Source organism: Onychostoma macrolepis, chromosome 23, assembly GCF_012432095.1.
Source record: "Onychostoma macrolepis isolate SWU-2019 chromosome 23, ASM1243209v1, whole genome shotgun sequence".
In the NCBI taxonomy this organism is placed as follows: domain Eukaryota; kingdom Metazoa; phylum Chordata; class Actinopteri; order Cypriniformes; family Cyprinidae; genus Onychostoma; species Onychostoma macrolepis.
Genome location: NC_081177.1, coordinates 19441527 through 19501617, shown reverse-complemented (window position 1 = coordinate 19501617; position 60091 = coordinate 19441527). Strand labels below are relative to the sequence as shown.

At 36.1% G+C, this 60091-nt stretch overlaps 3 protein-coding genes across 8 annotated transcripts in view; 1 reads left to right on the top strand and 2 right to left on the bottom strand.

The window, feature by feature from the left end:
- The window catches only part of dnmt3bb.2 (DNA (cytosine-5-)-methyltransferase 3 beta, duplicate b.2), a 13592-nt gene extending 10715 nt beyond the window's left edge, over positions 1 to 2877 (bottom strand). Inside the window, exons 1-2 of one of the 4 annotated variants that reach the window (XM_058762326.1) lie at positions 2738 to 2870; positions 1 to 96 (exon numbers count right to left, since the gene is read on the bottom strand). The exon at positions 1 to 96 is cut by the window's left edge and continues 93 nt beyond it. Coding sequence is in view for 1 of the 4 variants with exons in the window: in XM_058762323.1 (XP_058618306.1) it covers positions 2738 to 2840 (103 nt within the window). In the remaining 3 variants the exon portion in view is untranslated. Of the gene's footprint in view, positions 158 to 311; positions 1323 to 2737 lie in introns of those variants that run through there. The other 3 variants (XM_058762324.1, XM_058762323.1, XM_058762325.1) reach the window with 3 other exon arrangements.
- A 1279-nt stretch (positions 2878 to 4156) lies between these two features.
- dnmt3bb.1 (DNA (cytosine-5-)-methyltransferase 3 beta, duplicate b.1) lies at positions 4157 to 50000 on the bottom strand. 3 transcript variants are annotated; one of them, XM_058762330.1, is made up of 23 exons: positions 49764 to 50000; positions 45229 to 45327; positions 36654 to 36804; positions 31276 to 31364; positions 29707 to 29850; positions 29435 to 29509; positions 25522 to 25641; positions 24503 to 24661; positions 22275 to 22382; positions 21513 to 21654; positions 16611 to 16751; positions 16062 to 16106; positions 15007 to 15086; positions 14561 to 14673; positions 12789 to 12972; positions 12607 to 12691; positions 10549 to 10694; positions 8659 to 8749; positions 7277 to 7425; positions 7107 to 7192; positions 6894 to 6963; positions 6661 to 6779; positions 4157 to 5933 (listed from the first exon to the last, which is right to left on the bottom strand). In XM_058762330.1, exons 2-23 carry the CDS (start codon positions 45286 to 45288, stop codon positions 5792 to 5794), a joined length of 2499 nt encoding a protein of 832 aa, XP_058618313.1. In that variant the 5' UTR covers positions 45289 to 45327; positions 49764 to 50000; the 3' UTR covers positions 4157 to 5791. The 3 variants fall into 3 exon arrangements, with proteins under 3 accessions (XP_058618313.1, XP_058618314.1, XP_058618315.1); XM_058762331.1 differs by lacking the exon at positions 49764 to 50000 and adding an exon at positions 48814 to 48835; XM_058762332.1 differs by lacking the exon at positions 29435 to 29509.
- Positions 50001 to 50496: 496 nt separating this feature from the next.
- On the top strand, positions 50497 to 56803 carry commd7 (COMM domain containing 7). Its single transcript, XM_058763550.1, has 9 exons — positions 50497 to 50681; positions 52212 to 52265; positions 52815 to 52917; positions 53697 to 53753; positions 53840 to 53877; positions 53981 to 54071; positions 54934 to 54983; positions 56055 to 56103; positions 56206 to 56803. Exons 1-9 carry the CDS (start codon positions 50598 to 50600, stop codon positions 56280 to 56282), a joined length of 603 nt encoding a protein of 200 aa, XP_058619533.1. The 5' UTR covers positions 50497 to 50597; the 3' UTR covers positions 56283 to 56803.
- The last annotated feature ends 3288 nt before the right edge of the window (positions 56804 to 60091 follow it).

Sequence of the window (60091 nt, the reverse complement as noted above, 5' to 3'; positions counted from 1 at the left end):
CGGGAGTCGATCGCGTTTGAATCCAGAAGCGTTCTGTTGCACGCGTTCCACTGTTTTGCAACGTGGGGAAACTGGATTCATCCTAGTGACTCGAATCTTTTGAATCACAAAAAGATTTGTTCACGGAGTTATGTAAAATTCCTCGTTACTCCAGTAGATGGCGATCAGTGCGTTATAAGTGAGTCTTCAATTTACTCAACCGAATCGCTAAAAAAACGAGTCATTCACAACCGAAACGTATAATTTTCTGTTATAGTTGTATGTCTAAAAATACCCGCATCTTTTGTGTTGTTGTGACCGTAGCTACTTACTAAATCACACGACGACCGATGTGCCCCTCTCTCTCTCTCGTGTTGTCGGTCAGAAGATCTTTGTTCAGTCTCGACTCGTTCAGATTCAAAACAATGACTCGTTTAGTGATGGGGGCGTGTTCGTTCACTTGGTCCGACCAATGAAATGCTTCTTTCAACCCGCCACTGGAAAGTTATTTGGTCGTGCTATAATCACTCTGCAAAAACGGTTCAAAAAAGACGAAAGGGAACGAAAAGTAGCCTGACTTCGGAATAAAGTGCTACCATACCACATTATTTCTTTATATGGCAGTAGTAGTGGAAAGTCTATTCCGAATTTAGCATATAAATGGAAGTGTATGAAAAAGATCTTACGATGCCATATAGCAACTAATCTTATGTATTTATAAATAAATGGTTAAAAGCGAAAGACGAAGCAGGTAGATATAATAATGGTCGAATTGCATATTGTGACAGAACTGTTGCAACGTATACAGTATAGTGCTAAACTGGGCTACTGTTTTTGCAAACATGGTACAACAGTGCTTTTTGAATACTCTAGAGTCTAGACCGCAATATTATCGACTTAACCTGGCGGGTTTTTTTTGTAATGGCGGCTAGTAGTAATGCATGAACCGGAAGTGATATTTCTTTGATCATTTACGCAACTGTTGAAAGCATTTTGATGTTTATCAGAATGTGACTTTAAGGTTGACCGAGACAAAACAAAATGCCGTTTCGAGAGGTAAACCTTAAACGTAACAAGCTAATTTGACAACATATCTCCTTTATTCTACCAACCTTATTTTTTTTAACCATAAGAACAAGCGCGGCCATTTGTAACTTGAATGTGCAAGGCATTTGGTGTCAGTCGATTCCAGTTATTTTTAGCCGTACAAAACAGCTAGTTATGCTGCTTGATACTGCAAACTAGCGCAAATCGTTTTACAACTTACTTGCATTTTTATTCTTATGTTATCTACCTCTAAAATCCCCATGATGCTTTGCGCCAATTGTAAACAGTAGGTTGGGATTTGAAAAATCTGCACAATGAGGCGACATTCTCTCTTCAAACATCGAACATCAAAAGCAAAGTAATTTTAATTAAATTAATTATGTAAAAGTGTAAAAGAATAATCAGAATAATCCCAAAAGTTAAAATGAGTGAGTTTTACAGCAGCAATATAATGGGCGTGTTAAATAATCCTGTATAGTAATGTTGGTCTATTATTTAACATAGGCCTATTGTGTAATCAAAACTTTCCCCTCATTAACAAGAACCCTGATGGACATTTCAAACGGCTTTCTTCATTTTTACAGATACATGTTGTATTTCCTTGCTTGAGAAATATTACAGTGAACACCGCTGATAGGAATCAGAAGTGAAAAGGGGGAGACAATTTTAAAGCGCCGTGTGGAAAAACCGGCCAAGAGGTGTGAGATTTGGAGATAATTTATCTCAGATAAACCAGAAGAACACACCACAACCACGTGGTTTTCATATTAATACAGCGAAACACAAAGAAATTAATCAGGAGAAACGGAACAAGCTGGCAGACTGAAATATTTTCTTCTGCCACATTAATACCAAGCGTTATTTTATCTTCTTACTAGGCTAATAAAAACAGACCATTATAGAAACGAATAATTTAGAAAAAAACGAATAAATCGGTGTCAATGAAAATTCTATAGCTAATGTAGGCCTGTGGTTCAACTCCAGTCCTCGGGAACCACTGCTCTGCTCATAATCAGAGGCGAACCAACATGAAGTGGGGGCCCCAGGCAAAATTAATAGATGAGGCCCTTCTAAAAGATTATTTTGTTAATATATCTTTGTTACCTAGATATATATTTATACAACATACAAAAAGTAGTCAAAACACATAATATAACATAAATAGTTTATTTTTTAAAACAAAGTGCTTATTCTTTAACTAAATTTTAATCAGGAACTTAAGGTGACAGGAACTTAAGTAATGCTCCTGCATGCAGAAGTATATGATTAGCATTTTAATTTAATTTAAAGTTTATTAACTATTAGTTCATTGTTAGTTGACAACTAATTATGTTAACTCAACTAATTTACTGTAGAAGAGCTAAATAAATAATGTCAACTAAGTAAATGTAATGATATTTATTTATATTGATTCAAGAGCTCCCCACTGGCAGCAAGACACAGTACCGAAACTTGCCAAGTGGTGATGTGCGCGTCTTTCCCGGTACCACCTATTCTGTTACAGCATATTAATACCTGCTAAATGCTATATAATACATGCTGCTGCTAAGTGCAACCCTAGCTAACCTGTTTCCCAGTAACCCTATTAGTAATTGGACTAGTAATTCATCTAGCAAATAATTAAACGAAAATAAGCTGAAATTAACAACAAAAACATGTGTTTGTCATATGATTATCATTAAGTCAATCTTATCTCCATCACTTAACTTACCGCTGCCATGTTTCCTCTTTTCCTCCTCTTCTTGCTTTTTTTCCGCTTTTGGCTGCCAGATGGATAAGTCCTTTTCATTTTTAAAATAGCCTAGTAAATGCATGAGTAAGTGCTGTGCCAGTTTGAAAACGGCGGCCGACGCATCACGAGGAAAAAGCAAGCACATCCAGCGTAAAGCGAGAGGGAGCCCCCTAGGGGGGATGCAGATATATTGCTCCATGTTACGTGTATATTATTAATAATGACATTTCCGATTGTTCAAATGGTCAGCTGTCGGGGGCCCCCTCAAAATGCGGGGCCCCAGGCAATTGCCTGCCCTATTGCTACGCCTCTGCTCATAATGTATGCGTCTCTTATCTGACACACTCAGTTTAGTTCATGGATCTCTCCTAACGAGCTGAAGATCTGAATCAAGTGCGTTAAATAAGGGAGACAGCCTACAGAATGTGCGGAGCAGAGGGTCCCGAGGACTGGAGTTGAGAACCACTGATAGCTTTAAAAACAAAGCAAAAACATGCATTTGTAGCCTGCCTGAAAACAAAAATGTACAATGATGCGTTGGCGACAACTAAGTACAATTCATACATAGCCTAATAGGCCTACATAGCTAATTTATCTGATTCATTTTTTAAATTGACAAAGGGGCATGAGTTTATTATTATTATTATTATTAAAGATAGCCTAATGTCCACAATGCTCATGCAAAATCAAGTCTTTTAAACTGTTGTTCATTTGTCCCTAACGGTGGATATTTTTGGTCTTCAATTTTATTCTTTAGTCTATTTTATTTATTTATTTATTTTGCCTGAACTTGACCCAAATCATTTTTCAGATGTTTTTTATTTAAATCTCCCTATCATGATTACACAAATTTAATAAAACGGATTTAAAAATTTAATTTAGTAATGCTTGCTGCCGGCAGAAGTGTCATGATATAATGTCTTTGCAGTGGAGCTTTTTAAAACGTCTGAAATACAAGATGTAAGTTTAATGATGTTGCATTATGTCAATGAGATTTATGAGAGCAGCTGAAAGTAAGTGTTGCAGCATAAGGAGGATATGCAAGAAAAATCATTTGGAATGTTGACCATTACATAATATTTTTCATTTGGAACATTTTGCTTTAAATTCCTTTGACTTAAACTTAATCACCCTTTTTAAAAATATCCATGATGTGTTGGTGGTATTAGACCTATTAGTTTTAGAGAGCATTTAATTGGACAAAATAGTTTTTTTCCAGGATATGTAAAGACATTTAGATGCATCTGATAAAAGTGAATTTAGTCCCTTTTACAAGGCTCCTTTTAAAAAACATAAGCTTTATGATTATATTAATTTCAAATCGGTACATATGATCCCCAGTCATAACCACACAATTAAAAGCAGACATTGAACACAAAACACAAGCTGAAACAGCTTTGGAGTCTGTCTTTATTGGTTTTGCTCAGGATACTAACATTTTTATTATTTTTTTGGTTATTGTTTGAGTTTTATACCATAAGTCCCAAAAGAAAATACACTGTATACAAAAAAACTATAGGAAAATAGTATAAAAATAAAGTAAATATAAATTGACTGTATAAAAGCACTGTTAATGTTCAAAGGTAGATTAACATGTTCATTATGTTACCAAATAAACAAGTAAAAAGACTGCTTTATATATCAAATTTAAAGATCTACTAAGCAAAATATTAAGGCTATGATATCAAAATTGTGTTTACGCTACAGTAAAAAACCTTTAAGAAAATAAAATGACAGTAAGCACATCTTTGCACTGTTTTACATACGTTTTTGCCTGTCAAGATGTGTACAGGACAAATGAGTGTAATTTACATGCAGTATCCAACGATAATTCTGTTCCATGTCTTATGAAGTATTAAGGTTATTTATGGTCTTCAAGCTTTAAGTTTGGACAGTAGTTTACATTAAGCATACAATTAGACGTATAAAACAGCTTGTGTTACAGCATTAGGTCTATCAAACAAAAGCAGAAAGTTTCTTCACAACCCCCGTACGGCAGGCTGTATCTGTTCTCTTCAAAAGGCACCACACATTAAGTGTTTTAGACAGATGAGGCATCACTTTTAAGCTACAATGCGTTTGTTATTGTGTGTAGCAACAGTAAGTATAAAAACAACAGTTTCAAAGACAAATTAAAGCCTCTATCTGAGAGAAACCCATATAGAGCTAACATTTTACATCTACACTGATCCCTCGTCAAAGAGGTCAATCTAAAAAAAATATTCAAGGTATAATAAGAAAGCTTTAAAGTTTGTAAACATTAATTTCAAGGTTAAAATACAGTACACTGATCTCTATCTTGAGTAATTATTACTTGTCAAGAAAACAATCGTGTAATGTTGAGCAGGCTAATGCCCTTGAGTTCTGCTAATAAACACACCTTCTGGTTATACTGTTATTGTGCAATGTTATAGAGGGAATGTAGGCTGTATGAAGCATCGATTCTTGTCACGCATCTTTTGAAATGCATTTTCTAAGGGCTCACAGCTTGGTGTTTGTACGTTTGCATTGATAGATTTCAAGTATTTTTCTTACACCAACAATACCATGGAAATGCGTCATATGCAAGTATACTGATTCTTTCACATAATAAAAAAAAATCTTACATTTGTACTTTCCTTAGCCAGATAAGCTGTAAAATGTTTGAATTTTTTTTTTTTTTTTAAAGGATTTAAAGATTTTTTTTTTTCTCATGATAATAAAGGATAAAATCTACCTGCTTGTGATGAGATGAACCCTGACAGTTTCAAAGACCTTGACAGGCACATCGGTTTAAAAAAAATGGCTAGTACAAAAGCTAACTGTGTTTTTACTAAGTGTCACTCTAAGCATCACAACACAGCGTCTACCTTGATTTTGGTCAACCACGTCCTCAAGTCAGCTCAACGTCTCAGCTTGTCTTTGCAAAGCTGAAATCGTCTTGTAAATGTGGAGGCTAGCTAGTCTCCAAGAGCTCCTTATTGAGGACATTTGGTTTTGTACTTTACGATGTTTGTTGTGTGACTTTGGACTAACTATCACGGACTACATGTGTTATTCACAGGCAAAGTAGTCCTTCAGTGGGGCGAACAGGTGCCGGATTACAGGAACACTCCAAGACCGTCCCAGTAGCTTCTGCCTGGCACCACGGCCCATGTTGGACACATCAGTGTAGTGGACAGGAAAGCCAAAAATCCTGAGGAGGAGAGAATAAGAGTTTTTGGTCAATTATGTGACGCTTATTTCTATCTATTAATTCAATTAACAATATTAAAAAATGCAAGTTATGAATATGAGTGGACTTCAATGCACAATGACTTTTGAATTTTGAATGCATTTGAAATTCGTTTTTGACTTTTAAAAAGACAAAGGCAAAAATCAGGTTGATTAAAAAAACAAAACTTTCCTGATATCAAAATGAATGGAAACGACTCATTAAATGAAAGAAATCTTTGAAAAGAAAATTTATTAAATAGGCTAATCATCTTTTATTATTAGTTACTAGTAAAGCAGTTCAGTACATATTCAAATTATTTTTAAAAACTCAAAGTGAAACCTAAAACAGGAAATTGTATCATAGAAATCTTCATAACTGTTTGTAGGTCAATAAATCTCATAAACTATCAGATAATTTGACATTTTTGACATGACAAGTTTAGTTGTAAAATGTCATATGGTACAATGAAAAGTATGATAATTAATAATCTGTTATTTGTTTAAAAAAAATTGTACCTTGAAAAAAAATATTTTGATGTGTTACATTGTACTTGATGGTTACACCACCTGACATTTTTAGAGTCATTACATTTAACTGGTTGTTGAACAAGTTTTTAAAGCTTTCTCAAAATCATGTGAAATCACCACACAAGCACTCGACTTTTGATATAATCAAAAAAATCCAATTGTTGTTGTTGCGAACTCACCTCTCGAGCTCAGTGCACCACAGGATGTCCTCTTTGCCGTTCATCATGACAGGGAAGTGTTGGTCTTTGCCCTGTTTGATGGAGTTGGACCGTGTTGTGATGGTGCGTACCTTACCAAACTAAAGACGCAGAGTTAGAATTAAAGTTTTTCTCCTGGTACAGCCTGCTCAAGTTCATGAACTGAATAAATAGAGAAAATCAATAAAGGCCTGTTGGCTTTACACATAACTTACCTTGGCGACACGGCCATGTTCCAAACAGTCCTGAAGCTCTAATTTATCCATCCCGGACGCACACAGCGGTCTGAAAGAAAGCGGATTAATTTCAAACTTGCATAAAGTACATATATCGTGTTTTCATTTTTATTGTTTTGCTGGTTAAAAAGGTTTAGAGATGGTGTCTGGAGATTATTTAAGAGGAACTGGGGAAGATGAGATGGCAAATACCTGTTCATTCCTGGCAGGTTTCCCCAGAAATAACGTGCCCTGTGTGCAGCTGATACCTCAATGGCGTCAATCATCACTGGATTACACTAGAGATATGCAAAAACAAATTGAAATCAGAATCAACCAGATCAATCCATCTCTAACAACAGCAACCACTGATAAACTCAGACCTCCAGGAATCGTGAGATGTCTCTCTTATCATTGACGCTCATGGCGACCACATTCTCAAACATCCAGAAGAAAGGTCGGTCTTCTCCTTCCTTTGGTTTCGCTTCACTCAAGAGGCGGTAGAACTCAAAAAACAGGCGTCCAGTCCCCTCTAAACACAAAATAATACATATTTTTTAAGTGCTGTCAAATGATTAATTGCAATTAATCGCATCCAAAATAAAAGTTTTTGTTTACATAATATATGTGTGTACTGTGTATATTTATTATGTATATATAAATACACAGACATACAGTATATATTTTGAAAATATTTACATGCATTTATATTACAGATAAATATATTTAATATATAAACATAACATATTTTTCTTAAATATATACATGTATGCGTGTGTATTTATATAGACATAAATATACACAGTACACATACATATATTATGTAAACAAAAACTTTTATTTTGGATGTGATTAATCGCGATTAATCGTTTGACAGCTGTTGTCAAATACGGCACCAATACGGTTTGGATTCAATATAATTAATGTAAATAAATAAAGATGAGACATGGAAAATATTAAAAGAAAATATTAATGGAAAACTAATAAATGGACAAATATGAAAATTCTAAAATGTATAAGTGAAATCTATATTTTCTTCCTTCAGTTCTATTCAATTATTTTATGATGTTTTTTGTTTATATTTTTCTAAAACATTTATATTTTTTTCTTTTTGACTCAAAGGCCCCCTTGTAAGACATCTCTTCCATTAATTCTGCTGTATTCATGGAAACACCACTTGCTTTTTTATTAACAGAAAGTACAAGCGTTGATATATTAATTAGCCACAATGCATTTTGTGATTTCATTTTTTTTTTTTTTAAGCGATTCAATTAAGTGAGAATATTTTAATATATTACTAATCTTAATATACATAGTCATCCTGTGGCCCCTTGAAAGTTTGCTTGAGGCCCCCTAGTGGGACCTGACCCCCTGGTTGAGAACCACTGCTGTAAAGCACTTTGTAAACATTGTTTTACTATTTGCTTTATAAGTAAAGCCTTACTTGCTGTCTTAATAATTAAAATTGAAACCACAATTATATGTGTAATGGCACAAATCCACTTAAGCTACAAAATTAATGTCTGTCATGCAACCCTACAAAGGATAAGCAGTTTTGGAAAATGGATGGATGAGTGGATAACTCTAAATAAAAAGTTTTATTAAAAAACACCCTGCCACAGAGCGGATTGTAAACACATCCCCACAATAATTCATGTGTTATGAAACAGCATGTAATTATAACAAATGATAGAATCTTCAAGCGGTTTGTGTAGGAGAATGAAAGATTCCCTTAATAAGATTTATAAGAGCTATAATGTCTTACCGTACAGGCCTTTCCTGGCAGGGTTGACAATGGAAAGGTCATTACAGGGACTTCCACCAATCACCAAGTCAAACGGCCCCCATTCAGCAATCTGAGCAACACAACAGCACCATCTAGTGTTAGAGGCTGCACCACACATCACCAAAATCCATTATTTGTTTCCAAATGTTTTATTACAGACTGCAACAGTGACCACCCACTTTATCAGCCGCCTGGAAGTATTTTTCCCAGAAATATTTTCCCCATAAGGAATTAATTTTTCCCCATAAGGATTTTTTAAAGGTCTTCATTAAAAAGTTACAAGCCATGAACCAAATGAACCATCTATGAGATGAATCACAACATTACATTACTTTGATTTGAAGCAAAAACATATTTGAAATTTAATAATGGCTTTAATGATGGAAAAAATTACAATCCCATGAAGCACTGCTAATGACATAACTTCAGAGAAATGGATTATAGATTTTGATTATATATATAGAAACAAGATATTTTTAGTTTATTGCAAAATATGCATATTATATATATATATATATATATATATATATATAGTACATACACACACACAAATATTTAAGTACTATGAGAGCTGTTTTAGCTTGTCACCATTGTCTGATGGGAGATTTCTTCACAGAATCATGGCTAATGTAGTTTTTCACCAGGAATTCAATTGCTGAACACGATTATTTTTACATCCATTAACAAGCCTGTAGCTCACAGTAGGTTTTTTTTTTAATGGTTTATAAGTTATTAATAATCAACCCCCCTATGGAGAAAATGAATGGTATTTTAACTTTCAGAATGCAACTATTGCACTATTTCGAATTCCTACTTTTCTGAAAACTTTTAAGGTTCCAACATAAAGTGCAACCTTTTCTGTCTTCGATCTGTTCTGGGAGTTTCCTTATCAACTCAAGGAACAGTATAAGTAATTTGGTGTAATTACCAGTCACTGAGGTCAAAGGCAGCATTTAATTAGACTTTCCAGATGTTCTGCTGAAGGAAACCCACGCTTCAGACACCTGTGGGAATGGCCTGTGTGCATCTTTACCCTTGGCACATCTGCATGTGCCAGTGCGAGAGCGTGTCTGCAGCTGGACTCTTTTCAGGCTCTCTCATTCTTTCAGTGTTTCATAAATAACCCTACCCAGGGCCCCAAAAACCCCCTCCAATATATCCCTTCTCTCTTTTCTTCCACAACAAGAGTCCTTTCATGCGTCCCTCTCTTCGCTCCCGCCCAATCCAGCTTCGCAACAACAATGGGTGAGTGAATGAGTGATTGAATGGGAGGGTGAGGCGGTGAATGGATGAGTTGAGGAGAGGGGATTTAGAAAGGGAGAAAGCGCTTTTGTGTTCCGTCACTAAGGCTTAAGACAACTTGCTGCTCCCTGTGTGTGCCTGAGCATTTGAATGTGAGCTGGAGAGATAATGGAAGCCAAACAGAAACCTAGAGGTGTGATGACAAAGACCAGACTCAGGTGAGGCCATTAGCCTTATCAAGCGCTGTTGGGACAAGCAATGCGCTACTAAACAAATAACTTTGGGCCAGGTGTGTGTGGCCTGTGAGGTGACGGCGCCAATCAGTCTCTTTCAGTCTTTTATCAAATGAAACAGATCAGGGAACAGAGAATTGAGGTCTGGGTCTTACTCGGTTGATATAAACCCTGATTATGTGAAAACAGCAGTAAAAATGACCTCACAGACCTGAACAATCATTAAATAGTCTTCAGTGAAAACATCAAATAGAGAGTGGCACCGAAAAGGGTTTTGTTGAGTTTTAAGACAAAACAATAAAATAAAGAAATATTTTAAAGACTCTTTACATTTAAATATCTATATCAGAGATGAACTGGTGGAGCAGCCAGAAACAGATAACTGTTAACTCACGTTTTTTCTGGTGATGTTGCGAACGTCGTGCACATACTGGATTTGTCCTTCATGCCGGACAACTCCCACTGAAATGGAGTCCTCACATACTTCTGATGCAATGTACACATCAACCTTAAAGCCCAAGTCTCTAAGCACTAGATAACCTAAATTAAGATGTAAAAAAAAATTAAAATTGAGTGATTAGCATTCAAAATCACTAGTGCCCTATATATATATATACACACATATATATTAGTGCTGTCAATCGATTAAAAATGTTAACTAATTAATCGTGATTAAGCTCACCTACCATTAAAGTTTTTAAATATTCTTTTATATTGAAATAATTTCACATGCAATATTCAAGTTAATGTACACACAATATAAAGACAGTATATTTTTTTATTTTTGTTTAGTGGCATCTTTTTTTATGACTGAAGGCGAGTATCACTGATACCAATACTGATGTCTCCATGAAATTGACCATTGATTATAGCCATTCAACATTACAGTATAAATGAGAGCTATCAATTTTAATATTTATTACTTTAAAAAATAACTTTTCATTTAACTTCAAACAATCTTCATAAAAACCCATAATAGTACGTCATATTTAGCTACCTGTGCCCTTCAGCAAATAGGAAATATACAGAAATTGAATAAAGTTATCAAACACTAAATTCTAAATTAAACATAGATGAATCCTTAAAACTAAAAAGGTTTGATTGATTTCCTCTTTTTTCTTTTGTTCTTTGATTAACAGACATCTCAGTTGGGTTATTAGGTTTTTTTGGCTGCTATTTCTTTAAGAGCTGCCGCTGCTGAACGTGACGTGGATCTGACATGCATCGTGTTTTCTCACAACCTTTTATATATAATTGCGCTTTAATATGACATAATATACAGCACACCAACGCATTTGTGCGTGCAACTGAAAAGCACGTTACAAGCACAGTATAACAGCAGACAGGAGAGGAAAATTTGTTTTCTAATCTAATCTGACCGCAGTTCACTGATGTTCTACTGAAGCTCCTCGTCATCTTTACTGTTTTCCGTGCTTTTTAGACTCGTGCCTGGCACTGAGGCGAAGTGGAGTGTGCGTCTGAAAAGTCTCCCGTTTTATATGGTCGTAAAGACATTCTGCGCGTCTAAATAAACGCAATTTTTGTCAAGAAAAAAGAGACAGAAGTAGGTGGCCAACCCTAGCCAAATATTTTTAGCGCCGTTAAACTGGAAAACTGAATCGCATGCATTAACACGCTAATTCTGACAGCACTAATATATAGTGCTATATATATTTATATATAATTATAATTATTTAAAATAAGTCAAAACAAGCAGTAAAATAAACAAAATGCCTATAACAGGATACTTATTACACACACACACATATACATACATATATATATACACAGTATATATATATATATATATATATATATATATATATATATATATATACACACACACACACACACACACACTGCCGCTCAAAAGTTTGGGATCAGTAAGATTTGTAATGTTTTTAAGGAGTCTCTTCTGCTCATCAAGGCTGTATTTATTCGATCAAAAGTACAGAAAAAATCTTATGAGAAATCTTTGTGAAATCTTATTGCGATTTCTAATATTGGTTTCCTATTTTAATACACTTTAAAATTAAATTTATTTCTGTGATGCAGCGCTGAATTTTCAGCATCATTACTCCAGTCTTCAGTGTCACATGATCCTTCAGAAATCACTCTAAATATGCTGATTTATTATGAGTGTTGAAACTGTTTTGCTGCTTAATATTGTTTTTTGGAACCTGTGACACTTTTTTCTTTGATGAATACAAAGTTAAAAAGAACAGCATTTGTTCAATATAGAAATCTTTTCTAACAATATAAGTCTTTACTATTACATTTATTCATTTAAAACATCCCTCCAAAATAAAAGTATTAATTTCTTTAAAAAAAAAAGAAAGAAAAACTTACTTACCCCAAACTTTTGAATATATATATGACATCTGTGAGTCACTAATTTTGATAATTTACCCAGAAAAGGTGAATATAAAATCCAAAGAGATATCATATTAACCTGTGGCAATGCCATCAAACAGTGAAAGGACTCTGATTGGACGTCTCTGCTCTGCTGGGACCGCAGGGTAAATCTTTGGACTTTCCTGAAAGAAAATTAAAGTTAATATAATGTATAACTAAAAATCTACAGTTTTGCAAACAGAGTATTTCCCTCTGTATAAAGGTTATCGTGAGACTCACAAACTCCTGTCCATTGTCATTGACGAAGAACTCTTGTAGTTTCAGGCTCCAGTCGTGGCGTTTCTTTAACACACCGTACAGCTGCAGAGGCTGACACATGTAGCAGCGCCATGGGTCCAGATCACGGGCGCTGTTGGCCGCTCCTGCTCCCACTAATATATCCAGACAGTCCACACAGAAACACCTGCGAGCAGAGACACTGATCAAAGACAGCATTTAAAAAGGCAAATGAAATGGATGGTGTTAAAGGTGAAAGTGTACCTTTTTCAAATATTTTTTTACTATTTGAGATTAATGTACAAGTCATTTGTAGGGTGACACTATTAAAACAATACTTTTTGTTTGAGCAGCCTGACATGAGTCTGAAAAGCCAAAGCTTCAAACAGTTAAAAAAAAATAAAAAATTCTTAGCCAGCATTGTACTTCAACTGCAGAGAATTATATCACTGCAGCAACCGTATCACATAATTATTGTACAGTTCATCAACCAAAAGTCCTAAAGCCATTTCAGTTTCCAAACATTTCTTAGAGGTGACAAAACAGAAAAATGATTTTGAAAGGATGAAAGTGTGCATTTTATGAATTTAAGGTGGAGTACATGTGCACAAAAAACGCAAAAATACAGTACAAAGTCTAGCACCTGAACTGTCAGGATTATGATTCGTTTTATGTTGATGTTTAGTTTTGTGCTTTTGTTCACAAAAGCTCGTTTATCCTTTCGGTTTGGCGTTCACCTTTATTATAATTAGATTATGAATAAATACTGTAGAAAGCAATGATAATGTTTTCATTGCTTTCATGTTCTTATTTTTATATGTAATTAATTATATATAGAAGTTTAAAGATTAATTCTGTATTGTCAATTCATTGGAACTAAAATAATAAAGGGTACAACTGTCAAATAAACAAAAGTAATTTATCATTAATTATAAAAATACTGTGATCAGATCAAGTCAATTAAAACTAATACACAGTTAATCATGTTTCTTGATCCCACACATAAATTTCATAAGGATTTTTCAACCATTTGAACAATTTAAGTTTGAAATAACTTAGTAAGAACATTTAAAATGTTATAAAAGATTTGTGTTTTAAATTCATGAGAGCTGCTAAAAAATCAGCTTTGTGGTCACAGGAACAAATTATGTTGTAAAATACATTAAAACATTCATTTAATTTGTAATAATATTTCACAATTTTTTATCAAATAAATGCAATGAGCATTAGAAACCAAAATCTTACTGGCCCCAAACTTTTGAAAAAAAGTGTATGATTATTTGTTGTTAATTATGATTAAAATGTTTCATTGATCAATAGCCCAAATAAATAAAGAGTAAATATATCACTGTACCTGCAACTGCATTAGGTGTGAAAAATGCAGTTAGAATAATACTGCATTATTCTAACATGAAACAAGTGCTTGAAATGTTATTATTAGTGTAACTGGTTTAAATGATTCATCAAAACTGGCATCCCTCCACTGAAACAACTAAAGGGGGAAATTTGATAATGCTACTATTCTAAATTGTCAGAGATTTGAAAGATTGGCAGCAGTTTGTGGCAAATGGTAAATAAATTACACACTTTGCCTTTAAAGAAAGACAAATATCTGAACGGCTCAGAGAATGCGGGTGGTGGGGGGGTTAGTGTTGGGCAGTTAAGGAAGTGAAGTGTGACGAAATGCCAAGACGCTAGTGAAATGAAATGCGAGATTGAATAATAGATTGTGGGACAAGAACGAGTTTGTGAGAAGTATGCATTTGGTTTCGTACCTGCAGCAGTTGGCGTTTCCACAGAGCAGCACCTCTCTGCCGCCACAGCACACGGTGCAGTATGACTGGTAGCCATCGTCATCGTACATGTAGGAGATTTCCAAATAAACATCCTGACACATACACAAATAAAAACATGTGTAAATAACTTACATATCTAAGTATCCTACCAACCAGAATCCTGAGGCAGTGTATCGTGTTGCTGCAAACAGAGTGTAACAGGATAATGCGGTGATGATGTAAATGATCTATGGTGAAATCCATACATGCATGGCACTTCTTTTGTCCCCTTAAGGTAATCAATAGATACAATACTGGTGTCCAGGTGAGGACTGTTGCTTGACACTTTTATAAGCAATCATGTCAGCACGTGTTGGAAAACCATGTTCCCAGACTCTCGAGTTGTGTTGTGTTTTGAGAATGTGGAGGATAAGGTCAACTCTTACCTTGCATGTTAGACAAAGGCCTCCTTCAAACAGCGGGTGGAAGGTTGCCACTCTCGTCTTTCCACAAGAGACGCAGAACTCTGAAACAAGAGAAAATCAAGCATAAGCAATCAAGCATTGTTTTGCAATAAATAAATAAAAATCTTCTCTGCATTTCTCCTTTTCTCCAGCTTGCTTTCTGATCTAGTTGTCTAATCATACATTACAAACATTGTTGGTTTTTTGACGAATTGCTTTTGAAAATTCATGCTTTTTAAAAGCTTCTGTTCAATGTATAAAAGTATAATCTATGCCATCACTTTACAACAAAAGCATGTCTTTGAAAATAGCAATGACCGAGTTACATAATAGCTGTAGATTTTCCTAATATTAGTGCTAATTAAAACCCTGATACTTATTTGTAAAGAAAATTTGAAAATAGGGATGCACCAATATTCTGGCTGATACAGGTAAGATGGTAATTATTTTCATGTTTTGGATGGTAACTGATAAGTAGCTGATTCTTAAAATTCTTATCTATTTTGTATGTATAAAAAAAAAAAGACACTAAAAACTAAAACAAGTTATTTGAAATACTGCAAATTTAGGCATAACGACATTATAAATGTACAGTATGTAAAATTGATATACATTTGTTTTGACATCTGCTAAAAAGCTGCTATATTTAACTGATATAAAAAATCGGTGTGACTTTAATTGAGCATTAGATGAATGCAAAGGTAATCTGAATGTAAAATGTAAATGAGGAAATGAGCATGAAAATGTTTATTTCCAATATTGACTGATATTGATAAATAAAAAAATAAAAAAAACTCTAATACTTGAATTCTTCTAATGCCGAATAAAAATCTAAGCACTTCTACAACACCTCGCGCCACTCAAAATAAATGTAGGCTAGTTCAACTTATAAAAAACTTTCTTAAGATCTTGCCATTTTTCATTCCACTGCCCTACACCTCAAGTTTTTTTTATGGCAAAGTTCTGTGTGAATGGCCCCTAATGTGTTTTTTTAATGTCTGAAGGCAGTCCCTGTAACAGGTAGCAACATTACACACCTTCTATACTTCTGTGATTCTTCAAAACTTCATGGACCATTTGTTCTGAAAAGCAGATGAATTGCCAGTCGTGAGGAACACATTAAGAGAGTTAAAGCTCAAAGTCCAATGCTACTCAATTACACAAAAGTATATTGCAAACATTGTCTGAAAAGGTTTGTATGGCTGAAATAATTGTTCAGAATTACAGAATAAAAAACACACTAATAGAGTTCACTCACAATCTTGTCACACATGATTTCATACAGGAATTTGGCCATTTAGACATCAATTAATCATTTGAAGGGCCAGTTCGTTCAAAAATGAAATTTACTCACCTCATGTTATTCCAAACCCATAACATTTTATTACCTAGTCCTAGACTTTAAATGGATGGACAGAAATATCTCTGGTTTTATTAAAAATATCTTCATTTGTGTTCTGAAGATGAACAAAAGTCTTACGGGGTGAGTTAATTTTCATTTTTGGGTGAACTAATCCTTTAACATCACATTTGGTGTGCAGCAGTCACACATGAACATAAATAATAGCACATGTGTGAGCTCCAACCTCTGCTGTAGACGTCCTCAGTGCCAGGTTTGGCCTTACAGAGGCTGAGCCGAGCTCTCTTGGCAGAGGGGGGGAACTCCGGAGGGCTGGAGTCCAGCAGCGCTGAGCTCTCTGAGGCCAGGGGAAAAACACAATACTCAGCTGGAAGAGACACAAGCAGACTAATATTACTCACTGTCACAATCAAACATGCTTACACATGAACTGTAAATAATGACATTTACATTTTATAGATCAGGCGTTTAGATAATAAAGCAACTGTATTGTGAGAACTACTTCAGCAGCTGGCTAATCCCTACAGCATTACTACATCAAATAAATGAGAAAACATTTAAAGTGATACTTTACTGGTCACAGTGACTTTTAAACTCTTATTTTCTAGCAGAAAAAAATAAGAAAATATATTTTGCCATTATGATCTATTGCATTGTGACATTAATTTTATGATGATTAAACGCCCATTTCTGTACTGAAATTTTGTACTGAACAATTTATGTTGCTATATATATATATATATATATATATATATATATAAGTGCTGTAAATCGATAAAAAACCTTAACTAATAATTTTACATTCAATCTTCAAATTAATGTACAAACAACATGTTGCTGAATTTTAAATCCAGCCCTGTACCCGCCACTACGCAACAAATAACAGCGTGGTGGGCGTGCTGGTTTCATTTGCATTGAAGCAATAACGAAAAGTTGAAAAACGCCTGAAGACTCACAGCATATCTACACTGAACGTGACAAAATACAAAAGAACCCATTATAATCAGTGATGCTGTCTACACTGGATACGGCGCGGCACAGCACGACATTTAAGACGAATATATATATATATATATATATATATATTTTTTCAATTATTTATTTTATATTATTAATATTAGTGCAAATTTACCTCATGGTAATATTGTGTCCAGACAGGTTCATTTCATTACTTTTTTTTTTTTTACAATTACAGTAATGCAAATTTGGGAGGAAATGTGCCTCTGTGAAAATAAAGCCACATTAAAAAAAATGGTAATAGTCTTAAAATAAGTTTAATTTTCATTGTCCAAAATATAATTTCTTATTATTTTTTTCTTTGATTTTGTGGCAAATTATGAGCCTGACATCAGGCAACTATTCAAGAAAAATACAGCCATGAATAAGCAGACAGGCAGCTGTTAGACAAAGCACATCTGTAATCACTCTGGGAAAAAGCCAGGGATCCATAAAGTTATAAAGTAATTAGATATGCTATTTCCTCTTTCTGATTCCACTGTAAGACCACACCACCAGAGACAAGCATTTCTGCTTGCTCATCTGCAGTGATTATTTTCAGTGTCTTGATGCTAAACTGAAACATCTCTAAATACCCCCAGGTTTTTTAAGTATCGACTCTATGTAAACACGTACTCTTGGCACGATTTTCAAAAAAACGAAATAGTTGACAGATAAGTTTCAACTAGAAAGTTTTAGAAAGATACTTAAGAAACACCCCAAACCTTGCCAACAAATGCCTGCACCAGCTTAGCTTGTGAATACTGCCTCAAGTTAATATCATGTCAATAAGTAATAAAGTATGTATGAGGTTTCCTCTAATTAAGTTTCTTTATCATAAAGTACTCCTTCTCAACAGCACAAATTTCACTGTCATATAAAATGAATAGAAAACAAACATAATGACTGCCTATATAAATACGTTTGGCAGGGTTTATGCATGTAAAAGAGTCATTGAACTGATCTATTACTCACTGTTTTTTCCCAGAAGAAAGGGAAAGAGATAATATTTTTCAAATTTCTAAGAAGCCGAGAACTAAATTTCTTAGAAATGCCCTGATATCTCCCAGAAACATTCAGGAAATACACATAAATGCATATGTGAGTGTTTAGTTTTGGTTTCTGCGTGTTTGAATGACAAGAGGTTTCAGTTTAAAACACTGAAGGCTCTGAAGCCATTGTGCAGTCCACCCTGAAGTGTTCTCCTGAAAACTCAAGGTGCAGACATTTAAATATGACGGACCAGCTTGAATGAATCCCAACAGAGGTCTATGATCAGACACACTGAGTCTGTGAGTTTGAGAGAGTAGGCTGCCAATACCTGACTGAACCCTAATGCCTGAAACAATACCACAAAGACTTGACAACCATAGAGTTCCACAGAATTTAAACACCCTTTCTTCACGAGGTTCCACACATTCTGTGTAATTTCCTGTTTGTTTAATAATTATTTTGCTGTTTTATTTATTTTAATCAAATAATGGATTGGTATCTGTTGATACTGAATATATATTTTTAATGGATTAGTATCTGTAGATATTGAATATATTTTTACATTTAGATTACCTTTCTAATCATCTAGCATTCACTTGAAGTTAATCTTAAAAAACACTAATATTTTAATAACACTGTTAAATGTAATTTTAAAAAATGGGGCACAGTCTTGGAGCTCAACTACTGTGAGACTACAAATGAATTCATAACATTCCCACATGATAATTGGAGAAAAACTTGACCAACAAGTTGCATTACTTTCCTGTTACTAACACTTCATATGACTTAACAAGGTGGCAATGCTTGAATTTCTGCCAGCAGAAACCACTCTAACGGTTTAAGTGTGTTTTTATGGGTTTGTCTGTTCACGTGTCAGGTCGGTTCACGTTACCCTTTATTCTGAAATTTTGTCTTTTATTTTGATAGTTTGTGTATTCAATGACCATAAAAAGAGCATTTGTCTAAATGTCATTGCATTAATAACAAAATAACAAAACAAGTGGCATCTGATGTTAGAGCTTTTCTCAGAGCTAACTTCACTTTTCTAATCCATTTTTGCTTTTAACTAACTCATCTCAAGGCACGATATATTGATACTGCATTGGTTGCTGGCCAATATTAGAAGTGTTAATTTTTTGGCATCTATTTATGTTAAATATTTCATGTTCATTTTCAGAATTTTTACATTTAAATGACTTCTGCATTCACCTAATTTTCACCCAAAGTTAATCTTTAAAAACACTAAAAATTCAATAATATTGTTAAATGTAATCATTATCAAATCTCAAAATGAATATGCATTATAATGCTGTGATGCCTAAATTCTGTCGGATTTAGTCTTTAGTGTTTATTATAATTGTATTTATACAAAACAGTACAGAATTTTAATACTGTCCATTAGGGGTGTAACGGTACACGTATTCGTACCGAACTGTTTCGGTATGGGTCTTTCGGTTCGGTACGCATGTGTACTGAAAGAATACAGTTTTTTTTTCCCCCCCAGGAAATTCAAATACCGGTAATAAATGGTGTTTTGACAGTGTTTTGATTTGGCATGACAGATTGCCGTATACATGCCTTGGAGAGCCGCTTCTGGGATGGTTCAGAAACATGCTGGTATAAACACAAGCAAACTAGAGCGGCCGCGATCACCTACGGTTCCCGTGACTTGAGCAGAGTGGAGCGCGAGTGAACGCGATCATTCCTTCCTCTGTACTACTAGTTTTAACGTGAATAAACATGACTGAACATCTCACCCCTCTCAGTAATTGCTCAATCAGTGTTTCAAATGCAGAAAGACATCAACAAAACAGCGTGGAAATAAAATGTCACGTAGCATTTGATTTACAAGTCATCAGTGTCCATCAGTGTCCACAGCTCGTTAGTTCACTACAGAAATGAAGTCTAGAGAGGAGGCGTTCTTTCAGAATGCAGGAGAAGGGGAGATGTCCGAGGGGGTCGTGAGAATGTCACGTTGTGTAGATCTGGTGATTTTCTTAGCTCAGACGGAGCTATAAGTCAATTGTTTGTGTTTATCAGATGCGTAGTTTATTGTGAACGGGGTCGTAGTATCGCGAGCGATCTGTTTCTGGAACCTCCCCAAATAAGCAGTTCTTTGTTCTTAAATCCGTGCAGATGTAACGCTGTCATTTTATCCTCAAACCTCTCATTATTTATGGGTCTCACAAGGTGATAAGGAGAACAGGCAGGAAGCTAGTCAAGACACTTGGGCACAATGTTGGTCATTTGTCAATTTTACGACCACAGTTACAGAGAGAAAGCTCCTTAGATTCTGCTAAAGAATGTGCTGTCCTGAAATTAATTTTGTGTCTGTTCACTAAGGTTCTACACATGCTATGACAGCCAGTGTGTAATTGAATATATTTTAACAAATAGCCTAGAAATTCTATTATTTATAAGTTAATTTAAAAACTGCATTATGTGCAATTTACATGTTTGCATACAATTTTATTTAAAGTTGATTGTTGATCATCTATTTAAAAATAAATAGTAATTAAATTTAAGTTTGGGTTAAGTTGTCTAATTGTAAGCTAATTGCTCCCTATAGCTTTAAGCATAAGCTGAGGTAGATTTTTATCACTAAGAAAATGTAAACTATAACTGAATGTATTTAAAGAAAGAGCAACCTGTTCAGTAAACCACTGTTTATTTATAAAAAAAAAAAATAAAAAATAATAAAAAAAAAAAAGGTTAGTTTTCCCCCTGCTGTACTGAAATCATACCGAACCGTGACGTTAAAACCGAGGTACGTACCGAACCGTCATATTTGTGTACCGTTACACCCCTACTGTCCATCTATCAGTTATTGGCCATAAGAAAAATATTTATTGACTAAATTGTTATCAGCCAGAATTGCCTTACTTGTGAATCAAAACTGTAGATATGTTCTTGGGCTATAGTTGGTTAAAATAAATTCTACATGGATCAGTATTTTGTAATACAATGCACTGATATTCATGCATTTAAACTGTGCTCACGATAAACACCCTACTGTTACAAGCCTTTGAATGTGTTATATTTGACCCCAAGTTAAACCTTTTTACTCAAGTATTTTATTTTATTTTTTACAAAGGATCAGGTGTGAGTTCTAAAAGAGAGTCCCATGACGTGTGCTCACCTGCGTTCTCTCTGGGTTTCAGGCCCTCTTGACCTTTGGGCAGAAAGCCGTTATGAGCCCAGTCGAGCATGGGCTTTATCTGTTCTTCAAGACTGTCTGACTCACTTGGAGGAAAAGTCTTCTCTGCTCGTATACTAGCCACCTGAGGACACACCGAAAGCGGGAGAACAGTATGTCAGAGTAAGTTTAAGAAAACAGAAACCGTCCGTGGAATAAAATCAGCTATGTGTACTGTGTCTAAAATAACATACATTCAGTAAGACTATCCTCTTTGTGGAAATGGAGACAAATTGCAGATATTAAACATGCTGTGTAGACTGCGAAGCAGGGGGGTACAACAACAGGGAGAGAGAGAGTGGGAGAGAGAGAGAAAGAGAGATAGAGAGGGAGAGAATGTAAAGTACAGCCAGTCCTGTTGTTCTGGTGCATGTCTGGACTTGGATGCTTTTGTTAAGTTTGTTAGGAGGTACGATTCACAGAGAGATAATTAAGGAACCTCTGGGGAATTCCAGACTTTCCAGATGAGTGTTCGCCCAGTTCCCTGTTTATCTCACACAAAAACACATACAAACCTCAGAATGTACAAGCCCATGCTCCAAGCTTTCGGAACAGCAGGTGCAAATGTGTATAATTATCCTCTATTAAATGTACTAAAGATGCAAAAAGATAAACTGCATTGTTGTGTCTAACTGCCCATAGGCAACAATTGTCTTTAAGTATTATGAAACAAAACAATGAACATAGACTGATCTCTGTTCTCACCTCCAGGGCCTGGAAGATCGCTCTGCGGTAGGAGGCCAGCTTGGTGTAGGATGACTGGTTGAAAAACTTTGGGAAGGCTGTGATGGAGTCGAGTTTGTCAGCAGACACCTGCAAGATACACATGACACCAGGGTCAGAAAAGTAACCAGGGTTCAAGGCAAGAATGGGCTTGTAATAAATACATGTTGCTATAAAATTACTAGTGCTGTCAATCGATTAAAAAATTTAATTGCGTTAATCACAGTCGTGGACTGTGTTTAATCATGATTAATCGCAAATTTAAAATATTAGGATTTACCTGTAAATGTGTTGAAATAAAGAAATGCATGACAAACTACTTTAAGGAAACAGAACCTTTCACACTTCCACCAGGTATGAGACATAATCCTTATTATTCTTTTATCATTATTCTTTTGTTTTTATTCAGCCATTATCAGCCTTTAAACTGGCGATAAAACATTTACCAAGCCACATCACTTCAATCCCAGTATACATTACCCAACTATTATCAAAAGTGTTTCTAAATAAATACAACAAAACATTTCTTGCAACCTTACGTGAAGTATTATGACAAAATGCATTATGAAGAAGAATTGGACCTGTTCTGCAGCTGCATTAGAGCTAATATTAGCATCATGCTACATAAGATAATTTATGAGATTAATAGTACACTTTTACTCAGAACTCACTTCAAACCACCATCGAGTGTTTGCAATAACTTCCTTTTACGATCACATGTGGAATTTGGTCGTTTACTGTTGTTAAAATATGCTATTTATAGCCTTTTATATTGCTGCACAAATTAGCATTTCAGATGTACACATTAATCTAAAAAAAATCACATACAGACCATATCTATCGTAATCGTGTGTTTATTATCTTATATAATCTATAGTGGCTGTTGTCATGTTTATTTCTGCTGCTCTGCTGAAACTCATGTTGTTTGTGATGTTACCGCCTCTCTGTTCTTAAGTTGCCAGGGATACATTCCAAGTATAATACACATAATATATACTTAGTAAAAGGATCTTTCAAATTTTTATTTGTCTATATACACTTTGGGCGGCCGCGGTACATTAAAAAATTAGCCCAAAACGGCTCTGTAATTTTCCCCACGACTGTATTTTCAAAATAGTATTTTCAGTGGGCAGCCCGGGGAGCAATTAGGGGTTCGGTGCCTTGCTCAAGGGCACCTTAGTCATGGTATCGAAGGTGGAGAGAGAGACTACCCCTGTCCACTGTATGAAGAATTTTGGGGTATAATATGTCACAGTTTACTTTATTTTGCTATCCTCACTTACATAAATGAACTATAGTGTCCTGCACCCACTAGTAAAAAAATATAAAAAATTATATCTGGTGTCTGAATAATTTTTGATTTGACTGCATGTACAATTTACACAGAATACACACAATATACACAATGTACAACAACAGAAAATATGACTTCATGTTTAATTAAATTCTATAAATAATAATAATAAGCAATTTTGCAGAGAATTTATGTTAAATTTCATTTAAGTAATTAGCTACAGACGGAAACTGTAGATTTCAGGCACTTTTGTTTCACAATTCACATAACACCAGAGCTATGGTTCAAACTAGTGATGTCAGAGGTACCTCAGGATCAAATAATAACTTCAACTAGATAAAAAAATCAAGACAAGCCTAGCCTGAAAATTTGAAGTAGTTATAAAAGCTTGAAGTTTGAAACAGTTGTAAAGTTTAAAATCAACATAATTTGCCTGTTTTTAACATGTTTCTAACATGATTAGCATGATTCTAGCATGTTGTTAGCTTGATTAGCATGTTGCTAGCAAGTCATTATCACATTGCTAACATGCTTAACATATTGCTAGCATGTTGTTAATATGTGCTGGAGAGTACCATACCGCATGTGTGGGCTGCTGCTGACGTAGAATGCGCACGTGGTACTCTCCATAATGGTGAAAAAATTGTTGAATAAAGTCATTGTTTTTTTTTTCATTGCGCACAAAAAGTATTCTTGTAGCTTTGTAAAAGTATGGTTGAACCACTGATGTCACATGGACTTTTAATGATGTCCTTACTAACTTTCTGGGCCTTGACCATGTGTCAGTTCCACTGCCGTCTATGGGAAGGTTAGAAAGCTCTCGATACTGAATCTCTTGATACTGAAATTGTATTGCTATTAGTATCAAGTACTGCGGTATTCTGGTATTCTGACAACCCTTCGTTTTGTTTGTTACCTCTGAGAATTTCCCATCGCCAAACCACTGTAGCCAGCGCATGCCGTGGGAGGCCTGCCTCTTCCCTGTTGCTCTCCAGGTCACCACCATCCCTGGCCACCAAGAAAAGCCCTTTATCTTGCCCCAGACTAACTCTCCAATACCAAAGCCTTTATTATCCTGAGGAGCAGAAATGTAAATGAGACACAGTAAATGAGACACACCATGATTTCATATTTTCTGTTCACTGAAACCTGTCCCAGATTCGAACAGGAAGGAGTCACAAATTTCAGTTAACAATGGCATATGAGATTTCTGTTCCTTACACATAGCTATCTGAAAATATGGCCTCTTCGATCATTACTAGTTTTATGGTGCTTTTCGGTCCTTTTTGTTTCCTTTTCAGCCTGGACATTCTGCTAAATAATTTATTTTGTGTTCCACAGAGAAAGAAAAACCATACAGGTTTCAATTCGTAGATTTTAATTTATGAGTGAACTATCCCTTTAAATAAGACAGACAATTAACATTATCACTGCACAGATTTCTTTGATCCAGTTACACAAAAAAGGACAATCACATGCTCTTTGGTACTCAGAGAGCTGGACTGAGACACAAGTGAAACCTCTGACTCTGAGCTTGTCTGAGCATGACTCTCAATCAATCAGGACCATTTCAACAGCCCTGTTGTTTCCTCACCTGTGCAAGTGTCTGTGAGTATTTATGAGTCTGTGGTCAACAGCGACTTACCCACAAAACCCCCATTCAAGACCTTTACGGTCTCATTGTCTAGGTCATAAGTGCTCTCTAAACGCACAGCTGCCTGGCTTAGTGACACGCAAAAGAGAGGATACACCGTGAGAACAAAGGCTGTTATCTTTACATTCAAACAGAGTAGTTTTGTGAGGCTACTGTTACATGTCAAAGGCAGGTGGACAAATATAGATACTCATGTGTTGTTTGTGCATGAACATAAAAAGGAACGGGACATGACAGGATAGGTGGATAGGTGTGTGTGTGTGTGTGAGACGTCCTGGTACCTTGTACTCAGGTTGGCTGACTGTGTCAGTTGTCGAGATGGATGTGGTGCTGCTCTGTGCAGAGTCTTTAGAGTCCTGTTCCATGAGTTCTAGTGCGGGACCCTCAGGAACACTAGAAACCTACAAACACACACAATTACATCTCTAAGTAAAGCTAAGCAAAATAAACACAACAAAAATAAATAAATAAATAGTTACAATGATAGTTACATTGAAAGTCTATGGGGAAAATGTAAACAAAACCCCAAAACAAAAAAAACAAAAATCAAAACACAAAAAATAACAAAACAACCTCCCCCCAAACATAAACAAAACAAAAATAAAATAAATAGAAATAAATAAAAACATAATAAATACATAAATAAAAAATATACAAAACAAAACTAACCCAACCCCAAAACAAAAGACAAAACACAAAATAAAGCATTACAAAAAACACATAAATAAAATAAAAAATAAAAAATAAACAAAAACTTACAATGATAGTTACAATAGAAGTCTAGGGGGCAAATGTGTAGCTGCTGCTCTCGCAGATTTCAAATGCAATTACTTTTCTGTCAACACATTTTATGTGTTTTTACAAACTGTGAGACAAAGATTTTTATTTGATAATAATCAAAATTATTTGTCGTTAATAGAACATTAACCGCTTCTACTAATTAACTGGATTGAGATTTAATTAATGTCAGAATATTAATGTAATTAACAAACATGCCCTCTAAGGACTACTTTGCTACTTTATTCTCCATTGTTTTGCTTTAATTCCAGCTGTTTGATTGCCTCTTATGCCATTCCGGGGGTTCCTGAAGGATACTGACACACTTCCATTCACTTGTCAAACTATGCACCGCAAAAAGACATACTATAGAAAGAAATTCATATATATATGTAATATATAATAAAAGTTATAGGCTGCACTGCATGTTAGATTGATTATTTTGCATAATTGCATAATCTTAAGTCCACGTCATACTAACGAGAAATTATGCTTCTGACCACAAGTCGAGAGCTGTAGTTCTTCCAACCACAAATTTGTGATGCTGTTTGCGAATGTTCATTGATAATGACTGAACTTGTGATCATAGTTGGCTAACAATGCTTTTGGAAAACAGGTCCTTACCAGCCGGGTCAACTGCCTAAACTAACTATCTAATATTTATATATTTATTATATATTAATATTTATATTTATAATATTTATATATCTTGAAAAACTAACATTAGCTTTCTTTTTTCTATTCTATCTACTTGTTTCTTATATATATTAAAAAACAACAAAATAAACCCACTAGGTTTCTTTTTTCTATATTCGATCTACTCATTTTCTTTAAAAAAAATAAAGAAATAAAATTTTTAAAAAACTTTCTATGTGTACTGCGTTAGGCTAGCCAAGACTTGTCATAGCACTTTCATGTTGTTGATCTTTTGTTGGTTTTGATTGCTTCTAATGTCTTCATTTGTAAGTCGCTTTGGATAAAACCGTCTGCTAAATGACTAAATGTAAATGTAAATATATATACTGTATAGACTTGCAGCGATAATCGGTGTTGGCGGTGATACCGTTGTTAAGCCGCAACACCGGTTACGTCACCTGCACTCTGCGGCACCGGCCACCGGTTTTGATTTTGTATAGTAACAAAAGTAATTTAGTTCAGTTAGAGAACAGACACTACAATTAAAAACTGAACGCGGCTGCTCAATGCAGCGTGCCAAATGACAGTTGCATCACATATCAGATTTCATTTCATCATTCATCACGTGAGGAGAGTGAGTCAAGCTGACTGACAAGAAGAGTGAGGTGAGACAGACAAGATGATAGCGGATGATTTAGTTTCTAAACGAAATGCAAAAGAACTTGTTTGGCAATATTTTGGATTTTGAAAAGCCTGTTGACTTTTTCTGTTTATCTAAGGTGATTTTTGAAGTTTATTCAATTTAATTGGTTCCACAGTGTTTGCTGATTTTTATTTTATAGACCCTTTTTCTGTTAGTAAACATTGTGACGTTTTTCTGTGGGCGGGGCTTAGCTGGAGGCAGAAAGATTCCACTGACTGCTTCACTAACGCTAGCTATGAAGTTTGTTTACCTTGTTTTTTTAACAATGGCTGGAGAAAATTCCGATTTTACCTGCATATGTAAGGTCACTCACTGTGCAGGACCATGATTGTTATTTAAATAAGTTAACTTTAACGGACAAAGTCAGATTGACCGACCCTATGCTCATGGATGGACGATCTGACAGGATTACCTCCGATTGAGTGACTTGAGTCGCATATAATGTTAGAGAAACCTAAGGAGTAGTAAAGAGAAACTCGCCTGTGTGTCTATTTAGTCATGAAGATGTACATATATTTCAACTTCAGCAGGCTATTTTTACAGCTAACGTTACGTTAGAGTGAACTGGGCCAAAATACAAAAAGTTAAACATTCAATGTGATGATATATTATTTGAAGATGTATGTATCATGGCCAAATAGTTATTTTAAAGTATATAAATCCTTTTAAATGTATATATAAATCCTGTATGTAAATTATGTAAGTTAAGTTTACAATACTTTACATGCAGTACATTTAAAGGAAGATGTGAATAGTTTCTAGAAATAAAAATTCCAGAAATTAATTTTGAACTTTCTGTATTTGATTATTATTTCTTACTAAGTTCTTAGAAAGTCCAGCCACTATCAATCACAACAATGTATATTACAGATGATTAAGCATATAAATCGTCAGTTTGTTGTTTTACACACATGCACACAGACATTATTTCATAGTTGTAAGATGCATAAGAAATCTTTAGACACGTAACAAAAACCATAATCCATAAAAACAAAAGACAATACTTTATTTAACCTTTTCTGATAAGAAGTGAGGGCTGCAAACGCGAGCATTTTTGACGATCATTTCTGTCCAGTCTGCTCGTTCTATCTCGTTTAACCACAGCTGTCGTAATTTTTTTGTCTGGCAGAGGTAGCAGGTATGCGATAAAATTTCAAATCGGAGCCTGTACTATGTCGATTCTTGCATCCAACATCACAACAAGATGATATTTTAAGCTCCTTATGTAGCCGAATCTGCGCTGGTTTGAATGGGCCGCCTCCAGTTTTCCCTTTGTTTTGCCTCCAGCTAGTGTGGTGACGTAATCGTGACGTCGGCGCAAAAAGGGTCTATTTAAACTTTGTGTAATTTATTTATTTTACTTGACATCAAGGTGTATGCTGTGCCTCGAAGCTTTCTTATTCGTTTTGCTAATAAACGTTCTACATTTCTTATTTACTTGGTTCCACAGTGATTACTTATTTTCAGTTTTGTATACCTATTTAAACTCTGTGTAATTTATTTGTAGCCTATAGCATGGTGTATTTTTATTCGTTTTGTTAATAAAAGTTGTATAATTTATATATTGGCTAAGTGAGTTTGATGTTGTATTTTGTTGTTGTTTGAATTGCATTTAAGCAATTGACGAAGAATTGCTGGTAATTCAAAAGTGCAAGTAAAATGCGCATTGCGCTTTTAAGCTATTTAAAGGTGAAGGAAAGCGAGGAAAAGAGGGAAATCTCAAAAGAACTAAAAACGAACAATTGCTTTACATCAAATTGCCACTAATTTGAAAGTGAAAGTAAAATGTGCACGTTGCTTTTACAAGCTACTGTATTTAAAAGCGAAGAAAAGCAAGCACGATGATACCAGTATTATCGGTGTTGTCACATGTTGATTAACTGGTGGATAAATTTTCTCACCTTCACAATCCTAATACTGTATTTATTTTACATTTTTTTATATTTGAAATTGTTTTGCAAATTCTCTCCAAACCATAATGTCAGTCTTTGCTCATCTCGCCACAACACAGACAAAACAACTATGGAAAAAAGTCATAACATATTGAAAAGGAGGGGGAAGGGGCTGATTTTCCCTACTTGAATTTCCAAGACCACTGGCTGATCCAAGACCACTGGCTTTTGATTGGCTGGGGTACAGGCAACTTCAGATGTCTGACAACATAAAGACACAGTGATCGACAGCTCGACTTAAAGGTGTTGAGTTAAGTGTGAGGCGCTGACAGTGGTATGACAGCTTTAATCTGCCCCGAGGGTTATCTCTGTACATCGGCCTTGATTTCAGTATGTCTGACGGACAGAAATTCACTTAAAGAATAAAGAGGCTTTGTGTGAGTGAATGTGATCATTACCAGGTTGTTATGATCCTGTTTGCTATGTCCCCTCTCTCTGTTGCGGGGTTTACTGTGAGCTATCAGTCCTGCCTGAAAAATAGTCCTTGGACGAGGCCTTTGCCGCAGACCCGTCTCACAACCGGACCCAACGTCAGCCTTTTCCTAAAACCATAATGCCGTGACAGTTAGCTGATACATATGTAGAGTAAATAATTATTAGTGGTTTGACTTTTATGGGTTTTTCGATGGCCACCATCACTACAGTGTGGGGTGGCTTTTTTTTTTTTTACTGATAATTGATGTCAAATAATATTTTTTATTACACACACACACACACACACACACACATAACACTTTACAACAAGGTTTCATTTGTTAACATTAGCTAATGCATTAACTAACATAAACTACCTAGTGTTACTTTGTTAATGCTACTGAATAAATGTTCATATTCATGCTAGTTCATACAGCATTAATGTTAAAAGATACAACTTTTGATCTTAAAAATGTATTAATGTTAACATTAGCTAAGATTAATAAATGCAGTAGAAGTATTGTTCATTAGTTCATGTTAACTAATGTTAACAACTGAAAACTTACTGTAAAGTGTTACATAGGTTTATATATTATATTATAGCTGAAATTAATTGAAAATGTCTATTTATTATGATTAATTACTTTCTAAATTAACATGTTGTTTGCTGCATATTTACACTTTTATAGACAGGAATTGTCAAGTAATGAGCTTAACTCAACTTTCTCAATATTTCATTATTGAAATGAAATTCCATATTCTCAGTTCCATTTATTTAATAATTTTACCTAAAAAAGGTTAAAGGCAACCTGTTATGCACATTACAGCACCCGTTCAGTCTGTAAACTGTATAAATGCCCATAATATAAATCATATCCTCTATGTTTTGCTTTTTTTCTCTTTGCACTGGATGCACAAGTTTTATCAATACGGAGTAAAACCGCAGACAAGCATAAACACTACAGAACAGATATAAAATAGTAAATTCTGCTTATCATGATTTATCTGATTGTAAGGAGTCTTTTACACTAGAGAATGAATAGCCCTTATCACCTTGAAGGGTGAAATGTGTTGATGGTACAGATATGTATAACAACAACACACACATAGACATGCATACACATGCACTCAGTTTGCAGTTAGCGCGCATGTGTATTCCAGAGTGTTTGTTTAAAGGGGGAGCAGGAATGCCACACAATGTGATCTTCTGCATGTCTTATTTCATTATGCTGATAATGCACAGAGGGCCACAAAAGTGATACCAAACTCAGGTTTCTATGTGTTTTCCTGCAGGTTTCATGATGTTTGTTTATGAACGTGAATTGCGGTGAATGAATGGATGCATATATGATTACACCACTAATATTGTAGTGCTTTCTCCTCAATTATTTAACAATGCCATTGATTTAAAAAATTATATTTGCTGTAGTAAAGCAATTGTGTTTTGACCTGTTTCAGCCATGTGTTTGGAAACAGAAGCAAAATAAACTTTGGAACGTGAACCATTCTTTCAATGTGTGATAAGATCAGATGTGTAGTACATAAATTCTCACCTCACTGTAGGAGGAATCCCAGGCGCTGTCTTCCTCTGTGTCGGAGCGCTTACGAGATCTTTTTCTTCTGATGCTGTTCTCGCTCTCATCTGGAAGAATAAGAGGTTTTAAGAAATTGCAGACACTTACTGCATAATACTTCATCCTAGGCCTACCTGGTTATGAAATTTAAACACCAGCGTGATCATTTAATTTAATATATTCAACTGAATAACAGTATGTAGTATTTGTAGTAGTAATATAATATGTGACATAAATGAACGAAACTGTGTACGATAAAAAACAGAAATTAAATTAAAGACAAATATTGCTCCTTAATAATAAAGCTAATTTTTGACACTGTCTGTAACACTGTTGATTTCCATTGAAAGTACAAGCAAAAAAGCAAAGATATTGCACCAGGATAAAAATTATAACATATTGCTCCAATGTTGGGATGCACCGATATCATTTTTTCTCAGAACCAATCCAATACCGAAAATTCTGAGTATCAGCCTATACAGATCCAATCCGATAACAGCACAGTTCGTTTTTTTATAAATCAATGTAGAATTTCTATACTTCTGTGTGTTGACCTGATCATCACTGTTTTGTGTGTTAAACACAATCTACTAAATATAGACAACTTCATTTGAAAGAAAAATAACATGAAAAAATATATAATCATAATAATATGACAAAAATACTACTATAAATTAGGTTAGCGGATAATTCAGCAGCAAAATTTATTCTAGAAAACTCACATGAGTGCACAATAATTTTATAAAATCTAAACATTTAGTGAAATAACTTTATTTAGTGGGGAACAAATATAAGTGAATAAGTGTAGGACTAAATCTGGTAAAATGTTACATTGCTCTTTATATTGTTGTAAAATACATTCATAAAGTAAATACAGTATATTCTGTCATAGCAAATCAACTAGGGATGTAACGGTATGAAAATTTCTTATCACGATTATAGTGACCAAAATTATCACGGTTATCAGTATTATCACGGTATTGTTAAAATGTGCTGGAGATGTTCAAAAAGTACCGACACATAAATCACTTCACCAAGTTTTATATTTAGAAATCAACAAACAGAAAATAAAATAACTTTTTGTTTGAATAATCACTAAAACAATAACATTACCAATGATGTTCGGATTTTAAATGACAACTTGACTGACAACAGTTTAATAGCATGTTCAAATATTTAATGTAAATGTTCAAATAAAGCTTTGAAAAAAGTTTCATATAAAGGTAAACCTCACATTTCAGCCTTTAAATAAAGACAAGGGTTAAGTCAAAATGATCATTTATTAATAAATGATTATATGTATATATGTATTATCTGCTCCATAAATAATTCTAGATAACTTATCTGAATTGTTTAAATGTGTAGAATCCACATAATCTTGTTTTTCACCAACCGGTCAAAATTTACAGCAGGGCATGCAAATTCGCTCTGTTTTTGGCCAGACAGAAACTGCTCACAGGCTGAATGTAAATATAAATCTTTGTAAATCCACTCTCTGACAGCAGGTGGTGCTTTATATGGAAAAGCTGAATTTTAAAATAGCGCAAAAAAGCTTAAAGGTGCTGTATGTAGGATTGACACCCAGTGGTTGAACTAGGTATTGCAGTCCAAATTCAAAATATTGGAGCTGGTTTTTTCACCCGGCCCCTCCTCCTCAGACTTGACGCACACGCAGGTTGCCAGATTAACCAGATTAACGACACCAACAGGAACGAGCGACCATGCTGATGAATGAAATTAAATACACTGTGTTTTCTGCCAACTGGCAACCCGGGGTGCCGAAATACAATTGGGTAAACTGGCAGTGGGCGGGTTTCAAACACAGACATTCCGGGCCGGAATACACATTTTCAAAGGAGAATAACTGACTGTAGAATTGTTTTACAGATGAACAAGTATGTTAATTTAGCATGTTTCTTAAATATCTGCAAACATATTATGGTATTTTTATGCTTTAGTAGAGTCAAAATCCTACATACAGCACCTTTAAAATTAACCAGTTTTGTCCAATGTGCAACACAAATACCACTGCTAAAATCTCGGCAAAAGTAGTCTGGGGTTTCATGACCCTTTAAATGTATAGCACATTAATGGAGGTAGCAACATATGATAGATAAGACGAACAAGAAAGGCTATTAATAATCTTTCATTGTGCAAAAATATTATAATACGAAAGGCTCAATACAGAGCGCCACAAAGTGCTTATGCGCATCCCGTGCGCAGAATGATGCACTTGAAGTCACAGCGCTCCACATAGAAATGTTCAAAGCACAAAGTGAAGAGATATTGATGCATAATGTATTATATCTGTGCTATAGTTTATTACAGTTTTAAATTTCAGTACTGTGTGCTCTTAGGAGAGTTTCATCGTTTTAACTGTTCGTAAACGAACACGACACGCAGTTTGAATACAGAATGGAGGATGACAGACAGCCGCAGCGGCGAGAAGAGTTTACCTCAACTTGAATTTAAGGACTTAAATATTCATCTGTGTCAGTCCTGTGTCCCTGTGTCTTGTGTTTTTCTCCTCATATGCCTTCCCCTTGACCCAGTTTCTCCCTCATGTTAATTGTTCCCTAGTTTTACCAGTGTTTTATTAATTATCCTCGTTTACTCCTGATTACTTAAGCCCTGTGGTTGGAACGGTATGTGGAGGATTTCCTCGAGCTTGCTAACCAGCTGAGCTGGCACGACGCCGCTCTTGGTGCGTGCTTTCAGCTGGGGCTGGATGACGAGACGATTTGCTGTGATCTTCCGTGTGTGATTTGCCCCTGATCGAGCTGATTAATCTCGTTCTTTATTTAAATGGTTCCAATTTTGAAGTTGAAGAAATGAAGGAAAAGTTTCAGTCTCGTCATCCAGTCCCCTCTGAGGCATGCCGTGTCTCGCCAGCTCACCCCATGCCAGGAACCCCCACGTACCGCACCAATGGCTCGGACCGCCTGCCCCACCCCAAATACCCCCATATCCTCCGAAGCTCCACCATCGTCCTCAGCCCAGAAACACCGGCCGTTCCCCAGTCAGGCCAACCGACCGCTGCTCACTCAAGCCCGCCGGCCGAGGGTTCTATTTCCTAAGTTTAACCCCGAGAGGGCTCCAGTTCCTGAGTTAAGCCCAGTGAGAGCTCCCATTCCCACATCCAGCCAAGAAAGAGACTTTTGTCCCCAGTTAAGCCCAGAGAGGGCTCCAGTCTCCGAATCCAGGCCAGATAAGGCTCCAGTGCCTGCTCCTCCAGAACCCATCCTGGCCGGTCGGCCCCTAATTTCCCCCAAGGAATTTTTTTGGGGGGGCTATAGGGGTCTGGCCGTAGGGGCTGGCACAAGGGTCGAGGCCAAGGCCCCGGAGGCTGTCCCGCTATGCCTGCCTGGTCTGCCCGATCTGCCATGGCGCCTCAAACTGCCTGTTCCACTATGGGTCCCAGAACGGGTACCGCTCTGGAAGCCGGCCATCCCGGGGAAGCCTGTCCTGAGGGGCAGGACAGGACGGATGTTGTTAAGGCGTGGGACACACCTTCCAGGAGGGGGGAGTAAATGTCAGTCCTGTGTCCCTGTGTCTTGTGTTTTTCTCCCCATGTGCCTTCCCCTTGACCCAGATTCTCCCTCATGTTAATTGTTCCCTGGTTTCACATGTGTTTTATTAATTATCCTCGTTTACTCCCGATTACTTAAGCCCTGTGTTTTCCTGTGTCTTATGTCATTTCGTATCTCCGTGTTCCATGCATTTGTGTTCATTAAAGCTGCAGTCTGTAACTTTTTTTAGTTAAAAATGATCCGAAATCAATATTTGAGCAAGTACATAACCAGCCAGTGTTCAAAACTATTGCCTTACTTTAGCCCAATTCACAATGGTTAGATTATAATAATGTTTTCTAATTTGAGTGGTACGGGTAGGTTTTCGTGGGAAATTCAAGCATGGCACTGCATCATAACGTCATGTCTGTAAACATAAAGAAGTTGTCCCGGCTAGTAGGCTATCGTATGTGAGGAACCTGCAGGTGATGGATCGTTTATAGCCTTTTCTCACAGCAGCTAGAATAATTAAATGTATCATTTTGTGTTTATGAAACACATGTGAATGAAATTAAATTATATTCCAGTTTTAAATGTGCTTCTGATTACAGATAGCAATTTGATTTGATTGTAATTCAAATGGCATGACAATTAAATTAGACTGTACAGAAATTGAAATTTACATGCTAATACACACTATACTCATAGTCACGCAATGCTGATGTTGTAACAATAATAATTTTTGAATAAAATATAACAATAATAATAATTTGCATGGTTTGATGTGATATGAGCTAACCGATCATTAGATTAAATCACCATTGGTAGTGCGATGTATGGTAATACTTTTTACCGCAGTTGATCAGAACAAACATGGCAGACTTGTTACTTACTTGTCCAGATGACAATATACGGTGAAAATTCTTATTTGGGTCATACATTCCAAGACGTAGGCTGGAATCTGTGATTGCAAAGTACAGTAAACATCCACACTGGTGCGGTGACTGACAGCTACACATTCGCCTCAAAACATTAGATTCATCCGCGCTGGAGCCGTGCCGGAATACAGACCACGCAAGGAAGATAATTCTGCATACAACTGCAATTTCAGGTTTTCAAACAGAGATGGTGACAAAGAGGCAAAACTTACAGACTGCAGTTTTAAAGATTGTGAAGATTACTCCTCGTCTCCTCGTTCTCTTGCTCCAAGTGAAATTGTGACAATCTGTACCTCACATTGCTTTATAATGGGGGTTTTTTTGCCTTTCATGGGGCTTAACAATATCACAGAATAGTATATACAGAATATCGGATTTGGATCGGTCTCATCTGACCGATACCTGATCCGGCAGAAAATGTCAGTATCGTAGCCAGTACCGATACTGAATATCGGATCAGTGCATCCCTTCTCCAAAGTACGGCCACATTCGTGTTAAAATAAGACTAGTGTGACAGAATTGCTAAAGTTATATCCAATTTTTTAATTCCTGTCATAAAAGATTCCTGTAAAAACAGGTTTATATTTTACAGGAATAACATCTAGTACTTTCTAGTTTATTGCTTGACCTGCTTTTATGTCTTTGCAAGTTGTGTTTGCTTGTCTGTTTCAATTTTGTACCACTTTGTTTGTTTGTCTAAGCTTTTGCTTAAGTTTTGTTTTAATTGTAATGTATTTATTGATGTATGCCAATTAACAACTGGCTGGGGACTACAGCTGGAAATTAGCCGTAGAGGCTAAAGCTGCTCTTTTCATTAAAAGAGGTTGTCCACATTACTATAAACCAATAAAGTAAAGTAAAGTAAAGTACTAGTAATAAAATGAAAATATATTAAATTAGGTCTGTGTACCTGCGGGTGAGGCTGCGCCTCCATTCTGTTTGGGGCAGAAAGGTGAAGGTGGCTCTGCCGCAGTCAGCGGGCTGTTCTCATTGGTCATCTCCAGACCGCTGTCGTTTTCTGACAATCCCTCTCCTACTGACATGTCACCATTCACAGCAGCCTGAAAAAAAAAGAGACATTCTGTTTAGAACATTTGGACAACTCACAATCTTCAATATCAGACAAGCACCTGGCACAACTAAATGGGTGTGTGACGGTACAGGTGTTCGCTATTCCCATTTATAAAAAAAGATACTAATGGTGGGCAGGCCCAAACATCTCTACAACATCACTGTCACTGTAACACAGTGCCCATTATAGTTATCAATGAATGATGACATTTAGCACCAGAGTTTGGGTCATGCTAACCAGCCGAACCTCGACCCCTTGACCCTTTCTTTTGCACTGTGTTGACAGAAAATATTTTTACCTATTGGAGGAAAACTAGATGTACACACCTGAAGAGAAACACCTTTAATTCCATCAAGTACAGTCTTAAAACACCTAGTGAACAAGATAAATTTCACAATAGTAAGGAAAAAACCCATATCTCACTTCTTTTCTTGAAATGCCTCAAAGAGAAAAATGAACATATATGAATACATATGTTTATAATCTTATGTACATTGATTAGATCAAATTTGGTAAATGTGTTAAGCCAGTGAAATTAAACTTGGGGGACACAAGATTGAAAACCCCTGGGCTACTAGACGTCAAATATATCCCGTTCTGGAAATCTATTACGTACACAACAAAATAAAATAACAGAATTTTCCTTTCTCTCATTTGCTTTGATGATGTACAGAATACAAAAACCCTGCCGGTCTTGGCTGCTGTACTTTTAATTCTCATCAGGTTTCTTTTGTTGTGCCAGAAGCAGTTGTGTTGTGACTTGAAGAAGATCAGTCCACTGACAGAGCAAAGTGTCAACACAAAATATACAACAAATACATGGCCGTGCTCTGAGAATGAATGTATCTGCTGTATGTGTTTGGTCATGCCTCTATTGCTTGCGGATAAGTTGACATCCCTGAGCAATTGATGACTTTTTAAGTGCTTGCTTTGATGCTTCTTGGATACATTAATGTTTCACTTTTGGAGGTACCCTGTTGCACGATTTCCACAAAAATATAAAGCAGCACAATTGTTTTCAATAATGCTAACAATAAGAAATGTTTCTTGAGCTGCAAATCACTGACACTGAAGATTTAAGTAATGATGCTGAAAATTTAGCTTTGCATCACAGGAATAAATTATATTTTAACATTTACATTTTAAAATAGGCCTACATTCAAATAGAAAACAGTTATTTAAATGATAATAATATTTCACAATATTTCAGTTTTTAATGTTTTTCATCAAATAAATGCAGCCTTCATGAGCATAAGAGACTTGTATTTGTATTGTATTATATTGTGTATTTACAATAATTTTTTGGTCATTACTTTTTTCTTAAAGGCTGTGCTATTAGACTATTTAAGACAAATATGTTTTAATAGTGTCTTAACTTATCTAGCATGTGTGATTGTGTGATAAGCTTGAATCATTTTAATGACTCAGATCACAGTGTCCTTTTCTATGAATCAAAAATTTGTTTGTCCCTCAAAAAAAACCCTGCTTCGCATTTTACAACCCGAATTCCAGAAATTTTTTAAATTTGAATAAAATGAAAAATAAAATGAATTTCAAATCACATGAGCCAATATTTTATTCACAGTAGAACACAGATAACATAACAAATGTTTAAACTGAGAAATTTTTACAATTTTACGCACAAAATGAGCTCATTTCAAATTTGATGCCTGCTACAGGTCTCAAAATAGTTGGGACGGGGGCATGTTTACCATGGTGTGGCATCTCCTCTTATTTTCAAAACAGTTTGAAGATGTCTGGGTATCGAGGTTATGAGTTTCTGGAGTTTTGGTGTTGGAATTTGGTCCCATTCTTGCCTGATATAGGTTTCCAGCTGCTGAAGAGTTCATGGTCGTCTTTGACGTATTTTTCGTTTAATGATGCGCCAAATGTTGTCTATAGGTGAAAGATCTGGACTGCAGGCCAATTCAGCACCCGGACTCTTCTACTATGAAGCCATGCTGTTGTAATAGCTGCAGTATGTGGTTTTGCATTGTCCTGCTGAAATACACGCCGTCTGGAGGGGAGCATATGTTGCTCTAAAACTTTTATATACCTTTCAGCATTCATAGTGCCTACCAAAACATGCAAGCTGACCATACCGTAGGCACCCCCATACCATCAGAGATGCTGGCTTTTGAACTGAACGCTGATAACACACTGGAAGGTCTCCCTCCTCTTTAGCCCGGAGGACACGGCATCTGTGATTTCCAACAAATTTCAAATTTGGACTCGTCTGACCATAAAACACTTTTCCACTTTGAAATAGTCCATTTCAAATGAGTCTTGGCCCACAGGACATGACGGCGCTTCTGGACCATGTTCACATATGGCTTCCTTTTTGCATGATAGAGGTCTAGTTGGCATCTGTAGATGGCACGGCGGATTGTGTTTACCGACAGTGGTTTCTGGAAGTATTCCTGGGCCCATTTAGTAATGTCAATCACAGAATCATGCCGATGATTGATGCAGTGTCGTCTGAGGGCCCGAAGACCACGGGCATCCAACAAAGTTCTTTGGCCTTGTCCCTTACGCACAGAGATTTCTCCAGTTTCTCTGAATCTTTTGATGATGTTATGCACTGTAGATGATGAGATTTGCAAAGCCTTTGCAGTTTGACTTTGAGGAACATTGTTTTTAAAGTATTCCACAATCTTTTTACGCACTCTTTCACAGATTGGAGAGCCTCTGCCCATCTTTACTTCTGAGAGACTCTGCCTCTCTAAGACATCCCTTTTATAGCTAATCATGTTACAGACCTAATGTCAATTAACATAATTAGATGCTAGATGTTCTCCCAGCTGAATCTTTTCAAAATTTCTTGCTTTTTCAGCCCTTTGTTGCCCCCGTGCCAACTTTTTTGAGACCTGTAGCAGGCATCAAATTTGAAATGAGCTCGTTTAGTGGATAAAAGTGTAAAATTTCTCAGTTTAAATATTTGTTATGTTTTCTATGTTCTATTGTGAATACAATACTGGCTCATGTGATTTGAAAGTATTTTAAGTTTTCATTTTATTCAAATTTAAAAAACGTCCCAACATTTCCAGAATTCAGGTTGTAGATATAGTCTATTAAAATGTTATATTTGCCATATTTAGTAGCGATACACTGAAATTAAAATTCTGGGCCGAAAACCGAAACTGTTTTTTAAATAATTATTTATTAATTTCATTAAATAATATAAAATAATTTTACAAGACTTTGCAATAGAACTCGATAATTCTAATGATACTGAATTTATCCCTAATATTTAGTTTATGGTGCCTTTAAAAAAAAAAAAAAACTTTGGTCGCACTTTATTTTAAGGTCCAAATCTCACTATTAATAAATCTCACTTTATAAATATTAATAAACAGTCAATATGTTATTAAAAGGCATGCTAATATCCAACTAGTTAATAGTAAGAATTGGCCCCATACTAAAGTGTTACCAAAACTTAAACATAAACTTAGACATTAATATCAAAATTTACATAAATATCATATAGGTGAAAAATATTCATATGATATTACATTTTACAGCTTTAAACCCAGCCCTCATTTGAATATTTGAACAATAGAATCAGTGTTTCTGTATGTGGACATGCATATGAAAATTGAAAACTATACTAATGAACCAGAGATAACACTGTTTTCTATAAGTACAGGCACAGAGTAAAGCACACAGGCTGAATATTGTGTGTTCATGGATGTAGGAACAATACAGGCTGCTGTCGCATTTCTGTGCCGTCCACTGGAATGCCAGACATCTTTCATGCCACAGCTGTGCTGCAGCAGATCAGAGGTCTTGCCAACATGCATACACACACACTACCACCAACCACAACAACCACGCTGAATGTGTAAAAGGTTAGTCCTTACTGTTTTAAATAAAGAAATGGTCTGTGCATGCAAATATTTTTCATGAATATTTTCAACTCAAACTTCTACAAACCAATTTGCTCAATGCACCTGTGCAGTCTCAGATGTGTGTTTGTAGTAATTTAACAACAGCTTTGAACACAGCTCATCCAAGCAGACTTTAGAGTCTTGAATGGATAGTTCACCCAAAAATGAAAATTATACCATCATTCACTCACTCTCACGCCATTTCAAACCCATAAGACTTTGGTTAATCTTCAAAGCACAAATGAAGATATTTTAATGAAACCTATGAGGTTTCTGTCCAAGTAACTAAAGCGTAGGAGATCCAAAAAGGTCTTAAAGGCGTCACACAGCAAAACTAATCCATATGAATCAAATGGTTTAATCAGTCTTGTGAAGTGACTAAAAGCTTAAATTAAATCAGTACATTATATAAAGCCATCATATCTCTTCACAAGACTTGGATTAAACCAGATTATAAATTTCATGGGTCTGGAAATGATGACAGGATTTTCATTTTTGGGTGAACTATCGCTTTAAGTATGTGTTTTATAATAACACAATGACTTGAACAATAACTCACATAGGAATGACAATCCTGAAACATGAATTATTGCTTATGTCGTCAGCATGATGCATGACCAAAAAAAATCTCTTTATAGATCAAAGCAAGAGCTGCTCAAATCACCCACAAGAATGAGCTTTCATAAAACTAAACCATGTATTCCGTTTAAGGAGGCAAGTAGAGGCTGGAGAGGTGAAAGGGTTCATGGGCTCCTTCAGTCTTTCAGTTTATCTTTCTGCTGGCTCCTAATGACGCCCCCTGCACTGGTTTTGCCTAAAGGGGCCCCCGGCCCCGTCCTCAAGCTTTTGAAAGGCCGAAGAAAGTCAGCAGATCAAACCAGGTGGCTCAGATCCCCTTTATACCACGTAATACTACACACACACCAAGGAATAGCAATGTGTGAAAACTCACTGTTATTTCCCAGAGTTCTGTGTGTGTGTCTGCTGCCATGCTTGCCAACCATGTGAACACACACTCCCACAGTAGCCAAAGGCATATTTGAGCACACTGATGAGCGGAGAGGCTCATCAGATAACAGTTATGTTAAAGCAGACATACATAATACCAGACAAGATGCAACATGAGCAAAATGTGGAAGCACATGTCATGTCCTCAAACCTGTAAGACAACTTGTTTTAGCCAGTAAAGCCTGTTATCACACAATTAATCCACGAGTGAAACTCAAAATGACAACACAAACCATAGAGTTTCCAGCCTTAAAGGGATAGTTCACCCAAAAATGAAAATTCTGTCATCAGAATCATTCATCCTCATGTCGTTCCGAACCTGTATGACTTTCTGTGGAACGTAAAAATTACATTTTGATAGATGTTGGTAACCACACAGTTTTGGTGACCCCTGAGAACTCTCTCCTCTGCATCATGAGTAGACACGCCCCTTACTGCTGATTGGCTACAAGTTTGTTTTGGTACTGGGCCCGTTTTATAAAGCATTTTTGAAAAAAATGCATACCCCACCTTTAAAGGCTTAGTTCACCCAAAAATTTAAATTAGGCTGTGTTTTACTCACCCTCGAAGCATCCTAGGTGTATGTGACTTTCTTCTTTCAGACGAATCCAATCTATGTTATGTTAAAAATTGTCCTGGCCCCTCCAAGCCTTTCAATGGGGATAAACGGGTGTTTGCTGGATCCAGTTTGGAAGACGTGAAATAAAGTGCGCGCATCCGTAATAAAACGCGCCTCACATGGCTCCGGGGGTGAATAAAGGCCCCCTGTAGCGAATCCATGCGTTTTTGAAAGATAAATATCCATATTTCAAATGTAAAAAACACTTTTTTTCTCACTTCTGCTGACTGTGGTACGTGGAAGACGATCAGTCGAATGACGTAGGACGCTACAAACTTGTAGCCAATCAGCAGTAAGGGGTGTGTCTCCTCATGATGCTCATGCGTTCACATGGCGGACATTAGCCGAGCCAAGCAACAACAGAAAGATAGAGATGGTGGATAAAAACAAAAGAGGAAAACGTCTGCGAAACAAAAGAAGGCTTACACCGGATGCCGCACCGCAACAGCTAAAGTCTGTCTACACTGGATTTACCACCCCACCAAAGCGACCGTTGAAAATAATTTGAAATTTGTGTCAATATGTCATAAATAGAATGCGGCAGCAGTTTACTGTCGGGGATTTGTCGTGTCGCGGCGCACCGCACAGCATCCAGTGTAGACAGCATCACTGATTATAATGAGTTCTACAGTATTTTGTCGCGCTGTCCCGCTCACGTCCAGTGTAGACACAGTGTTATGATAAGGCAAGAAGTAGGACCCGTGTAATTATCGGATCAGCTTTCCAGCGCTGGAGAGAACTCAAGGAGCGGGAAGGCCTGCGATTGGACGCCGAGGTTGCTTTGTTCTTTCTCGATAGGTGAGTAACATTGGTTTTGCTTTGTTTCACAGAACTAATCGTTGCCGTACGTATGTGTGGGGCGGAGCTATCAAAATAGGGGTGAGACCCTTTTGGGGTAGGGGCGTGTTTGTTTTGGTGATTTCAAATGTCAACATTGGCTACTAGAAATCACTTACCCCACCTTTAATCTTGATAATAAATGAATCTGTCAATCATTTCTTCATTAATCAATAAAATCAACATTACACATCTGCCCAACGCTCTCCAGTAAACAAAGTTCAGTGCATTTATATAATGTATATGTACTGTAAGTTAATACAATATATACTTCATTGTGGTCTAAAATTTATAGGTTACAAAATAAAAGTGAAGTAATTTTTTTCATTTAAAACCTAATGATCCAAAATAACAATCTTAATGATATGTAAAGTACATGCACACAGTGTGATGTAATTGATGCTTAACTATTTATTCAATTGATTTTGGACGCACTGCTAGATAGAAATAGAAATGCTTGCATTATAAGAATATCACCATATAAGAATAATAACCAATGTGACCATATAAAGTTGTTTTTTTTCCTTCCCTTCTTTCTTTCAGATTGTGAAATTGTTGATGGTGTCTGTTGCTCCCCCCTGCCTGATGTTTGTTTGAATGGATGTTGTTTTGTTGATTTAAAGAAAATAAAAAGTTGATCACAAAAAAAGAATAATAACCAATGTGCCTTTTTTATAGAAACTACTTTTATAGAGAACTTCTGTTCTCCATGAACAGCCCAATTACCTAATTGATTATTAAATATTTTGTCTATTAATTTGATTAGAAATTCTGATCCAGTTTTAAAGCCATATTCACTTGATATTTCAAAAAAAATAAAAAATAAATACTACTAATAATTTTTTTTTTCTGAATACTTATGAATGCCTCAAACAAACTGAGTTATCCTCAAAACTTTTGACTTATAACATGCACTGTAAATGGAAAGGGTGCCGGGATTACTTTATCTTCACATTCAGGTCATAAAAATGGCAAGACTATAACCATACTTTCAGGATTTCAGAAAGAAATAATGGTATCGTGACAACCCTACACCACAGACTTCCATTTCTGTCAGCGCATTTTTCTTTTCAAACTAAGGCGAGTTAAAATTACTCTCTGTGGTTACTGACAGCATATGAAAAATTGTGTCAGTAGCTTAACCCGTATTTAACCCAAACATTCCTTTAAGTTAAAAAGAAATAATGATGTTCAGAACACTGACATGCTGCAACAGAGTAAAAGGAGGTCAGAACCTTTTAAGACGTCTCATAATACAGATTTGTTAGTACAGACTAGGTTCAGTTGAGCTCAGATTGACATGGCACGTGTTCCTGGGCATGAATGGCCAGTGTGCTTCTCTCTCCTCCCCGGCCAAGCAGCTGGTCTCTGGGATCCAGAGCACTTCCTCGGCCAGGTGCAGCGTTCAAAGAGTCTGCGCTCGCTCTTTATCTCTCTCTCTTTGCACTCTATGGAGCGCAGGATCAGAAGAAAGTAATGAAGCAGTCTTGCCTCATTTACAGTCACAAAGAATATGGAGAAAAATCCGTTAGAAAGTAAAAAATTCAGAACAAAGTTGAATCGAGCTTCCATTGAAAAACCTGTCAGAGCAGCTCTTCCACCAAAAGAACCAGACACTGCCATTTTTCCCCCTCTCTCCCTTCTCTAATCCCATACATTCCACTGCACATTTGGCCTCATTTTGAACCCAAAACACCAGAGACGAGTGAGACACCCACACCACTCCACACCTCCACACACTCTTTGTGTGCACGTAGGAGAGAAAAATGGTTTTTGATGTGAAAGTAAGGCAGATTTCATTAAAGTGATGCAGACACTGGAATAGTATGTCGGGGTGGATGTTGGATTTTTAGTGAATAGAGGTCAAAGCTATTACATAATATTAGAATGTAAATAAGACTGCACAATATACAAGAAAAATACAAAACATTCATTCGTGCCATCCAGATTTTGGCCATTCATTGTAATTGCATTAATGTGGCAAGTGAATGCAAGAATGTGTAAAGGGATGGCAAATCATGACAGAACCTAATGCTATCCCAACACTCCTTCTTTATCTTACCGTGGCAGTCATCTTGTCACTTTCCGCCATGATAGCGGAGGAGTACTTGTTGGATGGCATCACTATTTAAGTCGTCTTTTTTATTTCTTCTTCTCAATCCTGTCAAAAAAAGAAACATTAGACTTGGATAAATGGCAAAACATAGCAAATATGACTTCAAAAAAACATAAAGGGCCTTTAGGAAACTCAAATATCTTTTGAGGACAATAAATAGAAAAATAGGTCAGGTCAAGTCAAGTCAAGTCACCTTTATTTATATAGCGCTTAATACAGTGCTGATTGTGTCAAAGCACCTTTACAGTGTCAACAGGAAAATACTTTGTCAATAATGCAAGAGGACCATGATGAACAGTCATTTTTCAATTCAATGAATCCTCTAAGGTCATCAGTGATGTCATCATCCAGTTCAGCTCTCTTCCAATAGTGTATGTGCAATCAGTCAAGCATCCCCAAATAAGCAAGCCAAAGGCGACAGTGGCAAGCAGAGCTGGTAGAAGTAATCTACTTACAAATTGTAATCTGTTACTGATTCCAGATTACATGACAAAAATTGTAGTCAGTAACATAATCCGTTACATTACACATTTTAGGTAATATAATCAGATTACTTTTGGATTACTTTTAGATTACTTTTGACTTAACTCGTTTATCACATTGATTTAAATGGGATTATCTTGTACCATAATGATGTAAAAATACAAAGAGTAAGAAAATGTGTTCCATTCATTGTACTTTACAACAGAAAGTGTATTAAACATTATTACATCAATGTTTCCCAAACTAGGGTTTGTAAAGGAACTGCAGGGGGTTTATGAGTTTAATGAAAAGCTAACAATTAATTAAATCATAAATTTTTTTTAATTAAAATAAATCATTTTAAAACAAAGTCCCTTTCAAAGAAAGTCTCTTCACTCAGCAGCCATATTGCAATGCCTCCAGGCAGCTCATAAAAGACGAATCCTGAAATCTCAAAAATTCATGACCCATGAATGTTGTTTCTTATGTTCAAATACCATTTAAAAAGCTTATTTTTCAGGCTAGACCAGCCAATGCGCATGCACAGTCATAACGTGCTTATAACTGTGCATGGCAAGGCCTCCAGGTGCATTCTACAAGAAATGGCTAAAGGACATTGTGCTTAAGTCTGCAGACAAGAACGTGCAAGTACACACACAAAGGCACTTACTTCTTAACTTCTATGGATCTCATTTCAAGTCCATTATCTAAGTGACAATGCGTAAGTTTTCCTTATGGGTCCTATAAACACACATGCTCTCTCCACAGCCCAGTGGGAGAACTGAGAAGTGAATAAGAGTAAATACAATAAGAGGCCACATCAAAGGTCTGTATGAATGACAGAGATTGTCGACTGAACCTAATGTGAGGAAGGTTTTTGTATTAATGCACTTTTGAGTATGTATGTGTGTGTTTGAATTGGCCACAATGATCACAAAACCTATATTAAGTTTCACATAAAAAGAGATTAGGATCATTATCAAATTCTATTATGAATAATAAAATTACAACACAAAACATGTTTCCTCAAGTACTGTAAGTGCATAAAAGAAGGATAGTTTCAAATGGTGCGTTCAAGTACTCTTTGTTTGTGTTTACGATTTGGGAAAATATGCAAATACAAAAGTTTTTAGTCCATTTAAGAATGTGCTGCGAAATGAATTGTTATTCTATTGAAATCGTACAATAACATTTATAAGTGTAACGGATTATCAAAAGAAAAACAATGGTGAGCGGGGACTTGGTTCTGTACATTGGTTGTTAATTAGATTTGTAGATATGGGCACTGCACTCAAAAGTGGAGGCAAATTAACCGAAGACTTTAGATATACCAACACGCAATATGGTGGAATACGTTCTGTTTTCTAAATAAAAGAGCCATGAGGCCAAAATATATAAAAACAATATTGATTCGCTAAGATCAAATGTGGGAGGGTCTTGGGCGCAGAATGACAATCCCCTGATGACAATCTGAGACAAGCCAATTAGAGCACAGCCTCAAGTCACATTAATTTCAAAAGTTTAGACCTAATAGACACCCATTAGTCCGGCGCACCACACACACACACACACACACACAAATACAGTTTTTATTTTTTTTATTTTTAATAGGTGCTAACATGCTAACATGCAATTTCGTGATTAATTTGCAATATATATTTAACTTATTTTTAAACATGTTGAAGTTGGCTTCTTCCCTGGCTAACTTGATGGCCAGCCACCACTGCTTCTGAAAGCTAAAATGTCAAATGAACAAATGGACCTAATGAACAAATGCTCGTGGTTGCCATTGTAAGCCCTCAACACTGCAAGTACACATGAAGAGTGCCATTTGGGTCAGAGCCAAAGAAACAGTGAGTGTTCTGAGACGTCCGATTAGGACTGCACATGCGCATTTGCTGGTTCAGCCTGAAATATAAGATTTTTCTATGCTATTTGAGCATAAAAAAACAACATTTAAGGGACCATTCAGGTCAGATTTTGTTGTTGATCTCAGGATTTCCCTATTCAAGTAAATACGACTTGGTCTTGGGTGCCTGAAATAGCTGCCTGGAGGTGTTGGAAATATGGCCACCAAGTGAACAGACTTTCCTTGAAAGGGACTTTGAGTAAACCTTAGCTTGCAGGGGCGGGTTTAGGCAGAACACGTGACTGGATAAGTCCTGCATGGTTGTGGCTAGAAGGGATACAGCTGCCGCTACTGGGCATGGGCACATCAATGTAGTGTAATTTTTGTCACACTGTACAACAATAATTACTTTTTTTGCATTATTGTAAGGGGTAGGTTTAGGGTTGGGTTGGTGTAGGTGTAGACGTTAATAAAACACAATCTAATACGTAGAAAATTTAATTTCAATGTTAGTTTCCGGTCGGAGCTGTATCCCTTCTAGCCACAACCCTCCTGCACAGAAGCCTGTTGTCCAGTTATGACTTTTTAGTTAAAAATTAAAGGTCAAAATACATGTTGAAAACATACATGGCATAACATGCACTAAGAAAAATCATAGTGTGAATTTTCATTTCATGCTGAAGTTAAAAGACAAGTTTTAAACAAGTTTTAAACGAATGGAACATCACTACTGTAGTTTCTTAATCTGCGTGAACCGTGAATACAGATGTGACCTGACAGAAAAATAAGACGAGTTATTAAATGAACGACTTAGGTTTTGGTTAAACTCTCAGATAGCCTAGTAACCTAATAAAAGCCGAGAGAAGGTCGCGGTATTCGAGCTGGCCGTTTCGTTCCAACTTCAATGTGCAGTCTCATTGTTAGTAGAGATTTGATTGAAGTCTGAGTCATTTCTATGCAGCAGCGCAAAGCCAAAGTGACGGCGCGGCATTCCTTCGAGAGGCCCCGCGGGCACGCCGTACACTGACGCCAATTAGCACGTTACCCTTGCTCAGATGCACGCTCAACTCAACTCACATTCACCCCGCCGCGGAATTCTCCTGCACTCAGCGCTCCCTCATTTATCACACGCGCTCACATTTCTATTGTTTTAAAGGGACAGCTCAATCGAAAATGAAAGTCTTGCGTCATCATATACTCGACCTCATGTTGGAGCAAACCTGTGTGATTTCCTTTCTTCATTGGAACACAAAATGAGCGGTTAGGCAGAATGACAGCCTCATTCGTCGTTATTCACTTTCCCTAAAAGATGCAGGGAAAGTGAACGATGACCGACGTTGTCAGTCCCTCACATTCTGAATAACGTCTCAAGAAGGAGTATGTTCAAGTAAAAATGACAGAACTTTCATTTTCGGTGAACTATAAATGCACGGCAATACGCTTAAGTCAAAAGGACATAAATATAAATGAGATGTTTCCATAATTAATTATGTTGCAAAAGTGAGACGTTGTCAGAACAGTAAAAACTTTAATCCGCGTGACGCGCGTTATAACACTTCGATGACGTCAACGAAACAAACCGGTTTTAATACAACAAAAATGATTTGAGAACATTTACTTCATATTCGGAAAGTTCGCTTCTTTCTGGAAATAAAAAAAAAAAAAAAAAAGCCACAAAATTAAAATTATTGGTTTCAGTTACTTTTACCGACTATTATTATTTCAATATTTGAGGAAAGCCCTCTTTTTGTACGCTGCATCTTCACCAAACATCTGGATTTTCATGAGAACAAGTAAATCTCAGAATAATCGATTTTGAATAGAAATTCGTTCGAAAATGTGCACAAAATTCTAAAGAACTCAGACCGGTATTGCAGGAAAATGAAGAATAAATCTCACAAACTTCCCCGCACGCTTACATAATGACCTATCAGACAAGCTTTCCGCGCGCCTCAGCCATGCGCGCTCGACAACCACACACACACTATGCTTTCACAACACGAAACTAAACACATTCTAGTTACATATAGAATCTACAGGTTAAAGTAACTAAAATAAAAGAAAGTTTGAGCAAGTAGTCTATATCATCAGACATGTGCGGTCATGCTGCACTTGAACTCTCCCCGAGAACGCGCACTAGTGCTCCATGCAGAAGAGGTATGAAACTTACCTGTCTCTGGAGAAGTAGCGTTATTACAAATACGCAGAGACTGAAGGTGCCGTTAGAGTAGTCCACTGCCAAAGTGCGGAGGTATGTCACACTAATCTTTGCGGGTACACACGCCTTTAAACCCTTAGGGAGAATATGTAAATGGAGTCTCGTTCACTAAGGACCGCTCGGTCTTTCGCCTCTACACTCAGGCGTGACTTTTCCCGGGTCTCGAATCGCACTCCCACTGAATAAAAGCTACTTTTACTTCCTACTGTTTAACCCTTTCTGGGACTGATATGGTGTATGCCATGCACGTGTTCTGTGAGATTCTGTTTTGTGCCATTAAATATGCTTGTTTTGCATTAGGATTAGGATTAGTCAAATTAATGTTGTTATCTTTTATAATAAGTTGTTCACATGGTAGATACAAACTGGACAATTATAAGCAACATTTTGAAGAAAAACATTTTTAAAAATGTGTTATTTGACTCCTGATGTTTTGGGAAATAACGGTAAATAAATTTTCTGAGGTATTTTTATGTTTCTGCCTATTTAAGGGTTAATGTCATGGAAGTTCATCGGCACAGATTTGATGCAGCCTGAATAAAACGAAATGCATCATCTACTTTTTGCAAAGAAAATAATATGTACGTATCTTGTCTTCTATGATAGTTTAATTAATGCATACGAACATCCAGATTATCATTGCACTACAAAATTTAATGATCACATGTGCTCGGGACTCTGAAGTATGAGAATGTCGAAAGTGCTGATCGTGGAATCGGTGATCCGCGGAAGTGTGGAAGCAGATGTGACAGTTCAGGGTATCGACAGCGGAGCTGCAGAGAAACAATGTTGCAGTTACATTTCACGAATGATACATTACCCGACAATGTCAGCACTGACTTTCAGAATCTGAATAAATTCAGTGAACAGGTAGGAATCCAGTATGCTGCGAGCGGAAAGTGGGAATTATGATACTATTGAATGAGTTTAGTGTATTTGTGATCAACAGATTTTCTGTATAATTTAATTAGATGTAAATAAACGGGTCTGTCGATCATCTCGCCTTCAGAAAAAAAGTCGATTGATGTGTCGCTTAACGTTTAGTCACGTGAGATTAGCATAACACTTAGCATTAGCACGACTAACCTGGGCTTCTTTAGTGCTGTAGAGGCCAAACGCGACCGCGATAAACTTATGTTTACTGCATTTAGACACGTCATAAAATCATATCATGCAGTTTTATCCTTTATCTGAAAGTGTTCTTATTTCAGCCTTCCATCTCCAGCAGGAAATTGATAAAAGCCACTCTGATTGGTTTGCAGTGAATGTTTGAGGAAACAGATTTACTTTTTTATAAATATAATGGACTTAATCAAGGAACACATATACACACACACACACACACACACACACACATATACGTGTGTGTGTGTGTGTTTCCTACAGGATTTAGTGAGACTGGTGGGTGGGCCTGGGTCCCTCTAGGGCAGGGATGGGCATTGGGCAACCCCAGTCCTGGAGGGCCACTGTCCTGCAGAGTTTAACTCCATCCCTAATTAAACATGCCTGTAAGTTTCAAGCAATTCTTTAGACTTTGGTTAGGTTTTTCAGGTATGTTTGATTGAGGATTGAGCTTAACTCTGCAGGACAGTGGCCTCCAGGAGTAGTTTTTATTTCAATTTGATTGTATAATTTCAACATCTGAAGCAAAACCTGTTTCACAACGATTTTTCACAAAGATTTTTTTATGTTATAATGAGAATTTTAAATACATTTTCGGTATATTATGAAACTGTGGCAGGACAGATTAGACTGTGGCGTGTGTGTGTGTGTGTGTGTGTGTGTGTGACTGACCACTGGTAGTACACTACCAGTAAAGTGTGAACAAACTTGACAAACTTCATGTTTCTCCTGATTTTTAAATCCTTTTTATCTAAAGATGTAATGCTTAAATGCTTGGCATTTTCTGCTGATAAATGTCCATTTTATTTAATTAATTTATTTTACTGTATATGTTGATTTTTTTTTTAAGCTAATATTTTAATGTTTTTAATGGATGAAAAACTCAGGAAGTGCAACCAACAAGACACTTGAGTCTTTGGGAACTCTGTTTTAAACTTTGTTTAAAAACATCCCAAGGTATACCTCATAAAGTTGGTCGGTGGAAATTTGTAGAACTTAAAATATATAATGTAGATTTGATTTATTTAATGTTCATATGACTACATAATTTTTCCATGCTTCCATTACTTTTTTTTCTTAATTTTGTGGACTGGTATTATAAAATATGGAAATAGTGATGTGTGCAATTATCTGCATGTTTCTCCACTACTTAAAAGGGGTCTGTATTAATATACATTAATATGCATATAATATATTTTCTGCTTTTCACCTAGATAGTACACATATGCAACCTTCATTCAGTGCCAATTACTCAACTTTATTTTTTCCGCATTGCAGCAATTTGTGAGTCTGATAGAGATCTTATACCAGTTCCTTCTAGAACCCAAAGAGGTGAGTCAACGCTCTGAGATCACATCTCTGTAAATCCATTTCTGTGTGTTAATCATTGCCAGGAAATGCATGAAAGGATAAAATATGTACCTAAAATGCAATACCATTCGTTTTGTATAAAAGTGTCTGCAAATGCATGAACCAAAAAAAAAAATTGAAGGAATGGTTCACCCAAAAGTGAAAATTTGCTGAAAATGTATTCACACTTAGGCCATACAAGATGTAGGTGAGTTTGTCTCTTCATCAGAATGGATTTAGAGAAATTTAGCATTACATCACTTGCTCACCAATGGATCCTCTGCAGTGAAATCCATCCTGTAGACATTTTTAACTTCAAACCATTGCTTCCGGCTAAATACAAATCCTGTATCTATAATATTGCTTACTCCAGGGAAAAAGTTGTCTTGTCTGAATTAGGTACAGACAAGCCGGTAAAGAAAGACTGATTATGTGAATGTTTATTGTGATAACTTGTAAAATTGTGAAAATATGTAGTTAACAGGATTCACACACAAATAAATGTTACATATTCTGCTTCTTCCTTATCAGTCAGAGCGGTTCTTGCGTCAGCTGACGGAGTTTGCTGGAGAGAATGGGATGAGTGCGGGACCACTGAGGGCTCTGATGAAGAGTGTCCTCCTCCTACCTCATGGTAAATCCTTCAGGACCCTCATCTTGAACAAATCGAGCACCTTTATCTGAAATTTCACCAATGAATAATGCAGTCCCTTCCCCTGGTGATAACATCAAATGTAGTCGTTTAGCCTGACCCCAGCACTGATCAAAACATGCTGTGATCCTAATCTCACTGAGTGATTGTTGAGTTTATTTTACACCAAATTGCTGCATTATGCGTCTAGAGGATCCTAACATATGCAAATAGCCCTTGTGGCAAATTGCCCCTGGGAATCTGGACCTACTGTCACATGTAGACTGGTCGACCCTACCAATCAGTATGCATTGGTATGCTGCTACATTTGCATGCATTGACTATCCTGCTGCCTGTGCTTTTAGACATTAGAATGAAGAGGAACGTATCAAATTACCAATCATTCTGATGGGGAAAAAAGTGGTGGTGTAGAATAATATGTTTCAGAGAAATCAGACAGAGATGTAAAAGACGAATAGACTGTATTTCAAAACCTAGTGAGCTGCCTACGTATAGGTAGCACAAGTGTACTCTCTGTAAAGACTGTTTCAAAAGGTATAAAAAAAGTATTAAAATCTGCATCTTTTTTACGTTTTGCATCAGTACATCATATGGTTAGTCATTTGAACAATCCATATAAATGTATTGTTGCACCCCTATTTAATTGGTACATTATCAGTGTCCCATATCAGTTAGAATGCTGCCTATTTAGTTCACTAGGCTTTGGAACAGAAATATAAAGTGCATATGGAAGCAATTTAAATGGCGTCTTTCCTTCTCAGGTGCTTTAAAAAGAAACCTAACAGCTGAACAGGTGAAGGCAGACTTGCTCTCATTAGGTACCATCTTTCCCATCATCTGTACCTGTTTGACTATATTTGTCACGAGTCAATATTTAACAGTGTGATCTACTGCTTAATTACAGGATTAAATGAAGACAAGGCCAGTAATTTCTCTGACCAGGTTTGTCTTAACATAGTTATTTTGGTGTTTTAGTTGTTTCCATGCGTTTGTGGATGGGTATGACTGTGAGATTCAATGTGTCTACATCTTCCATTTATTTCAGTGGAGAATCCACTACCCTGTTTTGTCCAGACTGGCCGTGGGACAGACACTAATGGTCAACCAGCTTGTTGACATGGAGTGGAAATTTGGTGGTAAGCAATGGATAAACATTAGCATGTAAATCTGTATTATCTACAGTGCAAATAAGAATATGTGACCCTGGACCACAAAACCAGTCATAAGGGTCCATTTTTCGAAATTAAGATTTATACACCATCTGAAAGCTGAATAAATAAGCTTTCCGTTGATGTATGGTATTTGGCTGAGATACAACTATTTGAAAATCTGGAATCTGAGGGTGCAAAAATATCTAAATATTGAGAAAATCGTCTTTAAAGTTGTCCAAATGAAGTTCTTAGCAATGCATATTACGTAAGTAAGTACTTTATTGTCATTGCGCATGTACAATGAAACTCTGGTGGAGCAACCCCCCAGGTGCCCACACGACACACACAAACAAGTGATGCACCATGCACACACCACACACCAAAGACACCACTGTTATACGTAATACACAATATAATACAATGAACAATATACACAATATGCTATTCAACACAGTACTCAAGGGACACATAGCACGACAACAAATGTGCATTAATGTAAACATTATGTGTATGTGCATAAATGTAGTTATTATGTGCAATTAAGCAGAAAGTGACAAGTGCTGAGGTAGTATAGTAGAGGTAGTATATATTACTAATCAAAAATTGAGTTTTGATATATTTACGGCAGGAAATTTACAAAATATCTTCATGGAACACGATCTTTACTTAATGTCCTAATGATTTTTGGCATAAAAGAAAAATCAATAATTTTGACCCATACAATGTATTTTTGGCTATTGCTACAAATATACCCCAGCAAATTAAGACTGGTTTTGTGGTCCATGGTCACATATAAGTAATGTGATTAAATAATATGCGAGTAATTAAAATGCATATTTCTTTACAGTTACTGTTGGTACTAGTGAGCTGCAAAAGACTGGAAACATTTTTCTACAGGTAAACTTCTTCAGTTTTTTAAACGTCTGACCAAACATTTGTCACGAGATTGATTTTAAGATACATTTACCCTCTACATGATTCTGAATCAGATTTAAAGGGTTAGTTCACCCAAAAATTCTGTCATCAAGGACATCGGTAAAATAGTCCATGTGACTTCAGTGGTTCAACCGTAAATTTACGAAGCAGTGAGAATACTTTTTGTGCGCATATATCTAATATCTAACAATTCTTCTACGGTTGAACCCCTGATGACAGAATTTTCATTTTTGCATGAACTATCCCTTTAAAGTTGTATTAGACTACAGCATGTTTGTCGGAAAAAGTCAGTTCCAGTTCAGATTTGACATAAAATTGTACAGTGTGTGATAAGCTAAACCTTTTTTTTTTTTTTTTGCTTCAGACTATGATTCCACCCAGTCAGAGGATATGAAACATGTTTGATATTTTGAGCTAATTTTAGCTCAATTAGCTAAAATTAGTTTTATTTATATTAAAAATGAGAGATGAGGCAGGAAATGATAGAGAGAAAGATTGTTGCCGACTTAATGAGAACCTTAGCACATGCACTAACCGCACCAGAGACTGCATGATCACAAGCGAACTTGGTTGGATCTGAATCAGTGCACTCCAGCAAAACACTCAAGTCTAAGGAATTGATGGTGTGCTATTAGTCGTCTTAGAAGAAAATGCATTTTCTTAATGGCAGGTAACTGTCAAAGTAAATAATTATGTCATCATCTTCCTCTTTTGTATTTTAAAAGTACCTACCATCTCCTTTTATCCCAGCTAAAATATAAATATTGTCAGTTTCTAATTACGATTCCAATTCACTGCACTCTGATGTGAAGAAAATACCTTTTCAGGGCTCCCCTGGCATATTATATTAGTTATATTATACCCATGGTAGGGTATATTTGGCTAATGTTTGGTATTATGTTGTTTTTCATTTGAAGTCTAATGTTTCCTTTAGTGGTCAAACTCTCGATCTGTAACATCTGTCTGCTTTAGGAAGTTTTAGAGTTATTAGACAAATATACTGGCTCATTCACTTTTTCTTTCTTCTCACAGCTGAAGCTGGTGATCAGAAAAGGAAACACGACAGAAAATGTGTACATGGGTAAGTTTTCTCCAAAGCCATTGTCTTGTTGTAACAAGTTGTAACATACAGTATATGATTCAGCAGCTTTGATGTAATTTTGTTTGTATCTGTCCACATTAGAGCTGACTTTACCGCAGTTCTACAACTTCCTCCATGAGATGGAGCGCGCCAAAGCCAGTATGGATTGTTTCAGTTAACCGAGGTCTTTGTAATCAGAGTTTGCCTATTTGCCTGTTGATCAGTAAAAAACTGTAATGATGTTTCCATACTCACCAAATGATTTAAATAGAAACTTTAATAATTATAATTCACTAATCTTGAGAAGTTGTGTGATTGTTTGCACCCTTGTACATATGTTTTTGTTTGGTACAAAGATGACGTTTCACATTCATGCTCTTTGTTGATGATCTTCTGTTTATTAAAACTTTGATACATGTCTTTGTACCAGCATATGTGCTTTTTGTAATTTGTTCACTAATAAATTAATATATTTTAAATAAAAATCCACTACTTAAGACAATTTTTTTTTCAAATCAAACCATCTGCTTACTGTATTAATAATATAATTAATTACTAATAAAAAAAGATTGGAAATTTTGACTACTACTGGCAGTAAGTCTACAGAAATGTATTAATTTTGCTGTCAGCAGACATTTGAAAAGTGTTTGCCTTTATCAAAGGCTGTCATGCTTTACAAAGAGTCAGATGGATGTAATAAATGGACACTTTAAATATGAGTTCCCTATTAGATGGTATTTGTGTCAACTTAATATCAAAGAACACACCCAGAGGCTGTGTAGATAAATCATCCAATTGATTTGTCCTTACACATGTCATTGTTTCCCTCTCTTTGAGCAGTAATACGTCCGTTCTTTTCTTTCTGAGAAATCTGGTTAATTTAGTCCTGTTTTCATAATCTTAATTTTCTCAATTATTGACTGCCACTCTTCTGTCTGCATGTCAGAACGTGCAGGTCGTGAGTCATTAGCACCAGGTTCTCCTCAACTTGCTGTGTGGTTCGTTAGATGGGTGACACTCGTTCGGCCGCACCTCGAACGATTAGCACACTCTCATAACAATTCATAACTGTTTTCTGTTTTGGCAATTGGGTGGTGAACTCCTCTCATTTTGTACGATCTGCTTACATCCCACTAAGAGTTAAGTCTAGAGGTGGACCTTCATTCTTAGTTTTTTCCCGAAAAATTTGACATCAGTGGTTCAACCAATGTGTGTAATTTTATTTTATTTACAACGCAACCAACTCTCATGAATGTGCAGACTGACATGGAAGAGAAGAGATTGTTGAACGAAGTCGTTTTTTTTTTTTTTTTTTTGCGCACAAAACATATTCTCGTAGCTTCATAAAATTAGAGCGGAACCACTGATGTCACACGGACTATTTTAACAATGTCCTTATTACGTTTCTGGGCCTTTAACGTGATAGTTCCCTTGCTGTCTATGGAGGGTCAGAAAGCTCTCAGATTTCATAGAAAATATCTTAATTTGTGTTCTGAAGATGAACTAAGATCTTACAGGTTTGGAACGACATGAAGGTTTTCATTTTTGAGTGAACTATCCCTTTAAAATCAATAAGCCAGAAGCATTGTGAGGCTCCACTTTCACCGTCAATTTTCACCTACTCTTCCTTTCATTCTCTAAAACAACATTTATTTGCATAAAATAATCCCAATATGAAAATCTGGGGTGACTTTTAAGACTCTGCCCTAAACAAACACGTTCCAGCAGCTTGCTATCACATATATGCTCTTTATGACCAGTTTATTAGATGACTTGCATGTGAACAGGAGGAAGCGACGTCATACTTGCATTATAAGTATGAAGGTCATGAAGCTGCTACAAAACACTAAACACTTCTAGCAAAACAATTTCATTGTAACTGTACAGCATGTGGTAGTTTGGTTTGGAGCATCATGCTTTGCATTTGCTAACTAAACAAACAATGATCCTAAGTAATCTTTCACAAGTTCACATGTACACGTAGTCAGATATGGTAACGTGCATATATTTGGCGTGCTGTACAAGTGGAGGAGTCAGTTTGGAATTTGGCCCAAATCCAGAGTACTCCCCAAGCTGGGTTAGGAACCAGCCAAGAGTAAGGCAATGGGGTGATGGAGGAATGCTGCAAAACTGTCACAGGACATATGTGAGAGACGGCTATATATACAGGCAAGTAAATTGTATCTCAGTGGTCAAAACGAAAAAAAAAAAAATCTGTTTTATGAGGGCCAGAAGGTCTGAGGCATAGTAAAGAGAATGTTATAAATGGTAAAAACAATCCATGTAAACACACTAAGCATTCATTCAAACCCATTGTCCCAACCAGTAAGAAGAAGAAGAATACCTTCAGAGAAGAATAGCCAGCTGAAAGAAAGCAATTCATAGAGGATAGTGCGAAAACATCTTGACTAGTGAAGTCTAAATAGCTTGAAGCAGGTTTAAGAAATAAAATGGATTGTAACACCCATTGTTACTGCTAAATATTACCAAGACTCACGTTACTAAGAAAGATATAATAATGCGTGCTGTTAAAATGTTTACAGAGATCTTCCTTATGCAGTCCATTAGTCCTCATATTAATGGTCACATTAATCAAATGAGAAATAATTGTCAATGAGAGCATATAAAAAAAATCAAAGAAATGTAACAGTACAGGGAATAATCATTTAAACCTCTATGGATGTCTTTGCCTCAACTGGCAACAATGTAAAACAGCTTGTTTCAACAAGCACTTCTGAAGATGGGAGAGCTGGAGGAGAAAGTAGACATCACTTAGCAAAGAAAATAAATGACTCAAACTGTTTTTTAAAAGCTGACGTGTATCAAGGTTACATAGCTTCTTGTGGTATCTAGACAGTGGAACATTTCATTGCAAAAGTAAAACCTCAGTTAAAACTCTTGCTAAACAAACATACAGATTGCTTGCATAGTTTGGGATGCTGTTGAGTCGGTACACCAAAAGCTGTGAAAGTAAAAGCTATCATCACTGACCTCAATGTGGCCCTAAACTTTATAATGTAGCCTGAGGTGCACATCAACAAATCAAATGATGTTGTGGCAGTGTTCTTCTTGGGACTGTGTTTTTTACATTTACAATTACGACTTGCTATGACATAAATATGTTCTGGAAGAATATGGCAAATCAGTTCAAATCAGTTCTCAAGTTATGTCAGTTAAAATCAATTTACCACTCTCTGCAATGGTCTGTTGACATGTATGAAAAATATTTCCTATGTTCATCGCAACGCAAGAGCAATATCCTTCATCGTTTGAAAACTGCCAACTGTCTGCTGTACAAAGAAATTGCAAAATTCTTGCCCTTTTTGCGCAATAGGGTATATAATAGTTGTTTGAAATGATCAAACACAGACCTCATAAAACATCATTTGATATTTCATGAATAGTACTAATATCAATTGAATTTAAAGTTACATCTTTTGAATCAGCAGTGACATTATTTGCCCCATAACTTTCAGTAATTGTACTCTATGTGCTACAATAATTCTCTGTATAAACAGATTTAAAATATTGTGAAATACTATTAGCTTTTGTTTGACTATGACTTGAACAGTGAACAGTTTCCATGATTCTGTCAGCAATAAATATGAGTGAAGACAGCGATAATACGTGTATGATGTTAAACAGACTCAGTCAGAATAAATCCAAATCCTTAAGTTCTTTGATTTTTACATTTCTACCTCTCCAGGCCAGTCATGCTTGTTCACACCTGCCGTGCACTAAGCACCTGGTGTGTGTGTGTGTGTGTGTGTGTGTGTGAGGTATGTGCATAACTGAAAGTAGAATAAGGTATAGGGGAAAGTTACTGTTACTCTAGACAGCAAAAAGAGGAAGTTAAATTCCCACGAGTATTTACTAGATACCCTAAAGCAATTCTCCAAACATCTGCTACGCACTTCTGGCAAGTTATGAGATAAAAAAAATATAATTGCCGACTGTGTATGTATAAGTGTATAAAAAAATGTGTGGA

Coding starts and splice junctions, on each gene's coding strand:
- dnmt3bb.1 (XM_058762330.1), bottom strand. CDS start 45,288: ATGCCATCCAACAAGTACTCCTCCGCTATCATGGCGGAAAGTGACAAG. Junction 12,692..12,788: donor ATGACAATGGACAGGAGTTT/GTGAGTCTCACG, acceptor ATTTTCTTTCAG/GAAAGTCCAAAGATTTACCC. Junction 10,695..12,606: donor GTTTGATGGCATTGCCACAG/GTTAATATGATA, acceptor ATCTTAATTTAG/GTTATCTAGTGCTTAGAGAC.
- commd7 (XM_058763550.1), top strand. CDS start 50,598: ATGTTGCAGTTACATTTCACGAATGATACATTACCCGACAATGTCAGC. Junction 50,682..52,211: donor TGAATAAATTCAGTGAACAG/GTAGGAATCCAG, acceptor TCCGCATTGCAG/CAATTTGTGAGTCTGATAGA. Junction 53,878..53,980: donor CCAGTAATTTCTCTGACCAG/GTTTGTCTTAAC, acceptor CATTTATTTCAG/TGGAGAATCCACTACCCTGT.